Source organism: Vipera ursinii (genome assembly GCF_947247035.1).
Source record: "Vipera ursinii genome assembly, chromosome: 6".
NCBI classification, from domain to species: Eukaryota; Metazoa; Chordata; class Lepidosauria; order Squamata; family Viperidae; genus Vipera; species Vipera ursinii.
The window spans coordinates 89,791,287-89,857,879 of NC_139515.1; the positions used below are offsets into that span (position 1 = coordinate 89,791,287).

At 57.4% G+C, this 66,593-nt stretch overlaps 5 protein-coding genes across 7 annotated transcripts; 2 read left to right on the plus strand and 3 right to left on the minus strand.

Moving 5' to 3' along the window:
* Positions 1–663: 663 nt before the first annotated feature.
* On the minus strand, positions 664–6,690 carry LOC310642438 (uncharacterized protein). The gene is made up of 5 exons (XM_083366160.1): positions 6,616–6,690; positions 5,561–5,716; positions 5,005–5,106; positions 3,843–3,968; positions 664–960 (listed from the first exon to the last, which is right to left on the minus strand). The coding sequence occupies exons 2-5, from the start codon at positions 5,714–5,716 to the stop codon at positions 796–798; spliced, it is 549 nt and encodes a 182-aa protein (XP_083222286.1). The 5' UTR covers positions 6,616–6,690; the 3' UTR covers positions 664–795.
* A 122-nt stretch (positions 6,691–6,812) lies between these two features.
* CHKB (choline kinase beta) lies at positions 6,813–14,547 on the plus strand. 2 transcript variants are annotated; one of them, XM_083366142.1, is made up of 11 exons: positions 6,813–7,022; positions 7,668–7,776; positions 8,727–8,840; positions 10,003–10,136; positions 10,261–10,365; positions 10,723–10,781; positions 10,893–10,983; positions 11,993–12,101; positions 12,751–12,860; positions 13,099–13,180; positions 13,364–14,547. In XM_083366142.1, exons 1-11 carry the CDS (start codon positions 6,856–6,858, stop codon positions 13,418–13,420), a joined length of 1,137 nt encoding a protein of 378 aa, XP_083222268.1. In that variant the 5' UTR covers positions 6,813–6,855; the 3' UTR covers positions 13,421–14,547. The 2 variants fall into 2 exon arrangements, with proteins under 2 accessions (XP_083222268.1, XP_083222269.1); XM_083366143.1 differs by lacking the exon at positions 10,893–10,983.
* A 10,334-nt stretch (positions 14,548–24,881) lies between these two features.
* CPT1B (carnitine palmitoyltransferase 1B) lies at positions 24,882–35,922 on the plus strand. 2 transcript variants are annotated; one of them, XM_083365191.1, is made up of 20 exons: positions 24,882–25,010; positions 26,091–26,211; positions 27,184–27,329; positions 27,784–27,923; positions 28,468–28,645; positions 28,808–28,909; positions 29,453–29,590; positions 29,729–29,806; positions 29,926–30,033; positions 30,161–30,245; positions 30,850–31,045; positions 31,191–31,376; positions 32,213–32,318; positions 32,458–32,574; positions 33,162–33,326; positions 33,411–33,545; positions 34,108–34,260; positions 34,724–34,837; positions 35,430–35,522; positions 35,636–35,922. In XM_083365191.1, exons 3-20 carry the CDS (start codon positions 27,189–27,191, stop codon positions 35,723–35,725), a joined length of 2,325 nt encoding a protein of 774 aa, XP_083221317.1. In that variant the 5' UTR covers positions 24,882–25,010; positions 26,091–26,211; positions 27,184–27,188; the 3' UTR covers positions 35,726–35,922. The 2 variants fall into 2 exon arrangements, with proteins under 2 accessions (XP_083221317.1, XP_083221318.1); XM_083365192.1 differs by lacking the exons at positions 24,882–25,010; positions 26,091–26,211 and having other exon boundaries at positions 27,193–27,329; positions 27,789–27,923.
* A 585-nt stretch (positions 35,923–36,507) lies between these two features.
* Positions 36,508–41,783, minus strand: LOC310642102 (rheacalcin-1-like). The gene is made up of 6 exons (XM_083365527.1): positions 41,748–41,783; positions 38,714–38,788; positions 38,449–38,543; positions 37,846–37,983; positions 37,669–37,774; positions 36,508–36,709 (listed from the first exon to the last, which is right to left on the minus strand). The coding sequence occupies exons 2-6, from the start codon at positions 38,769–38,771 to the stop codon at positions 36,618–36,620; spliced, it is 489 nt and encodes a 162-aa protein (XP_083221653.1). The 5' UTR covers positions 38,772–38,788; positions 41,748–41,783; the 3' UTR covers positions 36,508–36,617.
* An 8,225-nt stretch (positions 41,784–50,008) lies between these two features.
* GARIN1A (golgi associated RAB2 interactor 1A) lies at positions 50,009–54,556 on the minus strand (the record flags this gene model as incomplete). Its single annotated transcript, XM_083365408.1, has 6 exons — positions 50,009–50,457; positions 50,771–50,881; positions 51,216–51,331; positions 53,154–53,415; positions 53,908–54,086; positions 54,377–54,556. 6 exons carry the CDS (start codon positions 54,554–54,556, stop codon positions 50,052–50,054), a joined length of 1,254 nt encoding a protein of 417 aa, XP_083221534.1. The 3' UTR covers positions 50,009–50,051.
* Between the last annotated feature and the right edge of the window lie 12,037 nt (positions 54,557–66,593).

Genomic DNA, 66,593 nt, shown 5'->3' on the forward strand with positions numbered 1-66,593 from the left:
CTCCACCACCCAGAGTTCCTTTGGGCAGATGGGAAGATACCTGCAGTGGTTTAATAAATAAATCTGCCAAGCAGACCCACCCCCTTTCTTTATAATTGTCTAGGGCAGGGGTGTTAAACTAGCAAAGTCACATGACGTGGCACGACTTTTTTCCCATTGCCAGCAATGGGGCGGGCGCGGTTTCGGCATGAAGCATTCAGCTTGACACCCCTGGTCTAGGGTGTCCCGAGACGATAACACAACACATGGTGGAAACTTGGAAAACTGCTGTGGAGAATGAAGGAGGCGGCTCCTGCTTCCTCTTTGTGATCACGTACATCCTCCCTTCGGCCTGCCCCAAATACTCTTCCTCCTCCTGTGGGGACTGCTGAGTTTCAACCCCCCCTTTGCCCGCCCCACTGATCCTCCTGGACTCCCCCAAGGCCTTCGGCAGACACCTCTGGTGCCTGGCTGCTGCACCCCTTGTGTGTTTTTGTTCTTAGCCTGCTTGCCTATCTATCTGGTCTACTCAAGGCGGCGAATACGCCTAAAACCCCTGCCTCTCGTTTTCCCCACAACCACCCTGCGAAGCGGGTTATCACAGTCACCCCAACTTCCAACACACCAAAGTGGATATTTAAGCAGGTCTTAAAATCAACAAGGTCGCACACCCCTGTTCTGGGCCAAGGCAGCTTTTAATGCGATATGATTGAGGGCGGTCTCCAGGCACAAAACATCCCGTTTTCCCTGCGGTGGCTCCTCTCGGCATCCCAAACTTTTCATTCCACCAAGTGCCCCCAAGACATTCTCCGGCCATCAAAATGCTTCTCCGTCACAGAGGGGCTCTCCTCCTCCTCCTCCCAGCAGGAGGTCCAGGTAGGCCCCACTGACCAGTTCCTTCTCCTCTATGCCCAACTGGCTCATCAGTCGCCAGGCCACGTCCTCGCCTTCCTGGGGGCTCTGCTGCTCCTCTAGCATCACCTGCAAGGACGGAGAGGATGATGGGATACGGTGCTCTCTCTCTCTCTCTCTCTCTCTCTCACACACACACACACACACACAAACACGGCAAAGAAAGGCAGGGCCCTCAGCCCCCATCTGCAACAGGCTGCCCTGTGAAACCAAATTCATTTGCAGTCACATGAGGCAGACCAGGGTCTCCGAACTTGGCAACTTTAAACCTGTGGACCTCCACTCCCAGAATTCCCTAGCCAGCCCGCCAGCCATGCTGGGAGTTCAAGAGCACAAGTCTTAAAGTTGCCAAGGTGGGCAAAAGTTGGTTTCTTTGAGAGGCTGGCTTGTAGGGCTACATCATCACCACCACATTTTTCCCACAGTTGCTTTTCGGGTCAACGAGTGCCATCTTGCGCGATCAAAGGCTGCATCGATGGCCCGACTGGGCATTTTTCATACCTGCATTTACTGTACAGGTAGTCCTCGAATTATGACAACTGAGCCCCAAAGGTTCTGTGGCTAAATGAAGCATTTGTTAAGTGAATTTTGCCCCACTTTAGGACCTTCCTTTCAGCTGTTAAATGAATCACTGCAGTTGTTAAGTTAGTAACACAGTTGTTAAGCCAACCTGGCTTCTCCACTGACTTGTCAGAGGGTCACAAAAGGGGATCACAGGATGCTGCGACCGTCTTAAATATGAGTCAGTTGTCGAGCATGCAAATTTTGATCACATGACCCTGGGGATGCTGCAACGGTCGTTAACTGTGGAAAAAAACATCATTTTTTTCAGGGCTGCTGTAACTTTGAACAGTCACTAGCTGAATGGCTGTAAGTCGAGGACTGCCTGCCTCTTGCCGTCTTTGACACAGCACAGTAAGCAGCACGATGCAAAGGCAAATTGATCAGAAGGAGCTCCCCCCCCGCTCTTTTCCTGCAATAACCTAGGTAAAAAGTTTCTAATTCAGCAAAAGCAGCCAATCCCTTTTGGATTCCAACTGCTCTGTCACTCTGCGATTAACCGTGTCCCTGTCTGTGGTAGGTTACGTGTGTGACAATAACAAAGTTCTCCTTGGTTAAGCTAGTCCAGGCTTCAGGCACAACGTAGCCGCCCATTGCTGGTGGCCAGCAGACCGCTGAGCGCGAGCCGTTTTCACCTCTTGAGAATTCTGCGCCGGGCAGAGTGATCGCTCGGCGCCTGGTGCTCTTCCCCTACCCCAGGGGTCTCCCAACCTTGGCAACTTTAAGACTCCCCGAATTCCTTAGCCAGCTCTGAGGTCCCCTGATCTACAGAACCGACATCTAGCAGGTTACCCAAGATGATGTTCCATCGTTTCAATCTGCTGCTTCTCCGACTGCCTGTTCGATGCAGCTCTTGGACGACAAAAAGAAGGCTTGATTGACTGACCTCCTGACCCTCAGGCACCGTTGAGGGTTAGGCCAATTTTCTAAAGTCCCTCGTGGCTTGCTCCGTCCCGTCAGCACACAACGCTGTTCTTATTTCTTTGTTGGTCTAACAACTTCCACAATCTAGCGTTACATTTGGGAATTTAAGACATGTTGGTATGGCAACTGCCTTGCTTTTGCACCAATTTTATCCTTTATTTTTTTTTAATACCGTTTTGATCAAACAGCCGGTAATGCCTTTCCCAACTCACTGGATCCTCACCTCGCCCTTCTTGTGACGGTACCGTTTTGATTTAGCTACAGTTACGGGGCAGTCCGTCCCTCGTGATTGGGCAAGTTGCCCAAATTCCTTTAGTCGGAAGTTTCCTCCTTACTCAATGCCGATGTGGGGTTAGGAAGAAGTCGGTTTCGTGGCTTTAATTACTGGGTTCTTTGCGGGCTGTGGAGTTCTGGGAGTTGAAGTCCACGAGTCTCAAAGTTGCCAAGCTTGAGGACCGCTGCTCTACCGCCCTTGCAGAGCTTCAGGGGTCTTCTGGGCTTGCCCACCCGCTCTCCTCCTCCTCCATCTCTCCCTTCCTTCCAGTTCTTCACCGGTGTTACCTCCCTTTCCTCTCTCCCCGAGAGACCAGGTGTTCCGCGCAGGGAAACCTTACACCTGTTTCCTTCACAGCTCTTTTCTCCGACTTGTTTTCCACCTCCAGGCAGGGCTTGGCTGGGAGGTGGGAGACCACGTGACCACCTGGAGGGAGCTTGTTTACCTGCTCTCTTCTGGCCCCAGGGACAAAGGAGGGACCATCCTGGGAAGCCTCTTCGATGCCAGCTCTGTGATCTGGGACTGGGAGGAACGCCCCTCCCCACTGCTGGAGGCGCTGGGCAGCTGCAGCCCCACAGCAAGGGAGGTGGGGGGGGGGTATCCCACGAATGTTTTTGACCCACGGCTGTCCAACCGCAGCCTGGGGACCCCAGTGAAGAGGAACATGCCGAACGAGAATTTTTTTTCTCTTCATCACAACTATCTTAGCAACTCAGCACCTCCTCTTAAAATGCAACAAATGATTGCGTCTTCCCACATCCCACCTATGTAAAAAAAACCTCATCCAGGGGGTTGGACTAGAAGACCTCCAAAGTCCCTTCCAGCTCTACTCTGATTGATTGAAGGTGGGACTGAACCTGAGGCAGAATTTCTAGCGGCCAAGGAAAGTGAAAAGTGTGTGTCAGTCAGTCAGTCTGTCTGTCTTTCAGCAACTGTTTGGCCTCACAGTCCTGTCCTGGACTCTCGACTCTCCCCGAGGACAAGATTGTCCCCATATTCCCCCCCCCCCGTTCCTGCACCGATCTCCCTGCGGCTAGCAGATCTCCTGCCTTTGTTCCTCTCCTCTCTCAAAGCTGCTCTAGGCCTGGATTTCTGCTCCCTGGTGGAGAGATCCAGGGATCAACTGTTGCAAACCCCACTTGCTCTGGGGCTCAGTCACGGGACGAAAAGGCTTCCAAGCGCTGCTCCTTACCTCCAGCTCCACAAAGTCACCAAGTCCTTCCACCCGATCCACGTGGACACGGGTCTGGCCCACCCTGTAAAGATGGCGCTCCTTCTTCACCACTCCTTGCTTTCCAAGCCCCTGAGATAACGCTTCCTGTGAAGGGCAAAATGCAGGCAGAATAGCGATAGCATCTGAACCTATATACTGCTTCATTCTTTACAGCCCCTCTCTAAGCAGTTCACAAATTTCAGCCTGTTGCCCAATGAGCAATCTGGGTCCTCATTTTACTGACCTCAGAAGGATGGGAGGCGGAGTCAACCTTGAGCTGGTCAGGATCGAACTCCTGGCAGTCGGCAGAACTAGGCTGCAATACTGCATTCTAACCACTGCGCTACAACGGCTCCAGCATGGCTTTATACCAATTTACCAACTAGTGGTCAAGCAATGAATTGCACGTTCCAGTCCCCCTTCTAAGAGACCTCAAGGCCCCCTCTCTCTCCGTCCCTGGATATGAAGCCTGAGGAATCCCCGGGAGCAGATGAGCTGCCGTGGGAGATAAAGGAGCTTTCTGCTCTGCTTCTCATCCAAGAAGCGTCTTCAGTTCTGAAGAATGTCTCCAGAACTGAAGAAGCTTCTTGGATGAGGAGTGAAACATTTTCGAGGAAAAAACGAAGAATGCCAGTTGCCTTTTGCAAAGCACCTTTGGGACAACCGTGACCTGTATGGTGGAGAATCTCCATAGAGTGGGAGATGAGGAAAAGCAGGAGACATCTAGATACCTCAATGGCTGACGCACGTGCCAGGAGCACGTGGTCGGCCCTGGAGGAAAGTGGATGAAGCAGGTGAGGTGGACCCTGCCTGGGCTGACCTGGCTCCCTCTGACCATCTCAAGGAGGGAACAAGTACACAGGGTGACCTTCTCATCCGGCTTTCCATGGGGAGACCCATGGGCGCTTCCAAGCTTTGGAGGGCATGTGGAACTGGCTTTGCACAATCTATGCTGGGGTTGAATGTCAGGAATTGCCTGACCTGGAAAAGCAGCTCAAACATCCACGTGGACGCTGGAAGCACAGACAGGTCCTGCTCCCGTCCAGAACGACTGTTCTGCGCCACCAAAAGCCTTGCCCCCCCCCAGCCCCCCCAGGGCCATTCCCACAGCAAGCAGCTCCTCCCAGTCCGTGAGCATTACCACAAGTCCTCTGGGGTCATCGGTGGGAGAGATGGTGAAACGAGAGAGCTTGGGGGCTGTGGAGTTTGGCCGGTCATAAAACACCAACTGTCCACGGCCGTCCTGTGAAGAAAAAACCCAGTCAACCACAGTCCGCTTCCCTCAGGATCAGACTATCCCTACCAAGCAAAACAAGCAAATTAATCTTGTTTTATGGAAACTGGCCGGCCAGACTGTAATTCAAAGAGGGGCTGGTGGTTTGAGGTGGAACTTGAGAGCAGCTGATTGCATTATTATTTTATTTACATTTATTACGAAATTTGCCGCCCATCCTTTCCAAAGCGACTCTGGGCAGCTTACAACACAAAAATCATTAAAAATCATCAAATGTACTTGCAAAATCCCAGCCAGATCATCCTAGAGCTGTGCTTGCTGAGAATGATGGGAGTTGGAACTACAGTGAGAAACATACGAAATATGAAGGTCAAATTTAAATGCCGGAGATTCCCTTGAGGGGCAAAATGGGGGGAGCAAACTGAGCCCCCCCCCATCCTGCTTGGCTGGCTGATTTACTCACTCGGAAGTCGCGAACCTTCAGCCGTCCATGGGGAACAAGAAAGAAGGTGTCTGTCTGAAGTATGAGAGAGCTGGGGGATCCACTCAGCTGCTCCACCCTGCTGATCAGTTGGGCCACATCCTGCACCCGTGCCTTGATCTCCACGTTTGCTGGCATCTGCAAGATAATCGGAGATCAAGAGAAGCCAAGGGTGGGGCCCTTGGTGCTCCCTGAGCTGGGCTGTTTCCTTGCAGCCATTTCACGACCCAACGAGGGAACATCCTCAGTGCTAGGAGGGAGGGGAGTTTGCTCTCTGCTTATATACTAGTGGCTTGCCCTGTTGCTTCTGGTGGGTGTGTTTTGTTAGCTTGCAACTTGGCAGTTCCTCGCTTGCGGTATACACAGAGAGCAGCCACTCTCCTTTCTAGCACCGAGGATGCTCCCCAGTGAGGGCCATGAAATCTCTGCAAGAAAACCTCCAACTTCAGAGAGCATCGAGGCTCAGCCAATCTCCACGCATATACACGGTTGTACTTTGACAATGAAGGTTTGTCCATCCATCCAAGGGTCCTGCAATCCTCTCCTCCCCCCCCCACTCCCAGCACTGATGAAGCCACCCAGCTCAACCCGGAGCTACGAATATTCCCTTCTACCGAGGCCCAGGATTCCCCTCCAGGGAATTGGGCAACCTGGGCTCTTTTAGGACTTCGACTCCCAGAAGGCCGGAGCCAGGTTTTCCCGCGTCCTAAAGGAGCCGCGTTCGCCCTCCGCAGCTGCGCCAGGCGCGGGCAGGTCCCGACTCGTCCCACGCCGCCTTGCGGAGGCCCCGCCACCCGGCGGAGAGGCTGACCCGCACCGGCCTCCCGGGCAGCTCCGGCGGCCGCTCGGCTCGGCTCAGCCCCAGGCCCGGCAGGTCTTGCAGGCGGGCCCGGCGGGGGAGCGGAGGGTCGGGAGGGAGCGCCCGGGGGTCTCGCAGCGCAGCCCCCCCTCCCCCGCCAACCGAGCCGCCCGCCTGGAGAGGCGCGTCGTCCCCGCCTCCCTTCCCGCGGCTCGCCCGCTTTCTGGCGGGGACGCACCGCCGCTCGCTGCTCGGCGCCTCTGCACCAGCTCCGCCGCCGCTCCGCTCGCAACCGCCGCTCCGCTCGCCCGCAGCCTCGCCGCCGCCGCTCCGTTTGGCGCCTCGCTCGCTGACGTCGCGCGCCCCGATTGGCCGCGGCCCCGCCGCGCCCCGCCCCCTCGCGCCGCGCGCCTTGCGGCGGGCGCGCCACGCGCGGGCCAATGGGAGGGCGGGAGGGCGGGGCGTGCGTCGTCGGGCGATGGAGGGTCCGGAGGGAGACCCCGCCGCGCCCCCCCGCTCGCCCCGCGCCCCCCCGGCCGTCCCCGCGCCCACCCGCCTGCGCGCCTTCCTCTGGTGCCGCGAGTTCCTGGCCGGGGCCTGGCGCCGCCTGGCCGCCCCCGAGCAGCTGGCCATGGTCCCCGTCAGGTGAGGAGGGGCCCTCCGGGGATGCTGGGAGGGGGGTCCGGGAGGGAGCGCCGCTCCGAGGCCCCGGGGTGTGGGAGAGGCCACCGCCGGGCGCTTTCAGGCCGAAGGAAGGGGATACCAGGCAGTCCTCGGCTTTACGACCACAACGGAGCCTCCGCGAGCGCTGCCCCGTTTTACGACCTTTCCTGCCGCACTTGCGAAGCGAGACCCTGCGGTCGTTCGGTTAGTAACTCGGTTGTGAAGTGAAACTGGCTGCCCCGTGGACTTTGCGTATCGGACGGTCGCCAAAGGGGATCGCCTGACCCCCCACCCCCCCCCCCCGGACGCCGACGGCAGCCGTCGTAAGTGTTGGCAAGCATCCGAATGCCAATCCGAGGGATGCTACGGGGATGCTGCAGTGGTCACAAGTGTGAAAAACGGTTGTAAGTCAGTGCTGCTCTAACGTCAACTGGTCACTAAATGACCTTGTAAGTCGAGGACTACCTGGAACGGAGTTGGGAGGGACCTTGGAGGTCTTCTAGTCCAGCATTCCCTGAGAGGAGTCAGATGCCGCCTGTCTCTCGGGGGGGGGCTTCTCCCGTTCCCCCCCAACCCACCCTCTCCTGCCCGGCCCCCACCGGCCTAATGCTTCTTCCCCCCCCCCAGCGGAGGGCTGAGCAACCTGCTCTACAAGTGCTCCCTGCCGGACCAGGTCGTGACCGCCGAGGACGAGCCGCGCCAGGTGCTGCTGCGCGTGTACGGCATCATCCTCCAGGTGAGCTTCGGCCGGGCCCTCCGGAAACTTTCCTCTCGTCTGCTCCCAGGACCCGAGGGGATCCCGGTCCGTGGCGTCGAAAGCAAGAGGGTGGCATCCCCCCCTTTTTGATTCAGCCAGGGGTCCCCCACGAAGTGGGAGCTTGGCTCATTGGCTCCAGGACGTTTGTATGGCCTCTCGGCGAGCCCTCAAAAGCCCTCGCCTGATGACCGCAGCTGAGCCCGAAGTTTGCGTTGCTAAGCGAGGTAGTTGTTAAGGGAGTTTTTGCCCCACTTTATGACCTTTCTTGCCGTAGTTGATATTTTCCCTCCATCCTGTCGGGAGAATCGTCTTTGGTTTTGCCCAGCCCTGCGTGTGACTCTGGGTGCCTGAGCTCCCTGCCTTTCCTGTTGACGCAGGGCCCCGAGTTCTACTCCCGTGAGAGAAGGGCCGTTCTGGCTTTGCATTTGCCGCGAGGGGCTTCATGCCTTCTCGCGCATCTCCCTCCGTGCGAGTTGACCAGCCGCAGTGGCTGCTGGCTCTCCGGACAGGGAAAGGGCCGTTTCAGCCAGTGCTGGGCGGGGGACTCTCCCAGGCCGCTCTCAGGCCCTGATGACCACATGGACAGGCCAGGTCCCCAGCGTCTCACTTGCAGGGTGCCTAGCAGCCTCGGTGCCTGCTGAGCCCGGTTGAAAGTCCCACCCTGGTGACATTCTTCTCAAGAGCAGACTCTTCTCTTTCTCTCTCTCTCTCTCTCTCTTGTATAATATATGTGGGCATCTGCATAATTCTGTATTTATTCATTTTTGTCATATTTATGTGGCGCATATTGGAGGTGGTGGCCCTTTGAGAGCTCCATGCAATGAAATTTCATTTTAATGTATGCCGATTAGCATACATTCAGAGTGACAAAGTTATTATTCTTGTATTCTCTCTCTCTCTCTCTCTCACACACACACACACACACACAGGGGGTCGACTCACTGGTTCTCGAGAGCGTCATGTTTGCCATCCTGGCTGAGCGGGCCCTGGGACCACGGCTGTATGGCATCTTCCCGCAGGGGCGCCTGGAGGAATACATCCCTGTGAGTGTGCCACCCTTCCCTTCCCTTCCCTGGCATTGCCGCCAAATGCCGCCTCCTGGCACACTTTGGTATTCCAGCAGGATTTCTTTCTGCTTCTCCTTTGTCTGGAACGGTCTAGGGGTCTCCTGCTTGAGCAAGGGGTTGGACTAGAAGACCTCCAAGGTCCCTTCCCACTCTGACATTCTGTCATTCTGAATCCTGAAATCCCATTTTAGGAAATTGGGAGGGATTAAATGGCGATAAGCATGGGGGGGGGGCAGAGGGGCTGCCAGCACCTTCTGCCTCTGGAATTTGGCTTCTGGTTAGCACCCATCCTTGCTTTAGGGATCTCAGGGCGCAACCCCCAGCAGAGTGACAGGGCTCCCCTCGCAACCCCCACACAAGGGGTCTCCAGAACCCAGAGTTGCTGTGGGCAGAAGTTTCATCTCGAGTCCAAATCGGACACCGCTCTGCTTTGCAAGTTACCTTACTTGTTTTTACTTTATTAAGCTTACAGAGGCCGTCTGACTCCAAGCAACTCTGGGTGACTTAGAATTTAAAAAGTCCCTCGGTACTCATCGTTAATTGGGGGGAGGGGGACTGATGAGCAACAGAAACGATGAGTACCAAACAAATTTTTCCCCTAATGATGCGGGGAGTCACAAGTTCTGGCTTGTGCGTTGAGTGCCAAACGAATGAAACAAAACTTTCACGGCGAAATGCGCTGACTAGCAAATTCAATGAGCTTCAGAGCAGTTGAGTACTGAGGGACCCCTGTGAGGGAGAAAACCCTGCAAAAGCATAAAAACAGGCCAGGAGGGACCCTCCTCATCTGGAGAAACATCTGGAGTGTAAGGAGAGGAATAGCAACCAACAGGCTCATTTCTCACAGCTGGGCCTTCAGAGAGTTTAGGAATCTAAGCGGTGGGCTCTTGTGTTGTGCCCAAAGCACACAGGCCCCGTTGTGGCTTTTTGTGATGCGTGTCATTTCTCCCCCTCTCCCGGCCTGCTTTCAAGAGACTTTGGGGGGCTTATAAATCAACGTAACCTCGGGGCCTCCCAAAGCCTTCGTGACCCACTCCGGCCTCGCCTCCCCACGTTCCCACGATTGTGAGCGGGAAAGGGTCCCTGCTCCATCCAGCCCTCCCGGGCCCTCAGGGCTGCCCTGTGTCTCCGTCTGCAGAGCCGCCGCCTGGTCACGGAGGACCTGCCGGAGCCCAGCATCTCAGCGGAGATCGCGGTGAAGATGGCCCGCTTCCACGGCATGGTGATGCCCTTCAACAAAGAGCCCAAGTGGATGTTTGGGACCATGGAGAGGTGGGTCGCCCTGGCCGGGCCTTGGGCTGCGGAGGCGGCTGGGGCCGGCAAGGGCCACTCCCTGGGCAGGTGGGCTAGCCCCCTCCCCTCCCAGGCAGCGGAGCCTCTCCTGCGTTCCTGGCAGGTACCTGAAGCAGATCTCCGAGCTCACCTTTTCCCAGGAGGCCCAACGGCACAAGCTGAACCAGCTCAAGGCCTACAACCTGGAGGCCGAAATGCGCAGCCTCAGGTGAGCGGATATCCAGGGAGAGGCCGCTGGTGGGGCTGCCACCCTTTGCTTGGCCCGAGGGCCTCAGCCCGCTTCCCTGCCAGCTCTGCAGCAGCCCCCCCCCCCTTTCTTCCCCCCCCCCCCGTGGGATCGGGGAAAGTGCCGCCGGAGGGCAGCTGGCTTCAGAGGCTGGGACCCTCTGGGTTTCACGCCCCAAAGGCAGTTTTGTATTGAAATGGTGCCTGTTGTGAGGCCGCCACCGCCCCCCAGTGGCTCCAAGCGGCCCTCTCATCTTGTGGCACCCCTCCCTTAGTGAGAGAAGGGGGGTGAGCCGCGCAGACCCGCTTCCCCGTTTCCTCTTCTCCTTCCTCTTCCTAGGACACTGCTGGAGGCCACGCCGTCCCCCGTGGTTTTCTGCCACAATGACGTGCAAGAAGGTGAGGGGCCCCAGAGGGCGGGAGGGAATCTGGGCCCTTGGCAGGAGCCCAGAAGGAGCCCTCCGAGGCCCTGGCTGGGCTGATGGCCTACTCCCCTCCCTCCCCGCGCAGGGAACATCCTCCTCCTGGCTGGCCGCGAGGCCTCCTCCTCCACGGACCGGCTGATGCTGATCGACTTTGAGTACAGCAGCTACAACTACCGGTAGGCCAGCAGCCGGGCAGCCCCCCTCGCCCTCTGGGTGGCCTGGGCAGGAGAGCGGGCATCGCTGGGAGAGAGAGGACTTGCAATTTCAGTTCTTCCAGGAAGTTTCTCTGCTTCCCAGTTCCGTCAAATCCTCTCATCAAATCCCCACAGGCCCACCCTGGCTTCGCTTGCGAGGGACTGGCTGCTAATCACAAATTACCCAATTATATTTTAATGTGCCGGCTGTCTCTCCACCTTAGCCTTAATTGGTTTGTCGAAGTGACCCATTTCTTGGATGTGTTTTATATTGCAGTGGAAACTAACCCAACAGTCTCGGTTTGTATAACATGCTCTATCTTGCATGCGCACACACACACACACACACACACACACACACACACACACAAATCCCGAGCAAAGATTAAAAATAAGCCTAGTGTGTTGATGTTCCGGCAAGTCCTTAACTGATTTGATTAAAAATGTTGCACAAACACAGCAATTCTGTGAAGCTACCCAGTGGATTTGCTTAGCGCATGGTAATGAATTCAGAAAAATGGGCTGCGGGTGTTGCTCGACTTACAGCGATAATGGAGCCTCCCTGTCACAGTTGTAAGCTGTGACAATCAAAAGAGAGACCGTTTACGTATCCGACCCAAATTTACAACCTATTTCGCGACGGTCATTCAGCGAATCGGTGGTTTGCAAAGGGTGCAGTAAATGATGGGTTTCCGCAAAACTGCCACGAAATGCGGTCGTGTGACTGCGGGACACTGCAAGCGGCTTTCAACGCAGCCGTGTCACTGAGGGCCTGGAGTTCAGTCATGGGACCGCAGAGGGAGGGAGGGGCAGCCCAGGGAACTTTGAATCCGGCTTGTAAGTTGCTCCAAGGTAGGACCTTTATCACTTTGAACAGTCGCTGAGCAATTGGTTGTAAGTTGAGGGCTACCTGTGTTGTGTAGATGGAGAAACACAAGAGGTGTGCTGAACAATCCCAGTGCTTAGCCTTCTCCTCCTCTTCCTCCTGCAGGGGCTTCGACATCGCCAACCACTTCTGCGAGTGGGTCTACAGCTACGCCCACAACGAGTGGCCATTCTACAAAGCCAGCCCGGAGAACTACCCCAGCCCCGACCAGCAGGTAACGGCCTGGGCTCCTGCAGCGAGGACAGGGCCGGATTGGAGGGGGCTGGGGAATTCTGGGAGTTGACGTCAACAGGCCGTAAAGCAGCCACAGTGGCCCATCCCTGGTGTACAGCCTTGTGGAATCACACACAGGACCCCGCACCTCAGGCCCCGCTGCGGCATCTGGTGGAGTATTTATTGGAGAGGTTAACGGGAGGGACTCCTACAGTCTAAAGGCTGCACACATAATTGTACGTTTCAGGGAAGGAAGCAGGAGAAAATCATACGGTCACACGTGTGCATAAGCAATAGGTGGTGAAAGCACAGATACTCATAATAAGCAAACCTTAAGTTACTTCCCTGCCCGTTTGTTGTTTCTACCCTCAAAAAATAAAGGTGATCGTCTGAATAGCAAGAAACACGTGGCACACATTGCCGTAGAGGTTTCGGTGAAGCAGACGGAGAACCGGAGGTTCCAAGGCTGCCCCAGTTAGTTCCACTCTCACCACCCCTGGTTTATTTCGGCCCCAATTGTCCACCACGGGGTCTCAGACGCTTTGCCTAGGCAGGGGCAGGCAGGAGGCTCTGTTCCCAGGGTCAGTCGAGGCACCATTTCCATAGCAACGGAAGGAGACTTGCCTCACCCATCTCTCGTCTTCCTTCAGCTGCACTTCATCCGGTGTTACCTGGAGGAGGCAGGAGGTGGGAAGGCTGCCCCCCCATCGCTGGAGGAGCAGGAGCGCCTGGAGGCCAAGATGCTTCTGGAGATCAGCCGGTCAGTGGTGGGGGTGGAGGAGGGGGGTGGCCAGAACTGCCACAGGAGCAGCCGGTGGGCATTTCCTTGGGAGCTGGGGCTGTTTCCTATAAGGGTGAGGAGAGGCGTCACAAGAGGCTTCGGCCTGCCCCACATTTCCCTGGAAAGTGCTACTTAGAAAAGGGCTGCCTCTGGGGGGCATGAATGGGAGACACCCCCCCATCCTCAGCTGACTCTTTCTCTTCCCCCCCCCCCTCAGGTTCACCTTGGCCTCCCATTTCTTCTGGGGCCTGTGGTCTATCTTGCAGGCCAAGATCTCCACCATTGAGTTTGGCTACCTGGTGAGTTCCCTCCCTCTTCCCGTGCCACCAGTCCCATGGCTGCTGGTCCGAGGGCCCTTGCAAGGGGCATCCTACAGGGTCTCAGGGTGCAGGGCTGCCCCTCCCTTTTCCCAGAGCAGAGTGGACCTGGCAGGAAACACGGGTCGCTTTGCCCAGTGCATCATCGGCCTTCCCTCCCGCCAGGAATATGCCCAGTGCCGCTTTGAGGCTTACTTCCAGCAGAAGGCCAGGGGAGAGTGACCGGTGGCTGGCCGGCACCCAGGAGACCAGCCTGACGGGGGGCAACATATCGGACAGGTGGGGCTGAAGGACCAAGATTGGGGGGGGTGGCTGGCCAGCCCTCCTGCAAGACGCGTCGTCTGCACGTGAGCTTCGGGGCATTTGGAGATGCCCGGATTTATTCAGTGAACCTAATTTTGGGGGGCTCCTGCGAGCGCATGCAGTCAACCTCAGCATCCTTCTGGATCGGCTGCGGGGATGAGGGGTGGAAGGCACCGTGCTCCAGGGGGTCAACGCCTTCCTCAGCACTCGGTTGCGGTCCAGGTGGATGGAAGGGAAGGATATCGTGTCTGCAGGTAATCACGTGGGGGGGGCCCTCAGGGCTGCATGCCCTGCCCTCTCCTGCTGAACATTTCCATGAAACCGCTGGGCGAGATGGCCCCTCGGGACGACGGGAAGTACACGAGAGGGATGAGTGAACGACCAGACCCCCGTGTGAATTTGGCACCTGAGGGCCTGGTTGCTCCCACCTGACAGTATGCCAGCGGTACCCACCTCTCCCCCCCCCCCCCGTTCAGGTATGTCCTCGGTCTTGGGAGGGGGCTGCATTTCCCCATTCCAGCCCGGGGTGCAGCCTGGGGGGCCTTATGCCAGTTGCACCCTTTCCCTTCTCTTCAGTCACCCCTGCCCTGGTCACCTCACAGATTACTGTAATGTGCTGTGCGTGGGGCTGCCCTTGAAGATATCCAGAAGCTACTGTGCAGACAGTAATGGGCGCCTTTCAGGCACCCCTTGGTCACCATTGCGACAGACGCTGTGCCGGTTGACAGTCGGTGTCCCGAGTGCCGGTCACCGCCTCCGGTGCTCTGCAGGTCAGAGAGCCGGAGGGCCTGCTTGTCTCGTCATTTCTGGATGGGTGTGCGCCATGTTCCCCCCCCCCCCCTGTCCTTGTGGGCCCTGGGCCCTGTTTCCTCCTCCTGATTCTGCTGTCGATTTTACTCTGGGCTAATAAATATGAGGGATGCCGCTGACATCTCTTTCCTCTCCCCCCCCCCCCCCCGTCACTTAAGCACTAAAATGCAGCTGTTGATGAAGGCTTTGCACTCTCGGTCAGAATATTGTACAAAATTAAAAAAAATGTTTATTGGTAGAAAGCACGCGTGTTTTATTAATGAATAATAAAGGTTAAGCCACTGGAGGTCCAGCAGCAGCAGCCTGCGGGCGGGGCAGCCAACGGCTCCCCTCTCTCCGGCCACACAAAGGCTCCTCTCCGCCAGCTGGGCCAGACCCCGGGCGTGTCGCAGGAGGAGGAGGAGGACCCGGAAGGCCCAAGTGGGTCAGGAGAAGCCCGGGCAAAAACGGCGAGAAAAACTTGCTCCTGTCAGGACCCACCCCAAACCACGTCTTAGGAAGACAAAAACTCTTGGAGTCAGGATTTTAGTCCAAAAGAAATCTTTACTATGACGTGCTCGGTTGTAGGAAATGAGACAGGGCTTAATATTTCCACGATGTAAACCCTTATAAAGAGTTCCCGGTTTAACCCCCCTTAATCCCCATTTGGTCAGTCCCCCCCCATCCTTCCTCTCGTATCATCCATCTCGTGGGAAAGAGGAAGTTAGGACCCTTTTGTTTATTGCTGACAAAACCCAGATGCTAACCCCCCCTTTTGTTTCCCCAGTTCAAAAGGCTTCTCCTTTCCTTTGAAATGCCTATTGCCGGTTCAATACACATCTATCCTCTTCTCTTCGGGAGATGACAGAATCCATGGGATAATGTTTGAAACATTCCATTTATGAATATGATATAGATGGATTCTGACAGTCCGCTCTCCTTAGAAGAAGGATGTGTCCATCTGTAGGGGGAGAAAAGAAAAGAGAAGAAAAAATAACATGTGTAAATGTTAACTCGGTTTGTTTGGATATTCTGTATGAAATCTCTTAAGCAGCTTTGGTGCTTTAACGTGGTGTTTGCTGACCCATTCATTTTCTGAGGAGGGGAGGTGTTTCCAAGCCACTAGATATTGAGTTGTTCCATGATGTCTCCTGGAATCCAGAATTTCCTTCACCTCGAAATGTTGTTCTCCTTCCACCATGATGGGAGGTGGTGGTGGTGGAATTTTTGTTCGTAGGGGAGATTGTTGTTCTCTCTTTATTAGACTGCAGTGAAAGATTGGGTGTATTCGTCTAAGATTTTTAGGTAGTTCTAATTCAACTGTTACTGGGTTTATGATTCTTTTAATTGGAAAAGGTCCAATGTATTTTGGTCCTAATTTTTTACAGGGTTGGAGAGACTTAAGGTATTTTGTAGACAGATATACCATCTCTCCCAGCTTGAACGGTGTGGGATCAGATCTTTTCTTGTCTGCCTGTGTCTTGTGTGCTAATCTAGCCTCTGTTAATGCTTTTCTGACAATAGGCCAGGTGTATTGTAACTGAGCAATCCATTCCTTTAGTTCTGGAATTACCGGTTCTTTTGGGGTTAGGTCAGGTATGGGGTTGAAGCTCTGGCCTGTGGCTACTTGAAAAGGAGTGTAACCTGTGCTGGAGTGAATTGCGTTGTTATATGCCACTTCTGCGAAAGGCAGCAGGTCTGTCCAATTGTTCTGCTGAAAATGTACATAACATCTTAAATATTGTTCAAGTACAGAGTTAGCCCTTTCAGATTGACCATTACCCTGAGGGTGATGACTAGATGTCAGTCCTTGGGTGGTTCCTAACAGAGATAAAAATTCCTTCCAGAATGCTGAGGTAAATTGCACCCCCCTGTCAGATATGATGCGTAGTGGTGCTCCATGCAATCTGTAAATATGTTGTACAAAAAGTTTTGCTAATGTTTTTGCAGTAGGAATTTTTGGGCAAGGTATGAAATGGACTTGCTTAGAGAACAGATCAGTAACAGTCCAGATAACGGTGTTTCCGTTGCTTTCTGGTAGTTCCACAATAAAATCCATGGCTATTTCTTTCCATGGGGCTGAGGGATTCGCCACTGGTTGTAACAGTCCTGGCGATTTCCCTTGTAACCTCTTGGCCATTGCGCAAATTTGACAGCTACCCACATAGCTTTCTATGTCCTTTTTCATAGATGGCCACCAAAATTGCCTTTTAGTTAAGTGTAAGGTTTTTACAAAGCCAAAGTGTCCTGCTGATTTTGTATCATGGCACAGTTGCATGAAATTGATTCTCTGTGTGGCAGGTATATATAGCTTCTCCCCCACCCACGGCAGTCCATCTTTAATTGTGCACACATGTTTATTTTTCTGGAACCATTCATCACTTTCCAAAGATTTCCTGAATTCTATTCCAGTTTGGCTATCTACCTTCGGTTTCATTTTTTCTTGTGCCCTGGTGGTGACTGGTGCTGCCAGTTGTTGTTCCGGTACAAGTGGTTTAAAGTCAGTAACTCTTGTGCTGTTATATTGGGGCATGCGGGATAATGCATCTGCCAGGAAGTTCTTTCCCCCCGGTAAGTGTTTGAGAGTGAAATTGAATCGGTGAAAGTGTTGGGACCAGCGGGCTTGCTTAGGAGTGAGCTTCCTGGGCGTTTTTAGTGCTTCTAAATTTTTGTGGTCAGTCCAGACTTGGAAAGGTATTTTATTTCCTTCCAAAAATTGACGCCAAGTTAATAATGACCACCTTAATGAGAATGCTTCCTTCTCCCATATTGGCCATCGTTGTTCAGTTTCTGTAAGTTTCCTGGATGTATATGCGCAAGGTTGCAACGCCCCCTCATCATTTTCTTGTAGTAATACGGCTCCGACTGCTACGTCGCTCGCATCTGCCTGTATTACAAAAGGTTTGTTGGGATCTGGGTGTTTAAGTACAGGTTCCGCAGAAAAGAGTCTCTTTAGCCTCTCAAATGCTGCTTGACATTCCATTGACCATTTCAGAGGCTGGCTGGGCTTCACGGGTGACCCCCCCTTCGTTTTCAACAAATTTGTGAGGGGCATGGCTATTTGGCCAAATGCAGGGATGAATTGGCGGTAGAAATTTGCAAACCCCAGGAAACTTTGCAATTGCTTCCGTGTGCGGGGGGGTGCCCACTCTAGTACTGCCCTGACCTTCTCTGGGTCCATTTCGATGCCCTCTGGGGATATGCGATATCCCAGGTAGTCGATTTTTTCCTTATGAAATTCACACTTCGATAATTTAGCATATAAATGGGCAGCTCGCAATTTCTTCAGGACTGCTCTGACTAGTTTGATATGTTCCTCTTTGGTTTCTGTGAAGATAAGGATGTCATCGAGGTAAACCAGGACCCCCTTATATAGGTGCTCTCTCAGTACGTCATTAATTAATTGCATAAAGACTGCGGGGGCCCCTTGCAGTCCAAATGGCAATACTTTGAATTGATAGCACCCCATTGGGCAGTTGAATGCAGTTTTCCATTCGTCTCCTTCCTTAATCCTAATACGGTAGTATGCTTCCCTCAGGTCTAGTTTGGTAAAAATCTTTCCTTTCGATAGGTGGGATAGCATATCCTTCATTAGGGGAAGGGGGTATAGATTACATTCACTAATTGTATTTAGGTTCCGGTAATCCACAACCAAACGAAAGGAACCATCCTTCTTCTCCCTGAACAGAACCGGGGCGGCTACTTTGGGTTTGGCGGGCTCAATAAATCCTCTTTCTAAGTTTTTCTTTATGAATCTTTCCATTTCTGCCATTTCCCTTGGGCTCATGGCATACATCCTGGGTTTTGGGAGTTTTGCCCCAGGTTTGAATTCTATGGTGCAGTCTGTGGGGCGGTGGGGGGGGAGCTCATCTGCTCTTTCCTCACTGAAAACCTCAGCCAGGTCCCTGTATTCCTCCGGTATCTCTGTTAGCCCCTTCTCTTCCCCCACTGCTGCTTTTTCCTCCCTCTGGGTTGGGGGGGTGTTTGGGGGTTTTACGTTTTCCTGTTCCCCTTTTGGGAAGTTGAGTTCTGCAGTCCTCCAGTTTATCCCGGGGTTCCATTTCTTCAGCCATTCCAGTCCTAAAATCATTGGGCATGCCATGCCTGGGGCCACTATAAATGTTATGTCTTCCTCATGGGACCCCAGGGACATGTGGAGTGGTAGAGTGGCTAGGGTAGCTGGTCCCCCCCCTGCTATAGACCCGTCTAATTGACTGAAGGAGATTGGTTGTTTTAGCCTCCTCACTGGGATGCTCAGTTCCTCCACCAGTGTTGGGCTGATGAGGCAGCGGATGCAGCCAGAGTCTATCAAAGCTTTTATTTCATTGGCTTTTGGTGCAGAGGAAGCTAATATAGTTACTGTCTTAAGTATGGGTGGAAGAGGTCCACTTACCAAAGGTTCTCCCTCTGAGCTGTCTTCCGAGGTGTCCACCGCCCCTGCAGTGTAGGCCGGAGTCCAATCCCAGGTTTTGGCAGAAATTGTGGACTCTACAGCCTCTGTCCCCTTCATGGAAGATTCTTTTGGGTTGCCTTGAGACTTCCCCAGCTTTTTGGAAGATGGTGCCTCTGTTTTGCGTGGAGGGGCTTTCGAACGACATTCTGCAGCACGGTGGCCCTCTCTCCCGCAATTGAAACATCCCTTTGATTTTTTAGCCGTGGCCGGTGGGTTTTCCCCCTCACGTGTTTGCTCGAGTGGCGGGCGGCCCCATGGTTTTCCTCTGCGTTGTCTTTTCAATAGGTCTATTTCCACTTCCTCTGCCAGGACATACCAGTCATCGAGATGGTAGGGGTCTCCCCGAGGCAGGCAAGCGTCATACAGGTCGTAGTTTAGACCGTCTTTGAAATGGCTGAGGAGGATGTCTTCTGGCCAGTTCAGCTTGCTGGCGATGGCTCGGAATTCTTGGGTATATTCGGCCACTGTTCTCCTGCCCTGCCTCACCGTCTTGATTCTCTCCCGGGCCTTCCGGTCAGCCAAAGGGTCCTCAAATCGTCGCCTCAAGGATGACATGAATCGGTTGAAGTCGTTGAGTTCTGGGGCGTTGGAGTCATGCAGGTTCACCACCCAGTCTGCGGCCGTCCCGTCCAGGGCAGATTGCACAATTCGGATGCGTGTTTTGTCACTGGGGATGTCCCGTCCGTACTCTTCCATGTAGCTGAGGACTTGGGTTAGGAAAAATCCCAGTCGTGATGGCTCCCCCTTGAATTTTGCTTCCAGGGGTGGGAATCTTTGGCTGGATCGTTGTCTGCGCCGCGGAGTGTATCGCTCCTCATCACGATCCCCATCTGTGGGTCTGGGGGGGGTGGGTACCGCTGAGTCAGCGGCTCCTGTTCCATTGGACAGCCCTGGGGTTTCAGGTGTTGGGTCCCTTCCGTTACCCCTCCAGTTGCGACCCCAGGTGTTGTGGTTTCCAGCTCTCTCCTCCCTTAGTGAGCTCAGGGTTGTTTTCATCAAGTCAATAGCTTTTTCCAGAATCCGCTCTTCCTCACTGGCGTGCAGGGAGTTCTCCATCTCTTGTTTCCATTCCGGTTGGTGGTCGCTCCATCTCAGGGTCACTTCTCTCGAAGCCTTTTTCCACTCACTTTTCCTTCCAACGCCCATCGACCACCGGGGTTTTTGTTCGTGCTGCTCCGCCGTTTCCTCCCAGGAGGAATATGATGCCTCAGTTTCCCAATGTTTCTGGGAGTTCGGCTGGGGGGAAGGCTCCTTCTCCGTGGGGCTTTCTTCCCTTCTTGCTTCATCGTCAGACATCATATTTATTTGCAAAGTCCCCCGGTAAGGTTCTTCTTCCCGGGTTGACTTTCGTTGCAAGCCCTGTCTAATGTCAGGACCCACCCCAAACCACGTCTTAGGAAGACAAAAACTCTTGGAGTCAGGATTTTAGTCCAAAAGAAATCTTTACTATGACGTGCTCGGTTGTAGGAAATGAGACAGGGCTTAATATTTCCACGATGTAAACCCTTATAAAGAGTTCCCGGTTTAACCCCCCTTAATCCCCATTTGGTCAGTCCCCCCCCATCCTTCCTCTCGTATCATCCATCTCGTGGGAAAGAGGAAGTTAGGACCCTTTTGTTTATTGCTGACAAAACCCAGATGCTAACCCCCCCTTTTGTTTCCCCAGTTCAAAAGGCTTCTCCTTTCCTTTGAAATGCCTATTGCCGGTTCAATACACATCTATCCTCTTCTCTTCGGGAGATGACAGAATCCATGGGATAATGTTTGAAACATTCCATTTATGAATATGATATAGATGGATTCTGACAGCTCCTTTCCCAGGCCCAGATTGAGAGAGTGACCAGGGTGGAGAATCGCCCTCTGCAGCCCACAGCAAGACCTGGGGGGACCCCAAGGAGGCACCACGGGCCACAGAGACCCCCCCTTCCTCCCTGGGGATTGCTAATTTTACAGCCACCTGTGGGCCTTGGCTGAGCTTCCAGCAGAAGGACCCTCCCCACCAGGCCCTCAAAGGCCAGCCGCCGTCTCCGGAGGATGCGTGCACAGCTTCCTCCAGGGACGCAGACAGGCGGAGCTGGCGCGGTGTGTGTGTGTGTGTGTGTGTGTGCATGGCCGCGCCCAGAACAAGGGAATGGAGCCCCAGGGCATCCCTTTCTCGCCTGTGTGGACTCCAACTCCCAGCATTCCCCAGTCAGCACGCAATCCCAAAGTCTTTGGGGCGCCCCTATCTCGGTTAAAGCAGCAGGGACCCCAGAGGTCATCCATAAGCTCCCCCAAGGCCATCTCAGCGCTCTCCCCAGGCCTGAGACCCGACTGGAAGGAGCCGAGATTCCTGATCTTCAGCCCATTTTGTGGAGGGGAGGGGGCTTCCTGGCTGTCTTGCCTCCCAACCAAGACTCCTGGTGGGCTAGCCGAGCGGGTGGGACCCTCCCTCCTTTGGGGTGGGCTAGTGCTGGGGGGCAGGGCAGGGGGCGACTGAGGCTGGACCCTCTCCTGCTCTGATCCAACTTCCAAATTAAATGATCCTGTCGGCAGGGCTGGGTATTTTCCGTGGGCTGAGGGCCCCACTTGCATGGGTCGGCTCTGGCCATGGGGCTCTGGAGGAGGACTGACCAGTGCAGGCCGATCCCGGCAAGGCTGGGGGGGGTGGATTCGGGGTTCACCCAATATGGACCACTGGTTAGCTTGGGGGGGGGCTGGGTTACTCCAGGTGGGGGAGGCATTATTCAGGAGTCTGATCAATATTCAGGCCCTGCGGCCGCCTCTAACCAAATAAACGAGTAAATAAGTCCTCGACATACAACAGTTCACTCAGTGACTGTTCAAAGTTACGACATTGAAAAAAGCAAATGACCCCTTCTGACCGCTGCAGCCTCCCTGTGGCCACAGGATTCGGACCTAATCAACTGACTCGTACTTACGACAGTTGCAGCGTCCAGGGGGGTCACGTGATCCCCTTTTGCGACCTTCCGACAAGCAAAGTCAAGGGGGAGAAGCCGGATTCACTTAATGACGTGTTCCTAAACAACTGCAGTGATTTATATAACCACTGTGGCAGGAAAGGTTACAAAATGAGGGAAAATTCAAATGTCTCCCTTAGCAACAGAAAGGTTGGGCGTAAGTGGAGGACCACCTGCTCTTTCTGCCCGTCTCATCCCCTCCCGCCCCCCCAGCCTTTAGATACCAGCAACACACACACACAAACACACACACACGGCTAGGGAGGGGCCTTTATCGATGCTGTTCCCGGCAGTCCCCAATTTAAGTCTCTTACAACTGAGGCCAACATTTCCATCGCTAAGCGAGGCCGTCGTAAAGTGAGTTTTGCCCCATTTTATGCACCTTCCCGCCACAGTTGCTGAGTGAGTCTCACACTATGGCGGAGTGGGCCCAGCTTCCCCCGTCGACTTCGCTGACCACAAAAGGGGGTTCCCCACGAGGCCGGAGCCACCGCGCCCATTTTGCGTAAACACGACCTGTTGCCGAGCCTCCGAGTGTCGATCGTGTGACTGTTGGGGATGCTGCGATCACAGTGGTGTAAAAAATGGTCATTAGGTCACTGTTGAAAGAAATAAAGTATTATTCAGAAATTTCTAATGGGTCTGAAGGTTGAAGCGGAAGCCAACTGAAAGATCAGAAATAATAACGTATATCTAAGGACTGACAGGTGCAAATGTGAAAAGCAGAAGTTACAGCTAACTTCGCAAGAGGAAATATGGGAGACGAACTGTGGTAACAAAATTAGATGGTGAAAGGTAGGATGTGGGCAAAGGGGCTTCCTGGAACACGGGAGGGACAGTGGTTTTAAGCGGTCCGGATAGTTTATCGGATGATTAGGGAAGGGGCGTTGAGGGCGATAGGGGAGGGGGGGAATCTGCGTCGGGGGTAGGACGTGAAAATGTGTCAAAGAGCTCTGTAAGGTGTGGCTGAACTCCTGTGTGTGTTTCAGTCCACCAAGCCTTTGCAAACGCTTTGTTTTGAATAAAACTTTGTTGCCGGAATTCCAGGAGAGTTTGTTTGTTTTGGGATCTTGAGCCACATTCCAAACACTGTTTTCAGTGCCATTGTAACTTCGGTCGCTAAATGAGTGCTTGTAAGTCGAGGACTGCCTGTGGGTAACCCTAGCAGGGATTCCTCTGAGCTCCCTTCATTCCTTCTCTGTTTGCTGCTGCTTCTTTATTTCCTGTTTTTTTTTCTTTACCTCCCAAAGGAACAGCTGGGAGGGAGGTCACACACACACACACACAAACACACACACAGAGCTCAGGCCTGGGGGGGGGGGCTTTGCAGGATGATGGGCTCCTGTGGCAATCAGCAGGAGGGAAAGGGCCAGCAGCCGCATTCACACACCACACTGAGCCAATTACACCCCTGCAGGGTGGTCATTTGAGGCTTGGTGGGTGCCACAATCTCTGCCCCCCCTCCCCCAAATGGGCTGCGTCCAGAGTCGTGGGCACCCAGCCTTTCGCCCTGTTTAGAGGCTGGGCATCCTGGGCCCCAAAGCTGGGCAGCTGCAGTTCAGACAACCCGTGGAATCCCAGCTGGGGTCTTTGGGAAAGAGGATGCTGGAGGGCTACGGTGGCCTGGCCAGAGGGGGGGGTGGGGGGAGGCTGGCTGGCTGGCTGGAAGCGGAGGGGGGGGCAGCCCAGGCCAGCAGCTGTCCTCCCCTCTTCCCGGCCAGGCGCCCTCTCACCCAAATCCCAGCCTCTATTTATAGCCCAGGCAGCCTGGCGGAAGGGCCTGCCTGTTCCCGCCTGCAGCAGCCTCACGTTTCGCACGGACTGCCCCAATTGTGCCCTTGTCCTGCCAGGCAGGGAAGCTCTCACTTGGCCTCTGCCACCACCGAGAAACCCGCTCAAGCCATCGTTTAGCTTGGTCGGTTGGTTAGCCAACAAATGATAACGAACGGAACCACGGTTTAGCCTGAGTCTAGTGGGTGCATCAGGATGAGGGGCTCTGCTGAGGGGGGGCCGAGTGACCTCCCTTTCCCTGCCAGAGGGCCCCCCAATTCGCAGCTGACCTTTAACCTGCAGTCGAAGGAGCCAGTGGCAATTTTCCGTCCTTGTAGATTCCCCGTACAAACAGCTAAGCAGCTTCTTGCAAACTGGAAATTTCTGTTGCACCACCGCCGACCCCTTTACCCCGTGGCAGCTCACTCGCTCCCCCATTTGCTGCATTAACAGCGCGCGATCAGCTTTAAAGGAAGGAGCCAAGTGTGCTGGGCAGATGCCTCTGCTGGAGCTTCGACCAGGCCGTCGTGTGAACCACCCAGGATGCCAGGAAGAGCTCGCGGCCTAGCCCTAGGCAGTGCACGGATAACTCTTGTTCCTCGAGTGACTCGGGGAAGGCGATAAAATCAGAAAATAAAAACAAATGTGGCTGCTGGGCTTCTACCTGAACTGTTACGTGTTGTGCGAACCCGCCCGGAGAACGCAGAGACAGACACGCCCGGTGACCCGCTCCTCGCCTGGGAAGAGGTCAGACGCCCGCAACCCGGGCCCGAAGGCTTCCAGGCGGGGTCCCGCCGGCGCCCCCGGTAGGCGCCGAGCAGAGGAGATCAGACCCCCCCCCCCCCAGTTCCCCGAAGCAGCTCTGGCTCGTGTCGTGGGAACGGGGACCGCCCGCGGCCTTCGCCTTTCAGCCCTGAGCCGCGTCTGGAAGCGGGCCGCTTTGCACGCGTCTCGGCCTCGGAAAGTCGGGCGAGGGGGCGAGTGGAGGCGCACGGAGCCTGGGCTGAGCCGGGGGGCGGAACCGCGGCCTGCGCGACGGTTGGGCGGAATCCCGGGGCCGCCGCGCGCGGGGAGAGCAGGAGGGGGGCAACGGCCCGGCTGCCCCCGCCAGAAGCCCCCTCGGCCGGGGGGGCTCTGGGGCGCAGAAGGGGGAGGGGCGGGCGGGGCGATCCGGGACCCCCGGGCGGCGCTGCTCTGCGCTCGGCGATTTCCAGCGGGCGCCGGAGGCAGCCGAAGAAGCGCCGTCCCTGCAAGGGCTGCCCCACTTTGACCGGGAGCCGCGCGTGGAAAGCCTGGTGGGCCGCGCGGGGCGCCGGACGGGGCGGGAGGCGCCCTTCTCCCCCCCCCCGCGCGGGGGCCGAGCCTAGTGGGAGGGGCTGGAGGCGCCGCCCCTCCCCCTTTCCGAGCAGGGCGGCCGCCGCCCCCGCCGGGTGTCCGGTTACAGGAGGGCCGCCGCTGCCGCCGGCTGGGGGGAGGGCAGCGGCGACTGGGCCCCCGCCTTCTCCCGCGCGGACCGAGCGGCCTCCCCGTCCGGCCGGTGAGCTCCGGGGCTGGCGGGGGCGGGAGTGGGCGCGGGGTCCCCGGCCTTTCGGCCCGCGCGGCGTGGCCTGGCGCGGCGGGGAGGCGGGAAGGGCGTCCGAGCTGGAGCCGCCCGGGGCCGGTCTGGGGCCCCGGGGTGGGGGTCTCGGGAGATGCCAGCCAGCCCAGGTCGAGCCTTCCCCGGGGGGCTTCCGCTGCTCCCAAACCCCCCTTCCTCCTGGGACTCCGGCTGCCCGAAGACCCGGTCCCGCAGCCCCCCAGGGAGGGGCTTTCCCAGGGCAGCTGCACGGGCAGAATCGGGGGGCGGGGGGGCTGCGGGAAATCCCTGGAGTCCAGAACCAGAATAGAGCTGGAGGGCACCTCCGAGGTCTTCTATCTAGTCCAACAGGAGCCCCTGTACGATTTCCCCCTCCCGCTTCCTAAGTCCAGATCAGACCTTCACCTTGAGAAGGCTGACCTTAGGAGCCTGCCAGGACTTCCTGGGGGGGGGCGCAGGCCAAGAGGGTGGGGCTGGCTGGGTGAGGGTCCTTGGCTGATCTCCAAGGGGGTGGTGGAGACACAACACCCCAAACTCCTGAGCTGCAAAGGAAAGTCCATCCCAGAAGTCTGTGGATTGAGGAGGGGTCTTCTCAGTATTGCCAGGGAGGGGCCGCCTGGCACTCCTGCCCAGAAATGCCGGGCCCTGAGCCAGCTCAACTGGAGGGGCTTCCCACCACACACCTCAATTCGCACCCGGGACCGGCTGGAGGGGGGAATTCTGGCTTGGGGTCTTGAGATTGTTCTTGAGTATAGCAAATAATAATGACAAATACCCAGCATAAATCCCATGCGGGGCGCTGTCTTTCACCAGCAGCCTCCGAGGCCCTTTCCCCTCCCGGCTGGTGGGCAGAGAGCCCCCGATGCCAGCATGGGATGCCAGCCACAGGTGACGGAACAGCAGCGGCTCCTTGTGTAAACAGTCCTGGGTGGCTGCAGCTCAGCTGGTGGGGGGGAGGTGAGGGAGGTCCCAGGGGAAGGGAAGCTTTGCCCCCAGGCCCTCCTGGCGACCTTGACCCCGGGCCTGGCGTGTTCCCCACAGGTCTAGGACACAAAGGAGGAGGAGGAGGAGAGAGACAGAGAAGGAAGCTCTTCCCCCCCCAGGGTCCCCCCCTTTTCCAGCCTCTGCCGAGGGGCTGCTAAGCCTAAAGCCGCCTTTCCAGGTTAGTCGGAGGGGGGTGGGGGGTGGGGAATGGGAAGGTTCTGGCTTGCGGGGGGGGGGGGCAGGGACCCGTGGAACTACATGGCCAAGAAGGGGGAGGCACACGGGTGGTACGGGTGCTAGGCCTGCAGCAGGTTTGGGGAGCGAGGGGGCAGAAAGTGGGGGGTCCTCTGATGAGAAGCGGCCTGGGGCAAAGCAGTTGAATCCAGCCGAGCCGTCAGTTCCTGGGGTCTCCTGGGCCCCCTTGTCCTCCCCAGGGACTCTTCCCTCCCCCTCAGAGGGAGGGGCCCAGGGGGAGGAGTTGAAGCAGTGACTTCCCCTCCCCCCACCCTGCTCACACAACGGTGCAGAAGGGGTGCGCTCTGCACACGCTCTGAGGGCTCTGCGTGTGGAGGTGCGGGCAGTCCTCGGCTTATGGCCACAAATGGAGCCCAAGGAGAAATTTGTTAAGAGAGTTCTGCCCCATTTTACGACATTTCTTGCCACAGCTGTTAATCGAATCGCTGAAACTGTTTTAAGGCAGTAACCTGTTTGTTAAGTGAATTTGGCTCCCCCCCCCCCGGACTTCACTTGTCAGAAGGTGGCAAGAGGGGATCACGTGACCCCCGGGACACGGTGACTGTCGTAAGTGTGAGTCAGTTGCCAAGCGTTTCAATGTTGAACACGGGGAGGCTGCAGTGGTCATTAAGTGTGATTGACGGTCCTAAGTCACTTACTTCAGTGCCGTTGTAACTTTGAACGGTCACTAAACAAGTGGTCACTAAGGGAGGACTGCCTGTATTTCTTCCCTTCTGGTGTTAATGGGATTGGAACGTGTGTGTGTGTGTGTGTGTGTGTGTGTGTGTGTGTGTGTGCGCGCGTGTGTGTGTGGGGAGGGGAGGGGAGGGGATAAGCTAAGGCCCACTGCTTGGTGTGAGCCCCCCAAGGGGAAGGGGCCACCAGGTGAGGACCCTGCCCCGATTCCCCCTCCCAGGCAGGATGGCGGAAGCCCACCAGGCCGTCGCCTTCCAGTTCACGGTCACCCCGGACGGGGTGGACTTCCGGCTGAGCCAGGAAGCACTGAAGCAGATCTACCTGTCCGGCCTCCATTCCTGGAAGAAACGGTTCATCCGGCTCAAGGTGAGCTGGGGGGGGCACACGGGGGGGGAGGCTTTTCTGGCCAAAGCCGGGGCAGCCCCCACATCTCTTCACCCCACTGGTCATATTCCTTTGCGGCTTGAGGGCGAGCAAGTGGCCGGATCTCGGCCTGGCTGCTTTCCTGGGAGCCCCCCCCTCCCCTGGCAGGCTGAGCATGGGGGGGCCCACAGCCCACCCCTATCGCTGGGAGCACCCCCACTTCGGCCAGGGACACCCCGACCGTGTGCTTGCTTGGCCAGCTTTTGCAAGGCAGAGAAGGGGCAGGTGAGGTGGCCCTAAGCCTGGGGGGGGGTTCTCCTCCCCTGATATTAGAGACACCTGGGGGGGATGAAATGGGGGCCACGATGGCTCCCAGGGCTTGTGGTCGGGGTGGCCTCTGTCCCGGGCGGGAGGTGGGGGCTCCAAAGGCCTCCCTCTGACAGGGCCCATTTCACAGAACAGCTTCCTGACCGGCGTGTATCCCGGCTCCCCCTCCGGCTGGCTGGCCATCACCGCCATGACCGTGGGCAGCACGTGGGTCCACGTGGACCTCTCCCGGGGGATGATCAGCAGCATCCAGAGGCACCTGGCCACCAGGTGAGGGCCAGTCCCGACCCCTCCCCCCCCAGGCCCTAGCAGGGGAAGCACCCGGAGCAATGCAGTTTCCTGCTCTCCGTCCCTTGCCTCCTGGGGGGGGGGAGAGGATTGGGCTGTGGGGAGACCTAGGGGTCCTGCAGCTGTAACCCACCCCCTCAAGGGCTCCATGCAGCGTTCGGAAGCAGATCTGAGGCACGGGGGGGGGGACTCCTGAAGGCAGCCGTGTCTTCCCAAGGGGGGGGCTTTACCCCCTTCCTCAAGGGCCCTGCTTCACCCCAAGTAACCCTCTTGACCTCTGAGCATGGAAGTCCTCCCCCTCCTTTCCTGGGACACAACTCAGCCCTCCTCAGCAGGGCCTTTGGGAGCTGTAAGGGACCTCAGAGGTCATCAAGCCCACCCCACTCCGCCCACATACCGCACTCTCCTACTCCATCCCAACGGACGACTATCCAGCCCCTCTTTGCAAAGCTCCAGTGAGGGGAAGACTCCCCCCCTCCAGCCACTCACCGTCCAGAAATATCCCCCCCCTCCCGTCTCCCTCCAGCTGCAGCTGCTACTTCAACCTCCGCCAGCAGACCCTGCTGAGCGCCCTGCTCTTCTCCACCGGCCTCTGGATCCTGGGCATTTGGCTTCGCCGCCAGATGTTGAAGCTGCTGCTCTCCTACCACGGCTGGATGTTCGAGCCGCACGGCAAGACGAGCTTCAGCACCAAAGCCTGGGTGGTGAGCCCAGGGGCTCCGGGGCAGGCCCCTCTCAGCTCCACCTTGCTCCCCACGAGACGAGATGGGGCTGGGCTGGGGGCCTGAGCGTGGGGGGGCAGCCCGGGCAGAGGCCCCTCCCTCCCTCCCCCCCTCCCTCCCTGCCTGACCGCCCTCCCCTCGCAGGCCCTGGTGAAGGTCATGTCCGGGCGCCACCCCATGCTCTACAGCTTCCAGACCTCCTTGCCCAAGCTGCCGGTCCCCCGCGTGGAGGACACCGTCCATAGGGTGAGAAGGGCTGCCCCCCTTGCCCGCCCCGTCCCACAGCCGCCAAACGGGGGGGGGGCTTTGGGGGCTGTGGGGAGAAGGGGCTGCTGCCTGGAGTGTGGGCCAGAGCTTGTGGTCGGTGACGGGATGGGGGCAGGGAGGAGCCCTAAGTGGGTTCTCCGTGTCCAAGGGGGGGAGGTCTGCCTGCACCCTCCTGCTTCTTGTCTCTTCCTGCCGGGAGGGAGGGGAGCCACTTCTGGCTGGGTGGGGCCTGGGAGCTTCCCTCACTGGGGCCAAGAGACCCCAGGTGGGGTGCCATGCCCCAATTTGCAAGGGGGGGCTCCCTGTCCCCAGAGAGAAGAGACCCCTCCTCCCAGTCTGGTCTGTGGGGCTAAAGCAGAGGCTGCCTGATGCAGGGGAGCTTCTGCTCACGCGGGGGACCGCCAGTCTCGCCCCCCCCTTCAGCCACTGGGGCTGTGGGCAAGCAAGGGGGGGTGTCTGGGTCCAAGTGGGGCCGGGGGAGGGGGGAGCCAGGAGGGGTCCTTGATGCTCTGTTGCCGGCAGTACCTGGACTCTGTGCAGCCGCTGCTGGACAAGGAGAAGTACAAGCAGATGGAGGCCCTGGCCAGCGACTTCCAGCAGAAAGTGGCCCCCCGGCTCCAGAAGTTCCTGGTCCTCAAGTCCTGGTGGGCCACCAACTACGTGAGTATCTTGGCTGGGCTGCCCCCCACCCCACCCCACAGCCCAGCTGCCCCAGCCAGCGTGGGGGCCCCGCTCCTTGGAGCCTCCCCCAGGAGAGCCCGCCCCGGCAGCCCCCCCAAGGACGCTTCTGTGCCGCAGGTGAGCGACTGGTGGGAGGAGTACATCTACCTGCGGGGAAGAGGCCCCATCATGGTCAACAGCAACTACTACCTCATGGTGAGTGGCAGCTGGCTAGTTCCGTGGGGCAGAGCCCGTGGGGCAGAGTCCTTCCCTGCCAGCCAGGTAAACGGCTGCTTCCTCTCTCCACCCCCTCCACACACACACACACCCCGCAGGACTTTCTCTACATCACCCCCACGCCCATCCAGGCAGCCCGAGCCGGCAACTGCGTGCATGCCATCCTGAAGTACCGTCGCCAGCTGGACCGGGAAGAGCTTGAGCCCGTGAGTAAAAGTGGGGTGGGGTGAGGGGCTACAAGGGGCCTGGCTCCCCACACGGCACCTCCCCAGAACCCTTCTAGAGGGCAAGGCGCCCCCAAAGGAATCCGCCTCGACCCGTTTCTGCCCACAGGTGATGGCGCTGGGCGTGGTGCCCATGTGCTCCTATCAGATGGAACGGATGTTCAACACGACGCGCATCCCTGGCAAAGAGGCAGGTGGGTGGCGCTGGGGGAGGAAGACGGCCCTGCTGGTTCTCTCTCTCTCTCTCTCTCTCTCTCACACACACACACACACACACACACACACACACACACACACACAGGCTCTTCTGCATTTCCAAAAGGCTGGTTTGGGGCAGGGGGGGAGCGGGGGGTGCCCTCCAGCTGTCCTTGGACAGGCCCGTGAGCTCCCCGGTCAGGCCTGAGGCTGCTGTGTTTGCAGAGGTAAGCCTGGGGTGGCTGCCAAACTCCAGACCTGGGGGCTATTCTGGCAGGACACTGGCATGGGGGGTCACCAACCTTGCTGCACTGGGTGAGGGTCTTCCAACCCTGCCCGCCAAAGCCCACCACAGTCAGAGAACTTCCAAGCAGGTTTCATTGCCCCTTGCGTGGCAATGGGTGGGGGGGCTTAAGTCCCTTTCTGTCCAAATTTTGGCCCCAGAAGGAGGCCGGCCAACCCTTTTCAACCGAGAAGCCGGAGCGTTGACCTTTGACCTGGAGACCCCACACCCTTGCTCTCGTTTCAAGCCCCTGAAGGGGGCAAGAAGGGCTGGAGCAGGCCCCATTGCCCTTCACTCACGCCCACCCCCACGGCCCCCAGACTCCCTGCTGCACCTGGCCGACAGCCGGCACCTGGCCGTCTTCCACCGAGGCCGTTTCTTCAAAGTGTGGCTCTACCAAGGGGGGAAGCAGCTGCCCCCCCGGGACCTGGAGATGCAGTTCCAGCGCATCCTGGACGACCCCTCCCCTCCGCAGCCCGGGGAGCAGAGACTGGCGGCCCTCACCGCAGGGAGCAGGTAGCCCTTGCTGGAGGCGGGCGGAGGAAGGCCCCCCCCAACCGCAGGTGTCTGCCTGTGCCCTGAGCTGCAGGGCTGGAGGAGGGGCTGCTGCTGCTTCTCCGGGGGCGCAGGCAGCACCCAGCCCCCCTCCGTCCCCCCCCAGGGTCCCCTGGGCCGAGGCCCGTGCCAGGTTCTTCAACCGGGGCAAGAACCGGGCCTCGCTAGACTGCATCGACCGGGCCGCCTTCTTCCTGGCGCTGGACGAAGAGGCGCAAGGCTACAGCCCCGAGCGTGAGGACAGCCTGAGCGTCTACGCCAAGAGCCTCCTGCACGGGCACTGCGACGACCGGTGAGGGCAGCCCTGGCACCGGGAGGCCAGGCCTTCTTCGTCTGCACCCATTGCAAACTATTCAGGGCCGTGAGTGCTCCTTCTTCAAGTGGTCCTCCAGTTGTGACCATAATTGAGCTCCGTTGCTAAGTGAAACGGTTGTTAGTTGAGCTCTGCCCCATTTTACGACCTTTCTTGCCACAGTTGTTAAGTGAATCACTGCAGTTGGTAAGTTAGTAACTCGGTCATTAAGTGAATCTGGCTTCCCCCACTGACTTTACTGGTCAGAAGGTTGCAAAAGGGGATCACGTGACACCCCTGCGACGCGGCGACCATCATAAGTCAGGAACCGGTTGCCGAGCGTCCAAATGTTGATCTTGTGACTCCCAGGGATGCTGCAAAGGTCATAAGTGTGAAAAACGGTCGTTTTCAATGCCGTTGTAATGTTGAATGGTCACTAAAGAAACCATTGCAAGTTGAGGACTGCCTGTACTTCTGTTTTCCCAACAACAACCCTGTGAGGTGGACTGGGCTGGCTGAGGGACTGGCCCAAGGCCACCCAGCCAGCTTTCACGGCTAGGGCAGGACTAGAACTCGCCGTCTCCTGCTTTTCAATTGAATGCCTTAACCGCTAGACTGAACTGTCCCTCTGCACCCTGGACCCCACTGTTTTCCTTTAGGGGTCGCCTCCCCCCCCGGATATTGTGGGGCTGGGCAGGGCCCCTCCCTCAGGCCCCAATGAGCTTCAGGCAGAGAGCAGGAGGAAGGCGGGGGAGGGGGGCCAGCCGGACCCTCTTCCTCCTGGGGGTCATCTTGGTCCTGGGACCCCCCTGCCAGCCTTGGGCTGCCTCCCACAGGTGGTTCGACAAGTCCTTCACGCTGGTGGTCTACCAGAACGGCAAACTGGGGGGCAACGCCGAGCACTCGTGGGCCGACGCCCCCATCATGGGGCACCTCTGGGAGGTGAGCAGCCACCTCGGTCTCCCTTTGGGGTCCCTGCCCAGGCCCCGGGAAGGGCCACAGCCCGGCTGGCCGGGGCTGATGGGAGTGGGAGGCCAGAGCGAGCTGTCCAGCCCTGTGGTGCCCTTTCCCTCTCTCCCAGTTCATGCTGGCGACAGACCAGCTGCAGCTCGGTTACTGCAATGGCGGGCACTGCCAGGGGGTGCCCAACACCGATCTGCCCCCTCCTCAGCGTTTGGCCTGGGACCTTCCGGAAGAGGTAGGTCCGGTGCCCGTCCGGGGGGGGGGCTGAAAAGAGCAAGGAGGTGGGTTCTTCCCTTAGTACCACGCACACACACACACACCGAGAATTACCCTGCCCAGGAAGCAGGTGGGAGACCCCACCCTGGTTTGTGTGTGTGTGTGGAGGTTGTTGCCTTAGACTCCTCGGGTAGGATGGGGCCCTTGAGGCCATCTAGTCCAGCCTCCTGTTGACTGCAGGGATCCCCGTTAAAGCCTCCCTGCCAGAGCCCCCCTGATCCGAGGGGCAGAGCCCTCCGTTGTGGAAAGCTGGCACAGACGGGCTGGCTCACCAGAGAGCCACGCTGGGTCACGTGGAGTGCTGGTTGGGGGAACCCCACCGCAACTGTGGCACGCTTTGGTTTATTGGTTTGGTGGTTTATTGACTTTTTGTTGCGTCGTGCCAAGACCAGGTTGGTATTTTGCTGGCACAGGGCGGGGGTTGCGCCTCGTCCTCGGATCCTCTCAATTTGGGTGGAGAAATTCGTGCATGGGGAGGGATCATCCTCCCACCCCCCGGCTCATGGATGCCACGCACCCTCTCAGGCTGGTTCTCCCCCTCCCCAGTGCATCCGGACCATCGATGCCTCCTACAGCGAGGCCCAGGCGCTGGCCGACGACGTGGACTTCTGCTGCTTCTGCTTCTCCGCTTTCGGCAAAGGCCTCATCAAGAAAGGCCGGACCAGCCCCGACAGCTTCATCCAGATCGCCCTGCAGCTGGCGCACTTCCGGGTAGGGGGCGGCGGGGAAGGGAGTGCCGAGGGGAGGGGAGGGGGAAGCTGTGGGGGTGCCAAGGCCTTTGTCTTCCTCCCCCAGGACAAGGGCCACTTCTGCCTCACCTACGAGGCCTCCATGACGCGGCTCTTCCGCGAGGGCCGGACGGAGACGGTGCGCTCCTGCACCAGTGAGGCCACGGCCTTCGTGCTCAGCATGAGCGACCCCAACTGCAGCGTGAGTCCCCCTCCCCTCCGATGCCCCCCCTGCCTTCCGTGTAGGGGCGGGAGGTTGGCATCCCGGAAGCTCCAGAGCAGCCAATTTGGGGTGCAGATTGCCACCTGCCAGGAGGGGTGAGGGGTGGGGAGAAGGTTGTGACCGCGAGGGGCTTCGGGGGATCCCGCGGAGGGCAGCCTGGTGGTCGCCCAGCTTCTCTGCAGCGGGCAGAGGCAGGGATGAGATCCAGGGCGCTTCAGATGCCCAGCGGCGCCTCCTGGCCAGGGTGGGGACAAGCGGGCAGTGCCCAGGGGAGCCCCTGACGCTGTTTAAGGGCTCAGCGGGGGCGTGGAAGTTCCACCCAGAATGTGGGGCCACCTAAGCAAGAGAAGCTCCTTTGTAACTTGGAGGACGATGGGGGGGGGGCTTGCCGGGGCTTTCAGTGTAGGGGGGTCAAGATAGAGAGGGGGAAGCTGGGCAAAGATGGCTGGAGCTGGCCTCCAGCACAGGAGGTCAGCCCTGCAGAAACCAAGCGACTCATTTGGCTGGGCATCAACCCCTCCCCCTCCGGGTCTCCCCGTAGCCCCTGGACCGCCAGCAGCTCTTTCGGGTGGCGGCCGAGAAGCACCAACAGATGTACCGCCTGGCCATGACGGGGGCCGGCATTGACCGGCATCTCTTCTGCCTCTACGTGATGTCGCGCTACCTCAGGGTGAAGTCTCCCTTCCTGGACAAGGTGAAGGGCCCTGGCCGGCCTGGCCACGAGAGAGAGAGAGACCTCTGGGACCCCTGGAGGGGAGGAGGCATGGGGGTCCTACCCCTCCCCCTTGCCCCCTCCCGGCTCTGCCCCCGGTCACCCAGACGGTGCCAACAAGGGGCCACACGGACAGTCGGGGGCAGGAACGGGTGGGGCAGGATGCAGCCCCACAGGTTGGAGGGGAACCCCTGCCTGGCTGGACTGTCCCATGAGCAGCGCCTGTGGGGAAGCCCCCCTGAGCGGAGGCCCCCAGGAAGGGCTGGGATGCGCTGAGGGGCTGCGGCCAGGTTTTCTGCAGCTCCAGCAAAGCAGCGCCCCCTCCTCTGGAAGCTTTTGGGAGGGGCTCGCCTGAGGGGGGGTCACCCTGTGGGCTGTAGCTTGAGAGGGAAGAAAAGCTGACCGGGCTGGGGGTGACCCCTTCTCTCCTCTTCCCCCCCCCCAGGTGCTGTCCGAGCCCTGGCGCCTCTCCACCAGCCAGACCCCCCAGCAGCAGATCAGGATGTTCAGCCTGGAGGCCTATCCGGACTACATCTCCTCCGGCGGAGGCTTTGGGCCAGTGAGTAGGCCGGCCCGGCTGGTGGGGGGGGAGGGGAGGGGAGGCAGGGAAGGGACGGAGGTGCCAAGGCCCTTCCCTCCCTCTGGAGGGGGGGAGCTGTGTAGGAGTCTTTCCCTTAAAGTTCCCGCTTGAACTTGTGGGGGGGAGCAGGAGGGCTGGAGCTTGCAAGGCCTTTCCCCACCCCACCAGCTCCGTCCTCCAAGAACGGAAGGCCTGCCCCCCCCCTTGGCTTTGGGGATGAGCCAAAATCAGCCCAGGTGTCACCACCTCCTGGCATGGGGAGGCCTTTGCCCAGGGAGAGCGCCCCCCTCCCTCTGCTGCCCCACGACTGATACGCCTAGGAGGCTGCCTGGGAAAGTGGGGCACGGTGCTTGGCGAAATGTGGGCCACAGACAGAAGAGCCAGAGGGAGGGAGGGGAAAGGGGGGGAGGGAAGGAAAAAAGATGGAGGCAGGGAAGAAGGGGGGGGAGGGAGGGCTCAGCCAAGGCACGCCAAGGGGCCCTCCTAGACGCCTCTGCCTGGCGCCCCCCCATGCCCAGCGGCTGGTCTCTCTGGCCTCAGCCTGGCCCCTGGGGGCCCCTCCCTCCTGCAGGTGGCTGACGATGGCTACGGGGTCTCCTACATCATTGCCGGCGAGAACCTGATCACGTTTCACATTTCCAGCAAGTTCTCCAGCCCCGAAACGGTGAGTGTGCCTGGGGAAGGAGCCAGAGGGGGGGACTGGCCAGGGAGCGTCCTCTTCCCCAGCCCGCATCGGTCAGTTCGAAGCCTGAGTGACGCCTCTTCCCCCCTCCCCAGGACTCCACGCGTTTCGGGAAGAACATCCGTCAGGCCATGGTGGACATTGCCGCTCTGCTGGAGGTGCAGCCCAGGCGAGTGGCCCGCTGAGCTGGGGGCCTTTGCCGAGAGCCCACGGAAGCGGCCGCCGGCCTCCTCGGAGCTGGCCAGGCAGGCCGGCCACAGCGGGCGTCGTCCGGCCGGCTGCCTCTCCTGCCCTGCGGAGCCGCACTGGGGGTGCCCGGTGGGCTGGCGGGGAGGGGGGGTGGAGCGGTGGCCCTGTGATGTCCCTTATAAAGGAGGATGGCTTTGGGGACCCCCTTGTCTGAAGCGACCTGATTTTGCCTGGGCTGCTGGTTGTTGTGAAGCTCTAGTTGCAGGGGGGGGGGGAGAAAAAGAGACCCACTGCAAAGGTCAAGCCAAATCCAGAGACAGCCCCCCCCCCACTGCTTCTGCAGAGCCATTTCCCCCCAGCTGAAGACGGGAGCGGGAGGGGGGGGGTAACGGAGCCTTCACTCCTGGCAGCCCCCTGCCCTGGAGGGGTCTTCCTGGTTGCATAAGAAATGCTTTGCTTCCCCTGCGCCCCCCCACCACAGAACAAGTGCCCCAGGTGGAGCACAGCCCCCCCTCCCTCCTCAGTATCTCCTCCGGGGTGGGGGGCAGGTAGGAGATTGTCTTGGCCAAGGAAAGAAGTTCAGCCAATGGAGGGAACAGGCCTGTGGCTGTTTGGGGGAGGCGTCTCCCCACCCCACCTGATGCAGTGCCGCTGGGTCTCTGTAAGTGGGTGAAGCGACCCTCGGAGGGCAGATGGAGGGGGAGGGTATTGGGTCTAGGGGGTAGGATCTCACCCCCCCAAAAAAAGTGCAGCAGCCCCAAAGCAGTGAATTGTGAGATCCTTTGCTCAGAAAATGTTTATTGTGAGGCAGGCGTTGTGGAGAGACAGGCCTGGGGGGGAGGGGGAGGGGCAGCTCTGGGCTTTTTCCTGGGGGGCGATGAGGCAGATTCAGGCCTGGCCTCCCTGTGGGGCAGCCGCCAAGCTCTTGCAGAGGAAGGGGTTCCGGTCGTAGCAGGATTCGTCGTCCCACAGCAGGAACCCTGGAAAGAAAAGGGGGGGATCAGGTCTGGTGAGGGGGCTGCCAGCCGGCTTTCCTGGGAAGGGTCCCTCGCTAAGCCCGGGTGGACCCTCGGCTGCCAGTTGGCCTTTAATCACCTGTGAATGGGCGCCTGCAAATTTCGTCCTCTTGCATCGTGCCAGCCTTCGTGCAGCGATGCCCCCCCCGGGAGGCTCCTTTGAGCATCGGGCAATCCTCCTGCCCAGCCCCCCCAGCATCCCCCCACTTTAAGGAGGCTTCTGAGCCTCGGGGGTGTCTGCAGCTGGCAAAGGGGCCCCCGCTTTGTGCCCAACGTGGCTTCTGGCCTCCCCTTTTTCACAGGAGCCAGTTGGGCACAGGCTGTGCTGACCAAGACAAAGCTGCTTCCAACCTGCCACGTACTAAACCTGTGGGTCAAGAAGTGGGGCTGGGGGCTTCAGGTACAGGTAGTCCTCGACTTAGAACAGCTACAATGGCACTGAAAGAAAGTGACGTACGACCGTTTTTCACACTTATGACCGTTGCAGCATTCCTTGCGGTCACATGATCAGAATTCGGACGCTTGGCAACTGACTCGTATTTATGACAGTTGCAGCGTCTCGGGATAGTGTGATCCCCTTTTGCCACTTTCTGACCAGCAAAGTCCATGGGGATGCCGGATTCACTTAACGACTGATAAGAAAAGTAGTCCAGTAGAACAAAACTCACTTAACAGCTGTCTTGCTTAGCAACAGAAATTTTGGGCTGATCTGTGGTCATAAGTTATGGTATAGCGCAGTCCCCCCCTCAGGTTTTGGGAACTGGGAGGGGGTCTTCAGAGACCGATCAAATGGAAATCCTTTTGCCCTATTTCAGTAGAATTCCTTGAGGCAGGGAGTTCCACAGATCAGCACAGAGCCTCATTCCGAGGGAGGGTCTGCACGGTCCAGAGTGGAGCCCACTCCCCTGCACGCTGGCCCTTACCGTAAGAGTCATCCAGGGCGGCACAAGAGTCCCAGGTGCGGCGGTAATGTTTCTCCCAGGCTGTGTAGCCCACGGGGGAGCCGTCCACCCAAGTCCAGGTCTGGCTCTAAAGGACATCGAGACTGGTCACTTGGGGAAGGAGCAGGGCCGCCACAAGCCACCACCCCGGTCACTCACGTGGGATGGAAGGAAGAGCCCCAGCCACACGTCCTCGTGCTCCCACCACTGAGCCTTTTGCAGGAAGCTGGACACGGCTTGGTGCTCCTCACGGGTCTGGATGGAGGCCAGGTGGCCATTGTGGCTTTGGCAGAAGGCCTGGAGGCGGAGAGAGGCAGAGAGGCTGCAGAGGAAGCCGGCGGCCTGGCCTTGGGGTGGCACAACAGCAGCGGGTTTCAACCATGCCGGCTGGGGAATTCTGGGAGTTGAAGTCCACCCATCTTAAAGTGACTATGGTTAAAGCGAAAATTGCCAGAGGCTGCAAACCGCCCAGTGACCCCTCAACCCTTGAGGTCAAGCGGGCAGCAGTTCATCTTCCCAGTGGACACTTGTGTTTCCCTGCCTGGCAGCTTATGGGCCCTCCAGCCCCTTCGCTCAAACTCTTAAGTTCTGGTTCGGTGGGCGGTGGGGAGCCCACCGTGGCATAGAGAAGCTGCAGTTCCTCACAGTTGCTGCCTTCCCCTGGCACCGCTGCAGGCTCAACCCCTGGCAGTGCCACCGCCCAACCCCCAATGCAGAGGGCCCAATCCCAGCCGGGGGGGGCCCTCCCCTACCCTGACTCACCTCCGCCTGTTGCCAGGTCACCTCCTGTTCAAAGTAACCATAGCAGTGGCCGTTGTAGGCCAGCCAGCCGCTGGGGCAGGGGTCAGCCTGGGCATCTGCGAGGACAGGAAACGGGTGAGGCCCCCAACACCCACAGGTTGGCTTTGTGTTCCCCCCTACCGCTCCGGAGATTGAGCTGTAGGACTCATAAGAGAAATGGGAGATCCCCCTCCCCTCTTTTGGTTACAGGGGTCTTCCCTGCAGGTTGGAGGGAGAGGTCACTCACTGGCTGTGAAGGGCGCAAGCACCAGGCCAAGTAAGAGGCCAAGGCTGAAATTGGCCATCCTCTGGTTCTTCAAAGCTGCAGAAAGAAAGAGCAGGCGTGAAGGGAGGGGAGGGGGAGGATGGGGAGGGGACGCCTCCTTGGGAAGGAAAGGTGGGTGCCCCCCAACCACCCACCGGGCCTTGCAGGGATTTTGTTGCGGGTGGAAAATCAAAACTGGGATACGGCAATCTCAGAGATTGCCCAGATCAAAAGAGGGGCTGCTTCTGGGCTGGGTGTGTGTGTCATTTTTCTCATCACTTCGAGGCTGAATGCGCCCCGTTTCCCTTGGGCTTCACACACAAAAGGTTGCAAACTCCATGCACCAACACACGCATGTTGAGCTGGGTCTGTGGGAGAGGGAAGGCGACCCTTTTCTCTGGGAAGGGCACACGCGCGCGCACACAAACTCACGTTTTTTGTTTTAATACCCTGGACTCTGTGTTGACGCCTGGCAATGACCAGGGGAAAAAAAAAAAGAATTATTTTTCTCTTTTTACAAAGATGCAAGGCAACACCCATGATTTGCCCGCCCAAAGATTCACTGTGCAAGCATTGCAGCTTTCACACATTAAAAAAACCCCTTTGGGCCTTCCTAGTGATGAAATGCAACTAAACGTTCACGTGTACAGGCCCTTCCTCATTCAGAGAATACAACGTGAGCCCACTGTGCAAATCCCAACTGCGGAAAGTTATTTCAATCCGTGCAAAAGCTGCCACAGCTGTAATCAAGAACCTCCTGGTTTACTCCTGACTCTTAGGTGGCAACAAGGAAGAGTCGTGAAAAGGAAGCACCTGCAGACCTCCGTAAGGCTCCAGACGAAACTTCGTTTTATCTACGCACTTTTATTTCTGCTGCCTCTGAGCCCAACTCTGTATATGTAATTCAGTAACCTAGGAAATCCAATTCCACACTATCTTTGAGTCAGTTTTCCAGGCTTCTCTTAGCTCCGTGGTTTTCTTGCACAGATTTCATGACCGGCTAGCGCTGACAATGTTACCTAGTTGGGTCATGAAATGTCTGCAAGAAAACAACCAAACTCGGAGAGCCTTAAAGACCCCCAGCTACAAATCTCGTACTCTGTCGGTTTTCAGAAATTGCCCACAATTTTATCATTTCTAATCGATGCTCCTGCATGCATTTAGTATCTCAAACCTAACTAAGGTGGTCTGAAAAAAACATGCAACGCCCTTTGGTGATAGAGTGAAATAGCCTATACGGCTCTAAGTGCATTAAATGACATTTCCCAAAACTCCTTTTACATCCTTCCTGCCCTCATTCGAATTATGGGAAAGGGTCACCTGTCTCCATTTCTTTCCTTCACTCTAAACTTACCTGTCCAGGTGTGACAGCAACTGATTTTTTTCTGCACTCCTGCGGACTACCGAAAAATGCTCAGCTGAGATCACCGATATAATTCCACGCTTTAACCATCTTTTATTTCAACTGCCCTTCGCTTGGCTGCCGTGGGACCTTGATGCACACAGTCTTATATGTGACAACTCGTACACAGAAACTGTTGCTAAATTATGGGATTTTTTTTCTCCCCCAAATAAGCAAGTGTGAGGATGTTGGAACACTCCTCGTATTATATTCTCTGCATGAGGAAGGGCGTATATGCGTGTACACACACACACACACACATATTGACATGGATGTCAAGTAAAGGGGTGGGCAGTCTCAGCTATGTGCACATCTCCATTGAAAGATGAGGTTGGATGTAAGAAAGGAACGGGGGGGGGGTGGATCGGAGTCCTGAGCAACAGATGAAAAATGCAGCGTGAACTTCTCTAGTTGCATTCCAGCACTAGCAAGAGCATGGAATGGATATCTTTTTAACTTATTCAAGTTGTCACGCAGCCAGCTTGTGTACTGAATCTTTTGGAGGGCAAATCGTGGGTGTGGCCTTGCATCTTTGTGAAAAAGGAAAAAATGCTTCTCTTTGGCCTGGTAATTGCCAGGCGTCGACACAGAATCCAAGGCATTAAAACAAAAACGTGTGTGCGCGCGCGTGGGACTCTTCCTTTCCCATAGGAAAGGATCGTCTTCCCGATCTCGCTGCCTGCCCCGCCCGGTCCTCCACCCCCCACCCCACCCCACCCCAGCGCCTCCACAGACGCGCCGATCCCGGGCCACGCATCCCGCTGCTCCCCCACCCCACCCGCCAGCGCCTACACGGCTCAGCCGAGCCCCCCACCCTCGGCGCGTAGATTGGCTGCCGGGAGGCGCGGCCCCTCCCCCCGCCAAAGTAGAGGCCGGGGCAGAGCAGAGGCCAACCGAGTCTAAACGCCCGCGGTGGGTCGGCTGCGGCTGGACGGCGGGGGCGACAGCTGGCGGAGGCGAACCGTCCCACTCGGGTCCGAGAGCCCGCCCGTGGTTCTCCCCGAGGTGCTGAGGTGCAGCCGCTGGCTGGCGGAGCCCCAACGGGAGTTGATCTGGGGCTGGCAACTAGGGACGTGGGCAGAAGGGGCCGGGAACTGGACCGCCGGGTGTCCGGAGGGGCGCAGCCTCGAACAGCCCCGCTCCAGCGAGGCTCTCGGGAGGGGATCGGCTCTTCCGCCAGCGAAGCCCCCTTCCAGGCAGGAAGGGCTGAGTTCCGTCCATCTGGTAGGAACCAAGGCTCGCTCTGGCGCCCCCCCCCCAAATGCGTCTCCCCGATCTTCCTCGTTGGGGGTGTTGGGAGAGGTGGGGCGGAGGAGGGTGCTCTGCACCTGGGAAAGCCAAGGAAGAGCCCCCCCGCCGTCAAGCCGAGCGCGCCGGCCTCTTGGCCGGGCTTGGCGGCTAGTGCGGGCTGCGCGCTGGAGGTCGCAGCTGCCCCCTCCCCACGGCAAGCCTCTGCTGCTGGCCACTCGGGGACCCAAACGGGGGGGTGGGGGAGGCTGGCTGCCATGCCCCGAAAGCGGGAGGCTTCGCGAAGAAAAAGCGGGTCCTCCTACTCGTCCCCCGAGCTCCACCCGCGGGAGGCGCGAGGCGTGGGAAGAGGACGGAGCCACTCACCGGTAACGCGGCGCCGGGAGGAGAGCAAGCCGGGCAGCCGAAGCAGAGAGAAGAAGAGAGGAGCGGCTTCCCCGGGCTTTATAAGCCGGCCTGCCCCCGCCCCTCCCGGGCAGCTATCGGTGCCGCCCCCTCCCCCCACCCGGAGCTCCGACGGGGCGGTCCCCTCCGCCAACTCCCTGCGATCGCGGCTGCTCATCGGGAGCCCCGTGGGGGCGGGGAAGTGGAAAGGAGGTTGGCTGAAGAGCCCCCATTTCCACATTCACCCCCACACCGTCCCCCTCCCCTTCCCCAGGACAGGCAGCCCAAAGTCAGGCTTTTCAAAACGAGAGACGCCCCCAAACGGCACAGCATGTGCCCACTGTATTCTCCAAGGGTGGGGTGGGGGCTCCCACTCTATTTGACATTTGGGGTGAGCCGGAGTGTCACTGTGCAAGGGTGACGGGGGGGGGGGAGGAGACATTTCCTGCATGCTGCTTAAACCATTTGTGGCCTGCAAAACTGCCCATCAGGCTGACTGGCTCTTTGGTGCGCCCCAGGTGACCGGTGTGAAGGGGGAGGGCAAGGCCCTGAGGTGCCTTGTCAATATATCAAAATTGTATCGAAAAACTGTATTGCGTTTAGCCCTGCGGCCCAGAGGTGCTTTTTCAAAAGGCAACTGGGTTTGTTTTTCCTTGAAGACATTTCGCTCCTCCTCCAAGAAGCTTCTTCCCTTCTGAGCTGAAGAAACGTCTTTTGCCTCTTGCAAAAGCCCCCTTGGGACAGCCACGACCTCTGGGAGACTGAGGATCGCCACAGGCACTCAGCCCCGGGACCCAAATTTCCCTCTCCGAGGATCAGAGGATCTCTTTCTGAAGTCCCATCAAGAGAGCGATGATCTCCTCTTGGATCACGTCTCTCCCGGCTTAGAGATGAACTGATGGGCTAATATTGTTCATCTTCCCTCTCAGACGGTTCTTAACTGAGGTCAGGTTTTTTTGCGTTTGTGCTTCAGGTGGAGGTGCAGAAGCTCCTCTCGGACTGTCCCTCCGGAGCTGCCCTCAAGCGAGGAGGGATCAATGAAGGAACGGGGATCAGCCTGCGAATCCCACCAGCACCACCCTTGCTCCTCATCCGCCACCCTCTAGTCAGCCGTAGTTTCCTTCCAAATGTCAGGATGCAGAGTTCTCTCCCTTCCCAGGTGGCAAAACTCACTTAACAACTGCCTCGCTTAGCAACAGAAAACTGTGCTCATAAGTCGAAGCCTGTTTGTATATCAAGAATCTGGAGGCTGCATCAAAGCAGTCTAGAGCAGCCCATTTCTAGCCATCCTGGCCAACCTGGTGCCACGGATATTAAGCCAGGCAGAGCGCTCCCCCCCCCCCGCCTTCTCCATCGGGGAGGCAAACAGCATCTGGCGCTGCAAACAATCCGTAGGCCAGAAGCCTTTGCAGTATCCACAGTTTATTGTCTCTTGTGGAGGCGGCCCAGATGGCCGTAGTAGCTGGTTCTTCTGTGAGCAATTCTAACTATGTAAAATATTCACAACTTTAAGCGGTCAAAGCTGCTGTTTTAGCTTCCTTCTCTTCAAAGAGCTGCAGCACACACATTGCTGGGGGGGCCTCCTGGTTGTTTTCAGTCATGGAAGGGGACTCAGCAGCTCTTTTGGACAAATCGTCCCCAGAGGTCCAGGCAGTCTGATGGGGTTTACTCTCGAGCAAGCCTAAGGAAGGTGGCAGCCCTAGAGCAACCCAAGGCAACAAAATATTGCAAGCTTGTTTCAAAATCCCTTCATTCTGGAACTATTGTGCCAGTGGTCCTCTGGCTTTCCTGGAGACCCTGAATCAGACCCCCAAGCAAGGGGTCAAAAACACACAGCTGCCAGCACACAATGAAAACCTCACCCATTTTTACACATCTTGCATCCACAATACCCATAAAGAGGAGAAGAGTACAGATGTTGCACAGAAACAGGTGCTGCCTTGAAACTTCTCATGCGGGCGCACACACACACACACACACACACCAACTGTATATGCCCCCTGCCCCGGCCGAGAACTAAACTGTTCTGAGCCATTCAAGATGAGCCAGTGAGCCATCGCAGCAGCAAAAGACGGACCAGCCAGCAGAGGCCTTGTGGGGGGGGGCTCAGAGCGAGCTCAGTCCCGCCCCCTTGGGACGCTGCAACCGTCATAAAGACATGCCAGTTGCTAAGCCTCTGGATGTTGCTCACATGACCGTGGGGATGCTGCAGTAGTTCTAAGGGTGAAAAACAAGTCACTTTTTCAGTGCTGTTGTAACTTTGGATGGTCACTAAACGAATGATTGTAAGTCAGGGACCCCCTGCATGCAGGAGAAAAGTGGAGGCGTTCGCAGGGCAGAATCTGCCTGAAACCCTCCTTGGGGGCCTGACATCAGGCCCTGCCCTCTTAAGGGAGGGGGAACGAAGGGGCGGCTGCCCTTTGGAAGGCCACTCTGGGCAGAGCTGCTCCGGGACCCTTGATCTGCTCAGGGCTTCACCCCTCCCCCTCGGCCCACCACAAGCTCCCTTCAGAGCACCCTTCCTCTTCAGGCAAACCCCCCCCCCAAGAGCCCATCTCCAGCGAGGGAGGCAGCCCGCCGAACAGGAGGGGAGCCTTTCCAGCTCTTCCTGACTTGGCAAGGAGGGCGGGCGGGGGTTCTGTGTGCACAAAAAAGGGGGAGGGGGAGAGAGGGGCAGAGTGGGAAACGCCCCCCCCCCCGTCTTTGGCACCGGGACCTGCTGGCAGGAGACCCACCCAGCCTTCTGCTGCCAGGCCTCCCATGGCCTGCCACGCCTGCGTTCGGATCCCTGCTAAGAAAACGGGAGGGGGAGAGAAGGGGGGCAGGGGTCTTTGGGGAGCCACGTCAGCCATGCTCGACTGCGCATCACAATTGCAAGCACCCCCATTCTTTTCTTTTTCTCTTCCCCCTTTCCCATTATTTTCATTTTTCTTTGTAACTCTGCATTTTATATTTTCATAAACTAATAAAACATTCAAACACACAATTGCAAGCAGCCCATCCCATGACACGGTGCTTGGATTTATTCGTTTGTTTATGTATTTCTATCTTCCTTATTGGCCTCTTGGGAGAGTCAGCTCAGCGTTTCTCCTTGCTCCAGAGAGAGACCTTGCCCCCACCCCCGCAGCCCCCACCCTAGAAAGGGCGAAGGAGGTCCAGTTCTCTGGCCAAGGCACCCAGCTCAGCTGCCTCCTCCTGCCGATAAAATTCTTCCAATTCTACTTGGCGGGAGAAGAGCAGGAATGCTGCACTTTGAGTTGCCAGTTCACAAAACCTCTGCTCAAAACACAACTCCACGGCTTATGTAAGCCCCAAACAAGAATGCGCAGCGCGAACACACCCCGTTTTATCCAGCCAGATGCCCTTCTTGCTAGTGCAAGGAGGCCACTGCCAGTGGGCGGACTTAAATGCTGGCTGGGGAATTCTGGGCATTGAAGTCCAGTCACCTCGGCTGAGAAACACTGCTGCAGTGTAACTGCACAACAGCTGGACTCTGGGCAGCCTCTGAAGCCAGAAAGGGTCCAGCTGAAGATGTGCTGCTTGATTCGGCTTTGGGAACAGCTGGGCTGTCCTGGCAGCGTTAAGGTGGGACAAGTTCAGCTAAAGATGGATGGATTTTCCCAGCTCTTTTCCCCCTCCTGCTGAGAGGCCAACTCCTTGGCCCTCTGCCTGGGGGGGGGAGCAGGACGCGGTGGGGTGGGCCGGGCAAGTGGAGGTGGGTGCTTGAAACAGCCTGCTCAGCCCCCTGCCCACGTCCGTGCCTTGGTCCAGTCTGTCCAGCTGCCTCTGAACATGGGCACAGCGTCTCCTGAAAGAGTCCAAGCCAGACTGGCTCACTAGCTGCAGGTTTGGGGGGGTGTGTGTGGGGGGGGTGAATTGGGGGAGAGCCTCTTTTGGGGGTATCAGCACCACTTCACGAGGCCAGGACTCTCCAGGAGGACTACAAGCGGTCCCTGACTCACAATCACAATTAAGCAGAAATTTCCATGGCTAAGCCAGGCAGTCGTTAAGCGAGTTTTGCCCCATTTTGCAGTCTTTCTTGACACAGTCGTTAAGTGAACCACTGCAATTGTTAAGTTAGTGACCTGGTTGTCCGGCGAACCTGACTTCCCCATTGATTTTGCGGGTCAGAAGGTCAGAAACGCTGATCACATGATCCCTGGACATTGCGACCGTCATAAATAGGAGTCAGTTGCCAAGCCTCTGAATTTGGATCACGTGACCACGGGGATGCTGCAGCGGTCGTAAATGTGGAAAACGGTCATAAGTCCCTTTTTTCAGTGCTGTTGTACCTTTGAATAGTCATTAAATCGACGGTTGTAAACTGAGGACTACCTGGACTCCATCATGAAAACCAGGGGCAACAGGAACACTCCCCCCACCAATTCTTTGCCCCCTCCCCTCCTGGAGAAAGAGCCCAGCAGCTAAACAGTTAAGGAGGGCACGGAGAAAGAGCCCCCCCCCGGGGGTTCCTCTCTGGGCCCCTCCTCTAACTGGAAGGAGGCGAGAGCAGATGTCCGTGCGGAGCCTCTCTCCTCCAGCTTGTCCCAAAAGCGCTTTTCCAAAAGTCAACTGGACTTTTTTGCCGTTTTCCCCTAAAACATTTCGCGTCTCGTCCAGGAAGAACTGAAGAAGCAAAACATCTTCTAGGAAAAAACCCGAGAGCATCCGGTTGCCTTTTGGAACAGCGTCTTTGGGAGAGGCAAGAACAAAAGTGAGCCCTGAAGCCGAGTCGCCAGAGGTCCCGGCGGCCTCCCGGGGGAGAGCATCTCCACCCCTCACCCCCTCCAGAAGGCAGCACAAGCCTTTGCCTTTGGATGCTCCGCAGCCTGTTTGTGCCAAAGCTGGAGAAAGCGTGGGAGATAAATGCTCTCCCTCAAGGAGGTGGGGCAGCTTCCCCCAACCTGATGTGCTCCAGATGTGCTGTTTCGGGATTCTAGGAACTGCACACCAGCAAGCCCGAAAACCACCCCAACATTAGCTCCAAGTGAAAGGTGAGGAGAGGGGAAGGGGGTGGGGGGGTTTCTGACCCTGTCCCCACTCCCCATAGACGAATCTCCTGTAGCGGGGAGAGGCAGGAGGGGCCGATTAAAAGATGGTTAAAGGTCTGGAGACTAAAACACACCAAGAACAACGGATGCAGGGTTTGCTTTTGGCTGGTCTAGAGAAAAGAAGAAACAGGGGTGACATGATAGCAGCCTTCCAGTATTTGAGGGGCTGCCCCAAAGAAGAAGAAGGGGGGGGTGTCAAGCTATTCTCCAAAGCGTCAGAAGGCAGGACAGGAGGCAACGGATGGAAACTCGTCAAGGAGAGAAGCAACCTGGAACTAAGGAGAAACTTCCTGAGCGTGAGGACCATTAACCAGTGGACCGGCTTCCCTTCAGAGGCTGTGAGCGCAACATCACTGGAGGGAGGTTTTTAAGGAGAGACGGGACAGCCACTTGTCAGGAATGGCCTGGGGTCTCCTGCTTGAGCGGACTGGAAGACCTCCCGGGTCCCTTCCAGGTCTGTTCTGATTCTGAGCTGGTTTTCTGCTAAAACCATGGAGACTTTCAGGAGAAGGCAGAGGCGGGAAAGGGGCAAACGCTGGAATGCACCTGTGAAGTGACCCAACCTGCCCTAGACAGAGAAAGGGAAGAGGGAGAACGGGGGGGGGTCTGTTTCTGAGGCTGCAGGAGGAGGCCTCGCCCAGCCTGCCACGGCCCTGCCTGACCCAGCCTGCCACGTCTGGAGATTCCAGCCTGAGGACGGGGAGGGTGGCCAGGAAGAGACGCCCGGAGTAGCTTGTGGGAACGGCTGGGGACCGTCTTCTGCGATCCAGATGCCTGAATGGAGGAGGGAGGCTGCCAGCTGAAGAAAAGCCAGAGGGGCTGGGTGACCTTCCTGGCCCACGGGCAGCGCCTTGTGCGGAAGGGCCTGGGGGCTCTTTCTCCCCCCACCCCCTTCCAGAACCACAGGGTTGCTTCCAAAAGCCAGGAGGGGCCCTTGGAGCTGAGCCAGCATAACTCCCCCCCCCGGCATCCCCCACACAGCTGGAGTGGGGAGGGGGCCGGCTGGACCCCACAGCCCAGCTGCAAAAGCTGCACAATGCATTAAAGCCGCCCTCTCCGGCCTCCCCTTCGTCCGGCTGAAGGGCCTCGTGCTGGGGGCCCTGGACGTACGACCACCACTGAGCCCGCAATATCCGTTGCTAAGCGAGGCGATGGCTAAGTGAATTTTGCCCCATTTTACTAGCTTTCTCGCCACCGGGTTTAAATAAATCATTGCAGTTGTTAAGTCACACGGTTTTTAAGTGAATCTGGCTCCCCCATGGACTTTGCTTGTCAGACGGTCCCCAAAGTGGATCACTTGATCCCGGGACGCTGCGACCGTCATAAATACGAGCGTTTCCGAGAGTCTGAATTTTGATCACGTGACCGCAGGGATGCAGCAACGGTCATATGTGTGAAAAAGTGACACGTCACTTTTTTCACTGCTGCTGTCATTTTGAACAGCCATTAAATGAATGGTTGCAAGTCGAGGACTGCCTGAACTTGCCATTTGCCTAAAGGAAAGGAGGGGCTACCAAGAAAAGCTACGGGGGGGGGAAGGGGGGAACTGACCCAGGAAGCCTATTGTTGTTAATGGCTGCCATTGACATTTCAATGTATAGAAAGTCCTCAACATATAACTATATGTAAATAAATATATTTCCCCCCCCCCGTCTCTCTCTCCCTCCCTCCCTCCCTCCCCCCGCTCTCTCTCTCTCTCTCTCTCTCTCTCTCTCTCTCTCTCTCCCCCTCTCTCTCTCTGTCATCTATCTATCCATGCCTGCAGCTGAGGAATTCTGGGAGTTGAAGTCCACAAGTCATCAAAGGGCCACGTTTGAAGGCCCCTGGTTTAGAAAGTGGCCAGCAGTCGACCGTTTTGCTGGTTAAGTTCCCACAGCAAAGGCGGGGGAACCCATGTCCCTTCCCACAGGGGCCTCCCTCGGTCGCCCACCCAAAGATGCAGCGGCCAGCCCTGCCCCAGCCGGGTCCTCTTGGCAAGCAAGGCTCTCCACTCCATTGGAAGCGAAAAGAATACTTTTACTAAAAGCCAGGCGGTTACAGAAGTTCAGAGCCAGAACCGAGGTTTTGTGTGTGGGGGGGGGAAGCTTCCCAGGCACGCACACCCTGCGACTGTTGTCTCCCCTTTGTCCAGTTAACCTTCAGAGAAGTTGTTTTGGCAACCCTCCCGGCAAAAGCGGGCTGGTCTAGAGCGACACATTCTGCTTCCCACCCACCCTTGGCCTGGGCACGGTGAGCGCCAAAGCTTCATTTCGGTCCCCCTGGCTCCCGCCCCTCCTCACACGCCCCCCCCCCGTTTATGGCAGGCTGGCACTTGGCAAAGGAGGGCACTTCTGACCTCCAGACTGCCCCATCCTCAGTGGGGGTCCTAACTGCTTTGAGCACCCCAGCAAGCAGACGTCAGGCCTGGCTTCGACCTTGCCCCTAAGTTGGCGGGACCTTCCTTCGGATTACCGGGAGGGGGCTGGAGGGGAAGGGGGGGAGGCTATGGCCAGGAGGGCTTTTCCAGTCATGGGGAAACAGATCTTCCCCTTTCAGCCGCCCTTCCCCAAATTTTGACTCCTTCATCTGGGGGGGGGGGGGTGTCGCTCAGCCCTTGCCTCCAAAGCCAGGCTCCCTAGCCGAGCCCCCTCCTGGTCCCCCAGATTGTTTCTTCCTCCCCATCTTCTGGGTTAAGCTCTGGATGGAGCCCCCCATCTCAGCCCCAGCTTCGCCCCCCAAAGCAGCCCCCGGAGAGGTGGGGGTCTGCCCCCTTGGTGGGAACTGCCACCTGCTCTGGGCAAAGGAGGGAGCCCTGACACGGGTGGGGGGGGCTTGGTGGGACCCCAGCCCACTCCGAGGGCTCCCCTCAACAGTCGGGATGCCGTTTCCCGCGGATGGGGGGACAGAAGAGGCTGGGGGGCGGGTAGGAGGAAGGCTAGAGGGGTATTAGAAGCCCCCCGCCCCACCCCACCCCCTTTGGCCGTGCCCGTGTCCTCCGGCAGGGCCTGCCCGGGGCCCCTCCCCGTCGCCTCGGCCCTCCGCGGCCCCGATCCAGGCCCGGGCGGCGCTGTCCCCGCGTCCGCCCCTCGCGCATCCTCCTCGGCCAGCGGGCGCCACACCTGGGTCGGGTCCAGCCGGTAGCTTTATTGATCCTTTTGCGCTTTGGCCCTGCCAGGCGCTTCTCGACCCGCTTGGGCGGCGGCGGCGGCGGCGTGTCCCGGCGTCCCGTCCGCCCCCGCCGGGGTCCCGGCCCGGCCTATTTCCAGCCGGCGGCGGCGAGGCTGCTGAGCCGGCAGAGGGGCTGCTGCCAGGTGGGCGTCTCCTGCTGCCAGAGGCCGTGCACCCTCCGGTCCATCCAGGGCGCCAGCTCCGGGTCCGAGTCGGCGGGCTTCCGCGGCTCGCTCCTGGGCAGCCGCCCCCGGCACCGCGCGCACACCAGCGGCGGCGGCGCGTCGTAGAAGAGAACTGCCGGGCAGAGCAGAGCAGAGCAGGAGGCGGGGGTCGGCCTCGGGCGGGCAGAGGGGGGGGTTCCGGGCCGCTGCTTTGGGGCGCCCCCGGGCTGCTCTCCTGGGCCACTGCCGGGCGCGCCGGGACGCGGGCGCCGCCCGGCAAAAAAGAGGGCCCCGTCGCCTCCCCCGCCGCCTCCCCCGCCGCCCGGAGTCCTGGGGGGCAGCGCTCACCTTTAGCGTCGCTGGAGGGTCCCGACGAGCTGTCCAGGCTGCGCTGCTGCCGCTGCGCTTGGAAGGAGACTCTGGCGCAGGAGGAGAGGCAGGGCGGGTCAGGACGGGGACCCTCCGGGCAACCCCCGGCCCCCCTCGGCCCCACCCACCGGGGGGGGGAGATTGCCACAGGGACCGTCAGAGGGGGCTTCCTTCGCCAAAGCTCGTCCTGCGGGAGGGGGTAGGTTGACCCTCACCAATTTTGCTCAGAAGGTGTGCATTTGCAGGGTGTCTGTCTGTACCCGCCCCTGGCTACCCCCCCAATGCCTCCTTCTCAGGATGGCCCACTCCCACGGCTTCTGAAGGGCCCTTCTCGGACAGGTGGGCCCTCTCCTGCCGCTCCGGATGTAAATTCAGTTTAAAGCAACTTCGGTAAGAAAAATAAAGAAAAATCTCCGATAAAGGGGAGTCCAGCTTCTGTTCGGAGACCTCCAGCTCTCGGGATGGGGGGGGGGAGACTGCCCTGTCGAAGCACTCTTGTCCCCAGCAGGGTGTCCGGCATTCCGCCTGAACCTGCCTTATATCTACCTTTCCCTAAACTGTTGGCCCAGATGAGCAAGAAAACCCTAAACAAACTTTAGCATGAAGTCTGCAGATAGCAGCTCAGGAGAGAAGTCTATGCAAATCAGAGGTTTGAACCTGCCCCAAACTGACCGGGGAGGGAGGGCGGGGGGGGGCGGCTGGCTGATCAGCCCACTTACCTCCTGGTCTTTTCCAGATTTTGCTTGGGTCTTGGGGAGAACTGGGTGGTGACGCCCGACACCTTCCTGCCCACTCCCATTATTACCCCTGGGCTCCTCATCACCGTCTCAGAGTGCTGGGGGGGGGGGGAAACAAGAAGTTGATGTTACATGGAGACACCCCCCCTCATTCCATGAGCCCAGGGAGGAGTAACCGATGCCCTGCTCCCCCAAAGTGCTACAGATCCCCCACCCCAGCTGCAATCCCATCCCTGTGAGGTGGAAAGGAAGGTGGCAGCCAAAGCCAGGCTGGATTCAGCTGAGTGTGGGCGTAGCTCAGCAGCGGCCAGGACCAGCCTGTCTCGTTATGGAGATGGGGGCCCAGCTGAGGAAGGGGCCCTTCGTAGCTCAGGGTTGAACCGGGGGGGGGGGTCCTCGGTGCTCTCTGAACTGGGCTGTTTCCTTGCAGACATTTCACGACCCAACTAGGGAAGATCATCAGTGCTTGAAGGAAACAGGGTTTGTTTATACCCCAATCAAGGAACAGACGAACAATCTTAAGGGTAAGCAAGGCCACTCCCACCAACACTGACAAGGCTTGTATATAAAGCCACCACCCCTCTCCCTTTATGCACTGATGATGTTACATAGTAGGGTCATGAAAAGTCTGCAAAACCCCCACCGAGCTCAGAGAGCACCAAGGACCCCCCCCTCCCCCCAAACTGGTGCCATGCTGGCAGGATGGCTCTAGATGGTTGGGTGAGAGAGATTCTTCCGGAACGCTCTCTGAAACCAAAAGTCTCTGCATGCAGCCAGAGAGAGGAGGGCATCTGGCTGGCCTTCAGAGCACCCTTCTCCCGCCGTTGGCTCCTGGCAAGCCATCCACCCTCTGCAGGGACATTGTCAGAGCTGCCTCTCGGGGCAGCCGCTGCAACCAGCTGCACCTTCTCCTGTGGCCTCCCCAGAGTGGCCCTTCGGCTGAGTATTAGTACCGATTTATAAAGCCTTAGTAAGACCACCTCTGGAATCCCGCACCCAGGCTTGGTCACCACATTACAAAAAAGATGTTGAGACTTTGGAAAGGGTGCAGAGAAGAGCAACTAAGATGATCAAAAGGCTGGAGGCTAAAACATATGAAGTAGGGTTGCAGGAGTTGGCTATGGCCAGTCTAAAGAAAAGAAGGACCAGGCGGTGACATGATATCCGTCTTCCAGTATTTGAGGGGCTGCTGCAAAGAAGGGGGGGGCAATTTATTTTCCAAAGCACCAGAAGGCAAGACGAGAAACAACGGATGGAAACTAATCCAGGAGAGAAGCAACCTGGAACTAAGGGGAAACTTCCTGACAGTGAGGACAATCAGCCAGAGGTAGAGAAGCTGCCTCCAGAAGTTATGAGTGCTCCAACACCTGAGATTTTTAACAAGAGACTGGACAGTCCCCTGTCTGGAATGGCCTAGGGCAGTGATGGCGGACCTTTTAGAGACCGAGTGCCAAAACTGCAACCCAAAACCCAGTTATGTATCATCGGGTGCCAGGTGGGCGTGGCCCATTGGGTGGGTGTGGCCCATTGGGTGGGAGTGGCCCATTGAGTGGGCGTGGCTGCGGTGGTAACGGCAGATGGGTGGGACTAAAAAGTTCAATCAATCGATTCCAACTGTGCGAGATCTTTTTTTTCCCCGCGAGAAGTTGAAATTGATTGATTGATTGAACCTTTTCTCTTTTTTTGCACACGGCGGTGGAGGCCTACAGCAGAAAGGTTTTATAAAACCAAGCTAAAGGCCTAGAACTGGGGCAATGGTGCACGTGCCCACAGAGAGGGTTCTGCATGCCACCTGTGGCACGGGTGCCATAGGCTTGCCACCATGGGCATAGGGTCTCCTGCTTGAGCAGAGGGTTGGACTGGAAGACCTCCAAGGTCCCTTCCCGCTCTACTCTGATTGGCGCTGAGGGGGCCGCATACCTCGGCCACGGGGCTGATGCTGGAGGCACTGCTGCTACGGCTGGAGACCAGGCAGTGGTGGATGGGGATGGCCGGGTCCTTGGTGGTGGTGGAGAGGCCGTTGTGCAGGATGTTGATCAGGGAGCTCCAGAGCGCAAAGACGGCCTCTGGATGCTTGTGGTGCAGCTGCAGGTAATACACCTTCTTGGTCACCGTCTGGACACGCAAAATGTACTGGGAGGCGCTGTGGACAGAGAGCTGGACGTAGCGGAGGGGGAGCAGCCTGGGCAAAGCAACAGAGGCAGTCAAGGACAGGCTGGGCCAGAAGCTCGGGTGGGGGTGGGGCAGGGCTGGGAGATGGGCAAGACCCCTTTGGTTGCTCCCTTTTGCCTGCAGCGCCCCCCCCCCAAACGAGACACCTCCCAAGTCTCAAAATTCTGCTCCCCACAACCACTTTTGGTTTATTGGAGAAACCCAGGAAAGGATTCATGCCAGGAACCCTGGGCACACATGCCATGCCATGCCATGCCCCAGTAGGGACTTCAGGCTGCCCAAAACGAGGCTCTGGGCGGTGTCCACACACCCAGCCCTTGAGCTGCATGTGTGAGGCAACCTGGGACCACATCTGGCCGAGTTCCTCCTTCGCTGGCTGTGGGGAGGTGCCCCGGGGCAGCCCAAGCCTCTCCGGTGCTGGCCTGCTTCCCCTCCTGATCCAGCCCAGGTGGAGACAGGCCTGGGCCAAGGTCTCTCCCTCCTGATCCTGGGCCAACGTCACCTGGTTAGGTCCATCTGGGACAGCTGGCGGCCGCCGGCGTGGAGCCTCCCAAGCGGGGCCTTGTGATTGGCCATCAGGAGCACATTGGGGAGAGGGAGGCAGGGATCCGAGGAGGTCACTGCCAGAGTCACAATGGTGGGTGTGTGGGTGATTTCCATCTGTTTCCCCTTCTTTGTGACCTGTGGAAACCATTTCCCGCCCACCCAAGTTAATTAAAGGGCCATACTCGCCTGGATTGAGTCAATCTATTTTCGTCAAATCCAGCCACCCCCTTGTTCCCACCAGGGGGCGCAACGGGCAAGGGTACCCTCCTCACAGCCCAAAGCTTCCCAGTGGCGTGCCCAGCAGAAGAGGCAGCCAGCTGCGCCCCCCATCATCTCTGCCCAATGGTGAAGGCAGAAGGCTAAGTGGGCATCTTTGGCACAGCCCCCGGCCCGGCCCTCCTCCTGGGCCTGCCCCCCCCCCGAACCTGAATGAAGTTGCTCTCAAAAACAGCTGAGTTGGGGAACAGGTTGTAATCTGGGGAGCGGATCAGCTGGCAGAGCAGCCCCCCCTCCAAGCCGAGTGCCTTGCCAACATCTTGGATGCTGTCTGTGAAGAGCCCTCTAGCCATGGGGTGTGGGGCAGCTGGGCTGAAGGGGGCAGGCATGCCCAGGCCCTCCCTTAGCTGCCTAGGCAGCGAGGGCCAGCACTGACTCAGCGGGGGGGGGGAGCTGGCTCAGCAATCAGTGGAACTGGTCAGAACAGAGCTGTGTGCATCACAGTGGCATTGGGGTGCCGCCTGGAAGAGGCTGTGATGTCACACTGGCAGAGGAAGTGCTGACTCCATTGAGATGGAAGCAGAGCCCAGAGCCCAGTCTGGTGCACTGGAGGCTGCCAGGCTGGCATGGGTTTGATTCCCCTTAGAATTCCCCAAATGGCAGGGAAGGCCGATGGCACTCCCTCTGCCCCCTCCACCCCCAGTAAAACACCCCTAATGGGTGTGAGGTTTCATGGGCATTTTTTATTCTATTCTATACATCCTGGCAATTGGTAAAGGCCAGTTTACACAACAGGTCGAGCTACCTATGCCTCGTTGGCAGAGGAGCTGAATATCTTCTTCGCCCGCTACGAGGTTAAAAGACCAGACCCCGTAGCCTCTGCTGGCCGGCCTTCTGACTCTCAGCCACTCACCCTGTGTGAACACCAAGTGAGAGCTGTATTGAAGGCTGTGAATCCCAGCAGAGCCGCAGGCCCAGATGGGGTGCTGGGGACAGTGGTCAGGAATTGTGCCGATCAATTAGCAGGGGTCCTGACAAGGATTTTTAACATCTCCTTGCAAACAGCATGTGTACCATCGTGCTTGAAAGCAGCTACCATTGTCCCGGTCCCCAAGAAAACCACAATTGAGTGCCTGAATGACACTAGACCTGTGGCATTAACGTCTGCAGTGATGAAATGCTTCGAAAGACTGGTTCTCCAACACCTGCTTAGGACATGCCTCCCACCGGACTTTGACAAACATCAGTTTGCCTACAGGGGGAACAGGTCAACAGAGGATGCCATAGCTACTGCTCTACATTCTGTAGCAAGTCATCTCGAGAAACCTGGAAGCTACGTCAGGATGCTTGTCATTGATTATAGCTTGGCTTTCAACACTATTCTGCCAAGCATCCTTATTGAAAAGCTGAGTGACTTGAATTTTTCCCCCTCCATCTGAATCTCCGGGTGAGATTCAAGGTACTGGTAACGGTATTCAAAGCACTCCATGGCATGGGGCCGGAGTACCTTAGGGAACATCTGCTGCCGGCATCAAGCTCCCTGCGCCCTGTGCGTTCCCACAGAGAGGGCCTCCTCAGGGTGCCACCGATCAGAGAGTGTCGATTGGTGGCCCCCAGGGGGAGATCCTTCTCTGTGGGCGCTCCGGAGCTGTGGAATCAGCTGTGGAATCAGCTACCGGTAGAGCTCCGGATGGCGCCCGATCTTCGCTCCTTTCGCCGCGATCTCAAGACATTTTTGTTTGTACAAGCCGGCCTAGCCTGAGGGGGAGTGTTGGGGTTGTTTTATTTTTTGTTTTTTAATTGTTCTGGGGGTTTTTAGCGTTGTATTATATTGTTTTTAACTAGGGCAATTGTTTAATCTGTTTTTAATGTTTGTATTGGTTATTTTATTCTGCCCTGTGAACCGCCCTGAGTCCTCAGGGAGAAGGGCGGTATATAAATGTTATTAAATTAAAATTAAATTAAAATTAAATTGGATTCAAGACTTTCTTAGGGATCGGTTACAAACAGTGAGGGTCAGCTCTGCTTTGTCCACCCCCCTGAAGCTTTGCAAGGGCTCGCCACAGGGCTGCGTGCTTAGCCCCTATCTGTACTCACTGTACACATACGATTGTGTATCGTCTGACCCATCCACTGCGATCATTAAGTTCACAGATGATACCACCGTAGTGGGTCTTATTGCAGGTGGAGATGAAACAGCGTACGGGTGTGTGTGCAAAAACTATAGTGTTTAGAGAACAACACCTGAACATCGGCAAGACGAAGGAGATGGTGCTAGACTTCCGGAGGAAAAGAGAGGAACCTGCCCCACTTTACATGGGGGGGGGCTGTGTGGAGAGAGTTTCCTCCTTTAAATTCCTGGGAGTCTACCTCTGTGAAGATCTGACCTGGAAAGTCAATACAACCCAGGTGGCCAGAAAGGCCCAACAGAGACTCCACTTCCTCAGGGTCTTGTGGAAAAACAGGGTAGAACAACGGCTAATGACCCTCTTTTACCGGTCTACTATAGAGAGCGTCCTCTCGTATGGTATTGTGGTTTGGTTATGCTGGGCTGACAGCTGCGGATAGGAAGATAATACAGAGGGTGGTGAGCACAGCACAAGACATCGTGGGCTGTTCCCTGACACCACTGGATGACCTTGCCAGGGCTCGCTGCCTTGGAAGAGTGAGGAAAATTCTCAGGGACAACTCACATCCTGGACAGTATTTCTTTACTCTCCTACCATCCGGTAGGAGATACAGGAGTATAGCCAGCCGCACCAACAGGCTGAAGAACAGCTTTTATCCGTGGGCTGTCAGGCTTTTGAATGGGAAATAATTTTATAAACTTTATGCATGATTGACTTGCGAAGCCGGTGTGTTGTGTGCAATTAGCTCACATGGTGTAATAAGATCGAGGGTTTGTTTGTCACTGTGAGTTGGGGGTGGGGGCACGAAGGGAGGCTCAGCCAATCTCAATGTGTACATGGTTGTACTTTGACAATAAAGGTTCATTCAAAACTCAACTCAGGTCAATAAAAGGTAAATTCTGTGCTTGGAGAACATAGGCCGTGTTTAACCTAAGAAGGCAATCAGGTCTGGTGCTTAATGCCCAGTGTGGAAGGGACCATGAGGATCATCTAGACCAGGGGTCCCTAACCCCTGAGCCACGGTCCAGTGCCGGACCGTAGCCCGTTCAGAACTGGGCCAGGGAAGCGGGTGCATCACCTCTCTCTCCCTCCCCCCCTCCCCGCTTCCACTGGTCTGTCAAGTCGGAAAGGTTGGAGATCGATTGGGTAGAGGGGTGTCAAACTCAATTTCACTGAGGGCCGCATCAGCATGGCGGTTGCACTCAGGGGGCTCGGTGGGTGTGGCCAGGGTAGGCATGGCCTACTGGGTGGGCGTGGCTAGAGTGTGTATGGCCTACTGGGTGGGCATGGCCAGCTCTACATCGTTGGCATCAAGGGGGCCTATGGGGGCCTGGGCAGGAGTGGGACAGATCTGAGGGTCTCTGGCAGAAGGAGGGTCTCTGGGCCGGGGCCAAGGCAGTGGGGGCCGTTCCCTCACTGTTTCCAGGATGGCTTCGTGGGCCGCATAAAACCACTTCGCGGGCCGGATCTGGCCCCCGGGCCTTGTGTTTGACATGTCTGGGAGCGATGCTAGCTGGGGAATTTTGGGAGTTGAAGTCTGTGAGTCTTAAACTTGCCATGATTGGAGTCCCCTCATCTAGACCAACCTCAAAAGACAATTTGTTCAGCTTCTTCTGGCCGAGAGGGTGAACCCACAAGCTCTGTAGGGAGACTGCTCCCTTCTGGTGTAGGTCTTGCCTACAGGGAGTTTCTCTGTAGATTTGGACAAAATCTAAGTAGAATTATAGAAATAGAGTAGAGTAGGGTAGGGTAAGGTAGAGTAGGGTAGGGTAGGGTAGGGTAGGGTAGGGTAGGGTAGGGTAGGGTAGGGTAGGAGAGGAGAAGAGGAGAGGAGAGGAGAGGAGAGGAGAGGAGAGGAGAGGAGAGGAGAGGAGAGGAGAGGAGAGGAGAGGAGAGGAGGAGAAGAGAAGAGAAGAGAAGAGAAGAGAAGAGAAGAGAAGAGAAGAGAAGAGAAGAGAAGAGAAGAGAAGAGAAGAGAAGAGAAGATATGGAATAGGATAGGATAGGATAGGATAGGATAGGATAGGATAGGATAGGATAGGATAGAATAGAATAGAATAGAATAGAATAGAATAGAATAGAATAGAATAGAATAGAATAGAATAGAATAGAATAGAATAGAGAAAGAATAGGATAGGATAGGATAGGATAGGATAGGATAGGATAGGATAGGATAGGATAGGATAGGATAGGATAGGATAGGATAGAATAGAAGCTGGAAGGGACCTTGGAGGTCTTCTAGTCCAGCCCCCTGCTCAAGCAGGAGAATCTATACCATTTCAGACAAGTGACTGTCCAGTCTCTTCTTAAAAACCTCCAGTGATGGAGTGCCCATGATTTCTGAGGGCGACTTCTGTTCCGCTGGTTATTTATCCTCACTGTCAGGAAGTTTCTCCTTAATTCCAGGTTGCTTCTCTCTTTGCTCAGTTTCCATCCGTTGCTTTGGTCTTGCCTTCTGGTGCTCTGGTGAATAATGTGACCCCCTCTTCTTTGTTGCAGCCCCTCAAATCCTGGAACTCTGCTATCATGTCACCCCTGTTTCTTCTTTTCTTTAGACTAGCCAAACCCAAGTCATGCAGCTGTTCTTTGTATGTTTTTGTCTCCAGGCCTTTGATCATCTTATTTGCTCTTCTCTGAACTTTTTCCAAGGTCTGAATATCTTTTGAAGCTACAGCCTATGAGCTACATCTGGTCTTAACTTTGGGGGGGGGGCAGGGAAAATGGTTCAGTTATTTACTATATATTTGTATGACACTCATTCTCAATGGCTCTCAGCAACTCTAATAATAATAATAAAGTTGGAAGGGACCTTGGAGGTCATCTAGTCCAACCCCCGGCTCACTCTCATCTAAGAAACCCAACAAATCCAGCCCTCCAAATAACAACCATCTCAAGAGCACCATAATAATTTATTTATTTATTTTTTAAAAATAAAAGTCATATGTTCCCCAGGGCACCCCAATATTCAACAGATGCCTTTCTAGATGAAAAAAACCTTGGGTTTTAACTCCTCTCCTGAAACTCTGAGGGAACCAGCTGGCTGGGGCCTCGGGGGCCCTTGAGGCCCCCCATCTTCCCGCTGCCAAGATGGGTTGAGAGAGGCTGCTCTCCTGGGTTTCCTCCGCTTGTCCCAGAGCTCCTCTTTCAAGAGGCAACTGGGCTTTGTTCTTCCTTGAAGACGTTTTGCTCCTCATCCAGGGAGCTTCTTCAGTTCTCATCAGCTCTCTTCTTCAGAACTGAAGAATCTTCTTGGATGAGAAGTGAAACATCTTCAGAGAAAACAAAGCCCAGTTGCCTCTTGAAAAAAACGCCACCCCTGGGACCCCTAACCAGCAGTTTTTAATATTTGCAAATTGCAATCAGAAAATCCGTGCACACCACCCAACGTGAGACCTCACCAGCCACCCCACGAGAACATGGAACCACCCACAGTTTGGGGGTGCAAAGGGGTTTGAACCCTCTTTGGTTTAAATCCAGCCCAAGGAATGCTTGCTGAGATTTCTGCATGTGTGCTCATCCCAAAGCGGTGTTTCTCCATGAAATTGCCGAGGGGGGGGAGGATATCCAACAATGGACATCCAGGAGTGCCCCCAATTATGTGGCTGAAAGAGAACCACGGAGAGTTCAGTGCTCCACAAGCCACGTTCTGCTTCATCAGAGATGACAAACCAGGTTAAGTCCTGCTTGACTGTTGGCAGGGGGCAGAGGGCCAGGAGGCCGCTCCTCAGGGGACGTTCCAGCGTGAGACAGTCACCAAGGGGCAGCATTCAGCCGGGGACATCCGGATCCACCCAGGGACGCCGCCACCCTGAGGCTGCCCAAAGGGCCCGCCGGACAAAACTGGAGGACCCCCCCACCCGCAGCCGTTTGTTTCTTTAACATGAATGGTAGCCCATCTCACACAGCATGCAAACATGGCAACAGTTAAAATTTAAATAACAGTCTAAAAACAGCCAAAGAAATATGAAACAACACCCCCCCCAGACACACACACAGAATTGTGGGAGAACCGCGGTCCCTTGACCTCCTGCAACCCACCTGCCGGCTTTCTTTTTCTTTTTTTAAATAATATTTTATTAATTTTCTATTATTACATTTCATAAGTGCTTAATGAATGTGTTGTGAGGGTTGATTTGTTTTGCTTAGTAAGACAAGTTAAGTTCTTACTCTCTATACCATTTTTCCAGCCATTGGTAAAATAAGTTCCGTGTCTGAAAATATTCTGTACCTTCTTTCTCTCTGATCCTCCGTGTAAGTCTGTCCATTCCAGCCCAGCCCAGTGTGATCATCTTGATTATCTCTTCGTCCAATGGGGTTTCTTCATTTTTCCAGTGCTGAGCAAATACAGTCCTGCTGCTGTTAATACATGTAATGCTAAATATGCCCTTTGTTTATCATTTTTTTCTGGAATTATACCTAATAGGAAAAGTTCAGGTTTAAAGTCTACGTGTTTCCCTCACATTTTTTTCCAGCCTGGCAAAACAGAAACCTGGAGGGACACGCACAAACCGCAGACGTTTCTTTGTTTAACATGAATGGTAGCCCATCTCACACAGCACGCAAACATCGCAACAGTTAAAACTTTAAATAATAGCCTAAAAACAGCCAAAGAAATATGAAATAACCCCCCCCCCCCCAATTGTGGGAGAACCGCGGTCCCTTGACCTCCTGCAACCCACCTGCCGGCTTTCTATGGGATCCGGGGACGGGTGGGGGGGTGATGAAGAGGACAAATAAAAGTTTTAGAGCTGCTGTAAAAGGCAAAAGAGGAGAAGTGGGGGGGGAGCAGACCCAAGGGGGCTTCCCGGAAACCTTCTGATCCTGGTGCAGCTGGGAGGCTCAGGCAGACCCCGAGGCTGGGGGGCTTCCCTGAATCCTCACAGCCCGGACATTAACTCCCCTCCCCCTCCGCCGCCTCCTTTATGCCGGGGGCAAGGAAAGCCAGGCGGGGCTGACCCCAAAGCGCAGCTTCCCCAGAAAGCCGGAAGAGGGGAAGCCCCCCGGGGTCGCCGCGCCAGAGCCCCGCGCCGGACGCGGGCAGAGCGAGGCGGAGGCGTCGCGGGGCTCCCCTTCTCCCACCCCAGGGCCCTGGCCCCGGCGGGAAGCCGCCCAAGGCGGAGCCAAGGACACCGCCGGCCTTTTAGGAGATACCGCTTCCTCCAGACCGGACGGCCGTTCCGCGTCCCTGCTTGTCACGCGCGCTCGTGCCCGCAGACGGGCCGCAGGGTCCACAGTGCGGAGTCTGCCGACCAGGCCAGGGGCACGAGAGGGAGGCCCGGGTGTCCGGGCAGCCGGCCGAGAGCCCAGAGCGGGGCCGGCACTTCCCGCTCTCCGCTGGCGAGGCGCTTCCGAGGGGGCGGACACCGGCCGGCGTCGCCTCCCCCCATTCCCCTGCCAGGCAGCGAGAAGCGGCCCGCTGCTTTTCTGGGGGTTCCCGTCCTGGACTCCGCTTTCTCTCCCGGGGGGGGGGCGGGAGGCTTATATCCGAAAACCTTTTAAAACCGGATGGGGGTTAAACTCCGGGGTTACCCAGGGTTTGCACCGGCGGAGGGGGGGCGAACGTTATTTCAAGCAACCAGCCGGCGCTTTGCTGCGGAAGACGATTCGTTACGGAGCCCAAGCAAAGGAGGCGAGCGAACGGTTCAGCCCCCCGGGCAGGCCTACAAGGGCGAGGAACGCAGAAGCTTCGGGGCGATTCTGCCCGCCTGCCGCTGCCCGCCCGGGAGGAGCAGCCGGGGCGCGGCGGGCGACCTCGGGGCCCTGGTGCGAAACGTGGCAAGAGAAAGCGAAAGGGCGCGGGGGGGCGAAGCGCCGGGCCGGGGGCGAGGCCTGACGCGCCTCAGCCAGCCGCCTGGCATCTGCCGGGGAGGGGGGGCGAGATTTGCTCGGGCGTCGATCGGGCCTTTAGAGCGCCGCAGTCTTGGGACTCCGGGCGACGTGGAAAGCGCAAAGCACCCGCGAGACAGCAACGCCAGCACGGGGGCCACCGCAGCCTTTACCCCTGCTTCGGAATCGGGCAGCAGGGCGGGGGGGGGAACCACTTCGCTAGGTGACTCGGGCCTCTCGGGGTTTCCAGGCAAGGAACAGCCTCCGGGGGAAACGAGCGCCCGAGCTCAGGGGAGAGAGGATTCGCACTTTGTCCATGCCCAGAGGGCTGTTGGTTCACCCGTCCGGGCCTCGAGGGCGGGTCCGGTCGGGTCCAGACGGGCCGAACTTAGCCTGGCAGCCCTCCGCCCTCCGTTCCCGGCCCGGGAGGTGGACCGCGGGGCGGGGCGGGCTGGGCGCGGGCGTGGAAAGCCTCCCGGCCGCTCCGGAGAGCTCCCGCCCAGCGCCACGCCTGCCGGAGCGCGTCTCCCGCCGCCGCCGCCGCCGCCGGGGCTGCCCGGAGCCGTCGAGCTGGCCATGGACGGGCAGGCGGCGATGGCGCCCTACGACTACAGCCTGATCGTGGGCCCCGTGCAAGAACCGGCCGGCCCCAGGACGCCGCGGCTCGACTCCGCCGGCTGTGCGCCTCTCCACACCGGGCACCGGACCGCGGCGCAGCGGTACAACGCCCGGCTATGCCAGGCTGGCCTGGAACCCGAGAGGTGAGCGCGGGCGGGCGGGGCCCCTTCCAGACACGCGGCACCGGGAGCGAGGGGCGCGGGGCGGTGGGTGCGCGACGGGTCTCGCGGGGGTTCTGCGCCGCTGGCTCCGACCAGCCACCTCGGCCCGCGCTTGCCCCGCCAGCCCTGCAGGGTAGTCTTCAGGCTTGAACCGGCTGGTTCTCCCTGGCCGGCCCGGTATCATCGCCTTCTGACGGGAGGAGTGGACGGTCTATGCCAGAGCGGATCTCTTGGGCATCCCCTGTGCCGAGGATCGGGGATCATTTTCTCACTTAAAATATTCGAGCTTAATCTGAGATTGAATTCTGCATTTAAATCGACATTCTGGATTTAGAAAGCATATTATAATCTTCATCATATTTTCTTTGAATGAATGGATCCTCCATCTTGGGGAGCAGTCTATCTCTGAATACCAGTTGCTGTGACGCCAGGAGTGAGTGGCTGCCCTCTCCCCCCCCCCCAGCCTTTTCTGAGGGAATCCCTTGTCAGGTGGGGAGCAAAGGAGACTCCCCCCTTCACTGCTCCTAGTGTGGCTTTTCCCACTGCTTGTACTGTATTTTGCAGCTCCTGTTGTGAAGTAGGTCAGAATTCTCCCCCCCCACACACACACACACACACACAAAGGTTCAGCACTAATGCCAAGCATAGCCAGGCTACAATCAGGCAGTAACCCGGTTTGACCATCCTGTCAAACAGCGTGGCTTGCTGTGTTTTAGCCACGATTCTCTGAGAGAACTGTGTTTCTTGGATGCTAACCTACAACCCGGGCCTTGAAAGCCACAGTGACGGTGGGTACACAACACCCCATGGCCGAATCACCACGTTGAGGTCAAGGATACATAAGTGGATTCAGGAGAGGCTGCTCTTTGGGTGTCTCTCTCTGCACTTCAGGAGCTTCAAGCAAGAGGGGAGGACCCTCTCCCCATTGAGTCTTGAGTGCGGATTTTGCTCTCCTAAAGAACCCCAGCAGTTCCTCACCCAGGTCCCTGGTGGCTGTGGCACAGCTGATCCTGACACGGGGCTGCCAGCCTTACCCATTGGGGGTGGCCCAGAAATCGTGCAGACTAGTCGGGTAGGGTTGGTGCTGCCCCTCCCCCCCAGTACCTGGTGTGTGCGTGCGTGTGCGTGTGTGTGTGTGTGAGAGAGAGAGAGGGGGGGGCAGGATGAAGAGGGGAGAAGCAAGGCCCTTGGCCCCCCTTTCTGCCTGGAGCTCCAGGGGGAGAGGAGAGGGCCGTGCTCACTCGGAGCTGGGCTGTGCCTGGGCTCCTTGGAGAAAAGCACCTGCCCGGCCGGGGTGGGGAACCACGAACAGAGTCAGAGGAATCACAGGGACCAAAGGAATCTGCGGCCTCCTCTCCTCAACCTGCATGGCGGCTGGGCTGTCTGAAGGTTCGGGCTGCAAAAACCAGGGCTGGGAGGAAGGATCAACTGTGAGAGCCGGTTCAGACAGACAAGATGCAAATCCAGGCAGAAACAGGACAGTTTGTGTCGGAATAGGTCTGGCTCGGCTCCACAGGTTATCTGAACTAGCCAGGGTGCTTCTTGAGCTGGCTGTGGGATGATCTATGTTGTGAGAATCCAGCCATTGCGGGCACGAGGGTGCTTGAAACTCTGCATCTGCCAGTGGTGGGCCACCCAGACGCAGGGTCTTCCCCCCAGGGCACCGCTCTTGGGACCCCCCCTTCGGTCAGGAGGCCAGGTGAGGGGAGAGGCCTGGGGGGGGAGGTCCAGGACCCACTGCCACCCAAACAACACCATGGCCTTCTCCCCCGCCCCCTTTCTGTTTGGGAAATGAGCGTGACCTGCCTTGAACTCATGGGATGGGGTGGGATCAAACTCCTGGCCATCGGTAAACCTTTGCCGGGGTTGTTTGTGCCAGAGTTGGGGCTAACTTGTTCTTTCAGGCTGCACAGAGAGAGGGGGGGGGGAGGGAGGGAGAGAGAGAGAGCTGAGCAAACAAACCCCTCAGCATAAACACCAGGTGTATTGTTGTGTTTGTGAGCTGCCAAGAGTCCAGTCTGGGTCAGCAGGCCTGCAGGAGACCATTGGACTCACACTGGCGTGTGTGTGTGTGTGTATGTGTGTGCGTGTGTGTGTGTGTGTGTGTGTTCTTTTTCTGCAGCCCCGTGGAGAGTGAATTGGGGGTGAATCCCACAGAAAACAGCACAATTGCCATTATTAAACAAACATTGAATAACGGTGCTGGCTGGGGAATTCTGGGAACTGAAGTCCACCAGTCTTAAAAGTTGTCAAGTTTGGAGACCCCAGTTCTAGATAGACAGGCAACATTCCTTAAATGTCAGACATTTTGTTTTCATAGAATTGGTTTTTGATGACCCATTTTGAAAAAAGATTTACTTGCTGTCTTGGAATTCCCACATTTTCAACTGGTGCCAAAAAGACGTGTGTGTGTGTGTGTGTGTGTGTGTGTGTGTGTGTGTGTGTGTGAGAGAGAGAGAGAGAGAGAGAGAGAGAGAGAGAGAGAGAGAGAGAGAGAGAGAGGAGGGGAGGGGTTTCCCCTAGAATTGGCTGCAATAAAAAAGGCAAGTTTGGTAACTAGTTAAAAACAAGTTGAGCTCCTCTGACCTTTAGAAGTATCGGGAGGGGGAGCTCTGAGCCACCCCAGCAGTGCCAGCTGCCCGTGCACCAAGCGTAGCCTGCCCTTCAGCCCTTCCGCCCAGGTCAAAGGATGCTGGTGTGGCCCTCCTGTGCTTTGCCTGTGTGAATGCGTCCGTTCTGCAAGGGGAGGGCAGGCCTTTGGTGCTGCTTTTGGCCAAAGACTTCCATCCTCAAGCCACATCCATTCGAGGCCCAAAGGCTGTGCCTGCCTGGCTGACCTGGGGGGGAATCCTTTGGGCCACCGCACCCAGCTATGGAGGAGGGGATGCAGCTGCCGGCCCCTTGACCCCAAGAAGCCCAGCTGACTGGAGAGCTCGGAGGGGAGGGGTGCGCGGAGACCCTGCCCCGATGCAGCCAAGCCTGCCAGGGGGCTACCAAAAGGAGAGTCGTGCTGCACCGAAGGCTGGGCCCGCCTGGCGAGGCTGGTCACAGGGCAGCGATGCCCAGGCCAGACCTCTGAAACCCCTGGAATGGGAGGTGCTCACATCCATGCAGAGGCTGGGGGGGGCACAATGGCTCACTTAATCCAGAGTCAGACAGGCTGCACGTTCAGACAGTGAAGAAGGGGAGAGCCGTGTTTTGGGTCCTAGCCCAGCGGGCAGAGCTGCTGACCCCTGCCCTGGCCCAGGGCCCCCTAGAAGTCGGCCCATCTCCCTGGTGGAAAAGGAGGGGGTGTTCTGAGAAGGGCCAGGCCTCTTCAGAGACGGAGGGTCTCTGCTCCCGGCCAAAAGAACAGCCCCTCAGCAACCCTAAGTCACAGCCTGACCTGGCCTAGCTGGCAAGGGGGGGGGGTGCAGTTTCCCCTGGTTCTTTGCAAGGGGTTGCCTGGGCTGGGTCACCATCGGAGGGTGGGGAAGAACGGGATAGGTAGCCTGGTGGCTCTTGCAAGCCCTTCCACGAGGTCAATCCGGTCTCGAGGAGATCTGGTGATCTCTGTCCAGGGCAGGGCCCCAAAAGAAGCGGATCACAACCAGCAGGGGGGCATCACGGTGTTACTCTTCAATCCACCCCAGGCCTGGTCCAGGGTCCCAGGAGGCATCGGGCGCTCTGGATCTGTGCAATTCGCTCCATCA

Coding starts and splice junctions, on each gene's coding strand:
- LOC310642102 (XM_083365527.1), bottom strand. CDS start 38,771: ATGGCCAATTTCAGCCTTGGCCTCTTACTTGGCCTGGTGCTTGCGCCC. Junction 37,984..38,448: donor TGACCTGGCAACAGGCGGAG/GTGAGTCAGGGT, acceptor CTCCGCCTCCAG/GCCTTCTGCCAAAGCCACAA. Junction 36,710..37,668: donor CGCCCTGGATGACTCTTACG/GTAAGGGCCAGC, acceptor TTTTCTTTCCAG/GGTTCCTGCTGTGGGACGAC.
- CPT1B (XM_083365191.1), top strand. CDS start 27,189: ATGGCGGAAGCCCACCAGGCCGTCGCCTTCCAGTTCACGGTCACCCCG. Junction 27,330..27,783: donor AACGGTTCATCCGGCTCAAG/GTGAGCTGGGGG, acceptor CCCATTTCACAG/AACAGCTTCCTGACCGGCGT. Junction 27,924..28,467: donor CAGAGGCACCTGGCCACCAG/GTGAGGGCCAGT, acceptor GTCTCCCTCCAG/CTGCAGCTGCTACTTCAACC.
- CHKB (XM_083366142.1), top strand. CDS start 6,856: ATGGAGGGTCCGGAGGGAGACCCCGCCGCGCCCCCCCGCTCGCCCCGC. Junction 8,841..10,002: donor GCCTGGAGGAATACATCCCT/GTGAGTGTGCCA, acceptor CTCCGTCTGCAG/AGCCGCCGCCTGGTCACGGA. Junction 10,984..11,992: donor TACAGCAGCTACAACTACCG/GTAGGCCAGCAG, acceptor TTCCTCCTGCAG/GGGCTTCGACATCGCCAACC.
- LOC310642438 (XM_083366160.1), bottom strand. CDS start 5,716: ATGCCAGCAAACGTGGAGATCAAGGCACGGGTGCAGGATGTGGCCCAA. Junction 5,107..5,560: donor TGAAGGTTCGCGACTTCCGA/GTGAGTAAATCA, acceptor TTTTCTTCACAG/GACGGCCGTGGACAGTTGGT. Junction 961..3,842: donor GTGACTTTGTGGAGCTGGAG/GTAAGGAGCAGC, acceptor CCGTCCTTGCAG/GTGATGCTAGAGGAGCAGCA.